The 62126-nt window shown below is 34.5% G+C and overlaps 6 protein-coding genes and 1 long non-coding RNA gene across 23 annotated transcripts in view; 3 read left to right on the plus strand and 4 right to left on the minus strand.

The window, feature by feature from the left end:
• Positions 1 to 1277: 1277 nt before the first annotated feature.
• LOC108204686 (dammarenediol II synthase-like) lies at positions 1278 to 10955 on the minus strand. Of its 5 annotated transcripts, none has more exons than XM_064085815.1 (17): positions 10680 to 10955; positions 9341 to 9673; positions 9017 to 9205; positions 8763 to 8852; positions 8466 to 8660; positions 8267 to 8351; positions 5183 to 5538; positions 4877 to 5110; positions 4662 to 4784; positions 4486 to 4584; positions 4316 to 4375; positions 4187 to 4233; positions 3970 to 4113; positions 3725 to 3902; positions 3438 to 3519; positions 3233 to 3315; positions 1278 to 1463 (listed from the first exon to the last, which is right to left on the minus strand). In XM_064085815.1, exons 2-17 carry the CDS (start codon positions 9539 to 9541, stop codon positions 1350 to 1352), a joined length of 2280 nt encoding a protein of 759 aa, XP_063941885.1. In that variant the 5' UTR covers positions 9542 to 9673; positions 10680 to 10955; the 3' UTR covers positions 1278 to 1349. The 5 variants fall into 5 exon arrangements, with proteins under 5 accessions (XP_063941885.1, XP_063941884.1, XP_063941883.1 ...); XM_064085814.1 differs by lacking the exon at positions 1278 to 1463 and adding an exon at positions 2840 to 3151; XM_064085813.1 differs by lacking the exon at positions 1278 to 1463 and adding an exon at positions 2840 to 3151 and having other exon boundaries at positions 4650 to 4784.
• Positions 10956 to 15671: 4716 nt separating this feature from the next.
• LOC108204685 (dammarenediol II synthase-like) lies at positions 15672 to 20540 on the minus strand. Its single transcript, XM_064085816.1, has 16 exons — positions 20308 to 20540; positions 19938 to 20126; positions 19691 to 19780; positions 19392 to 19586; positions 19216 to 19300; positions 17999 to 18354; positions 17676 to 17909; positions 17462 to 17584; positions 17286 to 17384; positions 17112 to 17171; positions 16983 to 17029; positions 16766 to 16909; positions 16508 to 16685; positions 16213 to 16294; positions 15990 to 16072; positions 15672 to 15908 (listed from the first exon to the last, which is right to left on the minus strand). Exons 1-16 carry the CDS (start codon positions 20536 to 20538, stop codon positions 15801 to 15803), a joined length of 2304 nt encoding a protein of 767 aa, XP_063941886.1. The 5' UTR covers positions 20539 to 20540; the 3' UTR covers positions 15672 to 15800.
• Positions 20541 to 27609: 7069 nt separating this feature from the next.
• Positions 27610 to 35218, plus strand: LOC108205070 (uncharacterized). The gene is made up of 5 exons (XM_017374850.2): positions 27610 to 27798; positions 28474 to 28614; positions 28791 to 29030; positions 34805 to 34864; positions 34954 to 35218. Exons 1-5 carry the CDS (start codon positions 27688 to 27690, stop codon positions 35056 to 35058), a joined length of 657 nt encoding a protein of 218 aa, XP_017230339.1. The 5' UTR covers positions 27610 to 27687; the 3' UTR covers positions 35059 to 35218.
• Positions 35219 to 36241: 1023 nt separating this feature from the next.
• On the minus strand, positions 36242 to 45092 carry LOC108204977 (uncharacterized). Of its 3 annotated transcripts, XM_064085817.1 has the most exons (12): positions 45019 to 45036; positions 44921 to 44988; positions 44258 to 44437; positions 44121 to 44179; positions 43865 to 43930; positions 43619 to 43726; positions 42982 to 43048; positions 41432 to 41516; positions 40526 to 40686; positions 39520 to 39621; positions 38722 to 38944; positions 36242 to 36519 (listed from the first exon to the last, which is right to left on the minus strand). In XM_064085817.1, the coding sequence occupies exons 2-12, from the start codon at positions 44957 to 44959 to the stop codon at positions 36386 to 36388; spliced, it is 1224 nt and encodes a 407-aa protein (XP_063941887.1). In that variant the 5' UTR covers positions 44960 to 44988; positions 45019 to 45036; the 3' UTR covers positions 36242 to 36385. The 3 variants fall into 3 exon arrangements, with proteins under 3 accessions (XP_063941887.1, XP_017230203.1, XP_017230196.1); XM_017374714.2 differs by having other exon boundaries at positions 44258 to 44410; positions 44921 to 45092; XM_017374707.2 differs by having other exon boundaries at positions 44921 to 45092.
• Positions 45093 to 46079: 987 nt separating this feature from the next.
• On the minus strand, positions 46080 to 50129 carry LOC108212296 (nuclear intron maturase 1, mitochondrial). Of its 11 annotated transcripts, none has more exons than XM_064085822.1 (4): positions 47674 to 50129; positions 46614 to 46707; positions 46439 to 46463; positions 46080 to 46228 (listed from the first exon to the last, which is right to left on the minus strand). In XM_064085822.1, exon 1 carries the CDS (start codon positions 49887 to 49889, stop codon positions 47775 to 47777), a length of 2115 nt encoding a protein of 704 aa, XP_063941892.1. In that variant the 5' UTR covers positions 49890 to 50129; the 3' UTR covers positions 46080 to 46228; positions 46439 to 46463; positions 46614 to 46707; positions 47674 to 47774. The 11 variants fall into 11 exon arrangements, with proteins under 11 accessions (XP_063941892.1, XP_063941891.1, XP_017239528.1 ...); XM_064085821.1 differs by having other exon boundaries at positions 46439 to 46512; XM_017384039.2 differs by having other exon boundaries at positions 46439 to 46524.
• Positions 50130 to 59057: 8928 nt separating this feature from the next.
• On the plus strand, positions 59058 to 60401 carry LOC108223769 (uncharacterized). The gene has a single exon (XM_017398184.1). The coding sequence runs from the start codon at positions 59058 to 59060 to the stop codon at positions 60399 to 60401; it is 1344 nt and encodes a 447-aa protein (XP_017253673.1).
• A 1220-nt stretch (positions 60402 to 61621) lies between these two features.
• Positions 61622 to 62126, plus strand: part of LOC108211056 (uncharacterized) — an 11361-nt gene continuing 10856 nt past the window's right edge. Inside the window, exon 1 of the long non-coding RNA XR_010288103.1 lies at positions 61622 to 62126. This exon is cut by the window's right edge and continues 302 nt beyond it. This is a non-coding gene — a long non-coding RNA (uncharacterized LOC108211056).

The following is a 62126-nucleotide window of genomic DNA, read 5'->3' on the forward strand; positions in this document are numbered from 1 at the left end:
TGTCGACGTCTAAAAGTGCTTTTAGCGTCGGTCTTGCTGACGGATGTGATTGCAAGAGGTAATAGAAAATGAGGTATCATGACGCCACATAAAATCCTGCAAGTTGCAACTATAAACAACCAACTCTCAGCATCTACACAGTAAATTTAAGCAGCCCTGCACCGTGACCCTCAGCTCTGGGGTTCAGATGCTCTCAAGTTCAACCCAGACAGATTTGCTAATGGCATCTCGGGAGCCTGTAAAATCCCCCAGGCATATACACCATTTGGCCTTGGCCCACGAACATGTCCTGGAATGAACCTGGGCATGATGGAACTCAAAAGTTATGTTTGCCTTGCTCCTGGCAAAATTCTCTTTCTCTCTCTCGCATAATTATTTACACGTCCCCAAGTTTGATGTTCTTCTGGAGCCCAAGTATGGAGTTAAAATCCTTGTGCGCTGGGTTGGTGTGATAATCTAGAATGTGGTCATTGACTTGAGTTATCAACTAATTTGAACACACAAAAAAAAAAACATACTTATTTTGAAACCGAGATAGCTAGTTTTCTTAGAATCCATACACATTTTGAATTGTTAAATTTAGTTTAAAAATATTGCAATATTAAATTGAAGAGTTAAATTACTATTGTTTTTGGAGATGAAGCTATTAGAACAAGCAAAAACTTTGATAAACAAAAACTAGAAGCATTATCCGACAGGAAGCAGCTAATTAGCATTGTTCGTGTAATCGTGTTATAAGTTGACAAACACACACATAAGGACTTCAAATTTCTTCCGTGTAATCAATTAACAGATTCACTGGTGGAAGGCAACTTGATTTCAGCTAAACAGCTGCAATATAAAGTAGAAAAATCCCAATAACGAAGATATACATACGTTCGAGCATTGTTGGCAATAAATAGCAGGGCAAGCTATTGCATTTGCTGTGTTAACGATGATATGAATTTGTTGATGCCCTGAATAGGGTGAGAGAGTGAAAAGAAATACATCAATTTTCTGTTCTCATGCTCTGCGGAGTGAATTAATGATCTCTTGAAAAAGCTGTGCCTTTCAGTACCAAGTCAACCGCCAAGTATATTAATTATTTAGTGTATCGTCATTACTGAATTTAAGCTGTGACATTTGGTCTCTACATGCTAAGGCACCAGCAAGAAGGTTTTGGATCAGCTACTAAGAAAAGTTAGGCAGTGATCTGTTGGAGAGTGGAGATGCTGAACTTGTGGATCAATGGTGAAAATAGCTGAAATTGATATTATGCCTAGCAGAAAACGAGAAGTTTACATCAATAGTTTCTAAACGGGGATAATTCACTTTGTGGAACTATCACACCGAACTTAAGCTCAATACATTCATTTTGACAACCAGACATGTTTACGGTATTCTGCTAAGGCCCATAGTGGAAATATGTTTCTATAATCTGCATAGTGTAGCATACAATTCTTCATGTAGACTCCAGTGATTTCCTGCAAATACACTTCCGATGGTGGGACTGAAACTACCAAAAACCAGAACATAACGGAAGATGACAGAGAACTTGATCTTACTGTTGAGGAAAATCTCCATTTTCCATTTGTGCATTAATCAACAACTTTGCTGCTTTATGCAACAGGGTTGGATATCTCTTGACCTGGTTTTTTAATAAAAGGAGATAAAGATATAATTGATTATCAGTTAAGTTTGTATTCCTGGATTATGATAATTAGCTTTAAAACCTAATACACAGATAGATATGATAATTAGCTTTAAAAACTGATACACAAATATGATATGGATTTGTTGATGGCCTGAAAATGGCGTGAGAGAATGAAAAGAAATATGGCAGTGTTTACTGGTTGTGAGGAGGCTATCCAACACATTCACAACTAGATCAATTTTTTATTCTCATGATCTGTGGAGTGAATTAATGATCTCTTTACAAAGAAATGATCTATGTTGACATCCAACCTAACCCAGCTAATTCTAATGCTTCAAATTAATACCAGCAAATTATTGCCTTCTAGGGATGGAGGTAGAAGAGATGGCCACATGGTCTAGGAGTGGACAGGATGAACCGATCGATGCTTCTGCTTATTATTACATCTTAATTATTTAAATAAAGATGTCATGTTCACAGTTCACTCTGTTGTGATCTTGCCCATTCATACTATTGTACAATATTCTATTTTGTGTTTAGATTATAGTAGAAAATTCAATTAACAACAATTAGTTTAACTCTTGAATTTCTGAGATCATAAAATGTTTATAAAAGCAATATGCAAATAATTATATGTGTGTACTCTGTGAAAACAGGTTCGTTAAATTCAAGAATGCACTGAGGTCCTACTACACTAGCGTCGATGTGTTTACTGTTGTTATTAAGGATTTAATCATTTTAACTGGGATACTACTCCTTCTGTCCCAAAATAAGTGTCACTTTTGACTTTTTATACGTAATTTGAGGCGCAAATAAAACATACTTCTACATATTATTTCTAAATTCTCTTTTTTTAATAAAATTTAACATCTATATTTTTATTCAGGAAAAGAAAATTTGAAAAATAATACGTAAAATCATGTTTTTTTGCATCTTAACTTATGTGCACAAAGTCAAAGTGACACTTATTTTGGGACAAAGGAAGTATGGAAGACATCAATGCTCCATTGATTGTGGGGTATATACTGTTCTTATATTGTTGATGACTTGATGCCAATTAATAAGATAGTGATACTGAAAAGATTCACGTTTTACATTTTAAGATATATTCAAGATCACAAGATATATACAGATGTGTTTGTAGTTGTGATTGTTTACTCTGTTATGTTAAACTGTTGTAATTTGAGTTATTTATTAGTATGATATATCAGTTAAAGACTTTGCTTATAAATTAAAGTACATATTTGTACTGGAGAAGCACAGACAGGACTGAGAGAGAAAGATCAATGGAAGATGCTGTACTCTTCTTAGCAGTTCCTAAACGGGGAAAGTTTACATCAATAGTTTCTAAACGGGGAGAATTCACTTTCTGGAACTATCAGACAGAACTTAAGCTCAATACATTCAATTTGACAACCAGACATGTTTACGGTATTCTGCTAAGGCCCATAGTGGAAATATGTTTCTATACTCTGCATAGTGTAGCATACAATTCTTCATGTAGACTCCAGTGATTTCCTGAAAATACACTTCCGATGGTGGGACTGAAACTACCAGAAACCAGAACAGAAGGGAAGACGATAGAGAACTTGATCTTACCTGCTGAGGAAAATCTCCATTTTCCATTTGTGCATTAATCAACAACTTTGCTGCTCTATGCAATGGGGTAGGATCTCTCTTAGCCTGGTTGTTTAATAAGAGTAGATAAAGATATTATGTCTGTATTCCTGAAATATGATAATTAGCTATAAAACCTAATACACAGATACAGTTCACTTCACACCACCCTTATAAATAATACTTTCCTGTCCACCATGTATGAGGCCTAGCATAGCCCAAGATGTTTGTACTAAATTTGTTCGATTATCCATCAGTGGAGTATATTTCTGTTAAAAGAGCATCAAGATCAGCAAGGAGAACTAGTAAGAGCTCGTCAAGATCTTCTTTCTGTGAAATAAATCTTAATATTCTATATATGTTGGTGTGAGTTTGTGATGATATTGTTTACGATGGCTGGAATTTTCAAAACACATGGCAAGATTTAAATCTGGATACAAGGTTTTTTAGTAATAACTTAATATGAGAAATTACCTCGCTAGGGCATGATTCAAGACTCTCTCCCCAACCACCCTCTTCATTCTGCTTTGAAAGGAAAAACTTAACTGCTATCCGTACTGCTTCACTGTTATGATATGTCTTCCCCACTGAGGCTAAGGCTGATAATGCGAAGAACGTGCCATACAAAAAACAAATGCCCCAGTAGCCATACCTGTGAAAGTATGTGTTGCATTGAGCTTGTTGTTTAGGTATATAGTTAATCCGAGAACAGTGCTCACCATGAACCATCAGGATATTGCTTTGCTTCAAGATACTGTACTGCTTTTGCCACAGAAACATCTATTTCTTTCTCTTTGTAACCTTTGTGCAGAGATTTAAATGCTACCAGAGCTTGGATTATAGAAGCCGTGCATTCAACATGCCTAAACCACCATATGCTCACATTTGTCAGTAGTTTATATGGAACAAAATGAGAAACTAGGATAATGATCTTACTCTTTTTCTACCACAATGTCCGCAAAAATCTCTGAAGGATTTAGCATCTGACAGTTGAATGACATGTTTAGTGTATTAATCTTAAGAGTAAGAGCTCATGTTTACTCCAAAGTTACGACAGAAGACTACCTGCAAGTATGGTTGTGCGACTGGTGGCTCCCAAACAGCAAAACCGCCACTGTCAGGACTCTGCAAAATGGAGTTTGATAAATGATTCAGTGATTAGTTTTAAGGCAATAAACTCAAGTATATTTTCTTAAATCATCCAAGTTTACAGGAATTGATAATTGGATTCATACTTGTAAAAACAGAAGGACATCAATGGCATCATGTAATCTTTCTACATCTGCCTTCTGTCCTGCAATTTCCTCTGGCATTTGGGAAAGTGATAGTAGGCACTGCATGATAGAAGGATCATATATTTTTTGCCAGAATTTTTATATAAGCATCATTATGATCTTACCAGGGGGTATACCTTCAGTGCTTCAGCAGTGCAGTCAGAGACCGCCCAGCCTTGATCTTGATCTGAGAAAGTCCATGATCCTTTAGTAAATTTGCGACACATACTTTCAAAATCTCCAGATGGATTTTCTTTAATCTAAAAGTTAAGTAACATGACAGAAATTCAACAATTACATACTTAGTGAGAAGAATGCATGCAGGACATAAAATTTGATGTATGGGGAGAACCTGCGATTCTTTAATATAGAAATGCGCCTTTTTAAGAGAATCTCCATATTCTTTAACCATGCCAGTTGCCATAATTGCTTGAGTTGCTAGAACGCAGTCCCACAGTTGACTCCCAAAGGTCGGCACCTTCATACCATCCTCGGCTAGCCATAAGTAGTCAGGAACTCTAGCAAGGTGATGTTTGAACTCATCACCATTAGGGCTCTCAGCCCACCAGCACATCATTTGTAAACTCTGCATCAAAAAATATAAATCTCCCAGCACTGAATTTTATATCCAAGACTCTCATGTTCATTATGAGCTAACCTTTTCTATGCAGCCAATGGTTATATATCTGCTCTCCTCTGCCCCATAGCGCATTAGTTCAATGGCTCTATTTAGACCTCTCTTTCGTATTTTGTTAAAAGGCCAACAGTTGATGATTGGTTCACCAAGGTAGTGAAGTCCGTCCCATAGCAGATCTTGTACAAAGTTATGAGGGTAGTACAGATCCTGCTTGCAACAGTTATGCCTCTGCTTGTTCCAGTCTATATCCTCATAAGGAATAGGGTGGATTTCTTGTCTTAATTCTAACACAAGGTCAGTGATTGTTCCATGGTATTTCTTCCCATACAAGTAGGACATAGGCATGTAAGTTGTACGGCAGTAGCACCACATTTTGGCTGCAATACAATAGCATCCACTTCAAGAGTGACAAACTGACAATCACTTTTTTTTATCATAATGTAGCAGCAAACAACCTCTGATTGTTAGTGTTATCTTACGTGAGATTTGTTATTTTTCATTACTATTATGAATGTTTTTATGTTACACAGGAGTCAGGCCACTCAACAGTTAAACAAAATAAGGGCACTAAAACAAATAAAACAAAATAAAGGCTTAGGCCTCCTTATATACAGGGCTCCAAATTTATATATATATATATATATATATATATATATATAGGGATAGGATCAAATAAAAACTTTTTTAAGTTACAAACTTACAAACTTTTTTTTATTCTCCTATCGTGTTAATCCTTAGTTATATAAAGTATCCATGTTGAATTTTTTTCAAAAAACATCACAATTTTTAAAAATAACGCATAAATAAATCGCGTTTTCAACACATTTATAACTGGGGTTCAACATCGGGTGTTGAACACTAATTATCATTGTGTTGAATATATCTAAAAATATGTTTAAACTATACATCTAGGGTTTGGGTAGGGTATAGAAACATAAATATTAGTTATATAACATGTTTACCTTAGTTTTTACATTTAAAAATTGGTTTATGTACTTCTCCACCACTATTTTAGTCAATGTTCAACAAAAAATGTTGAAAAAATGTTGAACTCAAGTTATATATGCGTTGAACAAAAAAAGTTTGTAAGTTTGTAAGTTTGTATCAGAACCCTCCCCTATATATATATATATATATATATATATATATATATATATATATATATATATATATATATATATATATATATATATATATATATATATATATATAGGGTTGCACTCCACACAGAACACTTTAAAAAGAGAACATCACAGAACACTATCATAACACCTTATTTTTCACAAAAAATGATTTGTTAAGATCATAATTACATAGTTAAACACCAATTAAACTCAATATATAAAATCTAAAATCCAAACTCATCCAAATTATTAATATGAAATATTATAGAATCCAGAATAGAATTCAGAGCAGAATCTAGAATGGAATCATATATGTATATTTTGCACGATTAATATTACATAGAATCATGTTATTTTTAATCCATATATATTGTTAAACATGGTAGATAATATTATTATTCATAATAAAAGTTTAATTAGCTTAAAATTAGAGTTTAATTCAAGTTGTAGATGAGATTCTATATTGGATTCTAAAGTGTTCTTCTTTGTTCTTCTTTTAAGAGTGTTCTTCTTTGAGCAATGCCCTATATATATATATATATGGCGTTGCTCAAAACAGAACACTCTTACAAGAAGAACAAAGAAGAACACTTTGGAATCGAACATAGAATCTCATCTAAAACTTAAATTAAATTCTAACTTTAAGCTAATTAACCATTTATTATGAATAATAATAGTATCTAGCATGTTTAACAACAATTATGGATTAAAAATAACATGATTCAATGTGATATTAATCATGTAAAAAATATATACATGATTCCATTATGGATTCTGTTTTGGATTCTATAATATTTCATATTAATAATTTGGATAGATTTGGATGTTAGATTTCATATATTAAATTTAGTTAGTGCTTAACTATGTAATTATAATCATAACAAATCATTTTTTATGAAAAGAAAAAGTGTTATGATAGTGTTCTGTGTTGTTCTTTTTTTAAAGTGTTCTGTGTGGAGTGCAACCCTATATATATATATATATATATATATATATATATATATATATATATATATATATATATATATATATATATATATGCCAACATTCCAGGGAGGGACTCCTTATATGGAGTTACATCATGCGCCACTATAAATCATCAATTTTATTATAAATTCTGTTATAGAATACATATAAAACGTGATTCTAATACAGAATACTATAAAATAAATCTATTTTAAGTAATTTAACACTTAAAATTTGATTAAAAAAAATATATTTTCGAAACTGATTCTACAACAGAATAATTCTGGATGATTAATATTCTGTTATAGAATCATGTTGAGATATTGCATAATTTTATATGATCTTTGGAATAAAAAAATTGTATAACTTCGTTTTCAGTTTAATAATCAAAATTTGTAGTTATATTTCATTAAAAATATAATAGAATATATATTATGTATATATTTATAATGGTGTGTTACGTAACTCCATATAAGAGGGTATGCTATGGAGTGCTACCATATATATATATATATATATATATATATATATATATATATATATATATATATATATATATAGACACACACATTAAATTTATATTTGTTTTCATGAAAAGAATTTATATAAAAAATGTTAAAAACAAAATTCTATAAAACATGAACATCAAATTAGTATTAAAAATATATACTAGATATACTTTAAATATGTATACTAGAACTACTTCAAAGATATTAATGAATGTTTGTGACATGTTATATGGTTGGTAATTATAAATTTATCGTCAAGACAATTGATATACAAAATGTTTTGTTTCCTAAAAATTTGATATATGAGAAACTAATATAGAAAAATGCTATACTTGATTCTAAATATAATTGCTACATGAACAATGCAAGTGGGAATTTGGAGGGAAAGAATTTTTTGGTTCTATTTTATCATCAAAATGTACCTTTTGATTTCATATTATAATTACATCTATTTTAATTTTAGGATTGGACTTGCTCTAATATGTACCAGCTATACATAAAATTACCGGGATGAAAAGGAAAAACTGAGGGAAACAGCCAGAACTCTGGGGGCAAGGGGTTGCATCCTTCCCATTCGTGTACACCAAGAACCTTACAAAACAAAATGCATCTTGATGAGGATTTTAATCTTACTAGCTATCTTAGTTTAATAGAAATGCCCATAATAAATCTTCCTCTTATAAATGGTCTTTGATCTACTTTTACCGAAAGATAGGTCTTCCCCCAAGAGGGTACAGAGGATGCACCACCATGATCTAGGATCCATTTCCGTGCTCTATCAACAGCACCACTACCGTCATTTGGTCCCTCTCCGAGCAACCTTAAAGCCACATAGCTAAGTGTGGTGCCAATCATAGTGCTGTCACCCTCAATATAGAAACCCCATCCACCATCGTTGTTCTGTTGAGGGCATCACTTGTTTATTTAGCTTATAAGAAAAAAATCATACGAGCTTATATATCCTCAGTATCCAATATGGTAATAGCTTCTAACTACTCTTACTTGGTGATTATAGATATAACGAATCATCTCCTTCCTGTGTTCGTGAGTTAGAACTGCATTAATAGCTCCACTGATGTACAAGGCAATAATCTGCAAATGTGTAATCTAATAACTGCTTTTTTGCTTATATTATAGTACTAGCTAACCAGTAAAATAATTTAAGAGTTTTATATCTTGCAGTGATATAATAGTAACTTCACAAATTCAGTATGCTCCATCAATTATCAAATACTAGGAAAAAACAGAACACTTACGAGGGGTGGTGTAAAAAACATAGGACCTGCATTTTCAGCTGGCCAGTGTCCATCATGTGCTTGGATAGCACGATTAAGGCGAATAGCTTTCTTCACCGCAATGGTTGCTGCTTCATACTCCACTTCTTCGTTTTCTCCGAGTCTGACTGGTGGTAGGCTCAAAAGATCAATCCCATTCTCCTTGATAAGCTAGGTATGATCGAGAAATGAAATCATCTTAAGCTCTTTGTAATATACTGACATATAAACTTATAATATATTATATACTGACATATTCTTTACTGGGACAGCAAAGTTTAACTAGATATAGTTTGAGTACATTACCTGCATCCTCATAAGCAGATCACCACAGGGGTGAACTCCTTTGGCGCAGTTAATTTTGAAGATTTGTCGGGCCTTTTCGACCTCTTCTCGCTCTTCTGCTGTTCCTGCATTAGGTTGGAACTCCCATATCTGTCTTCCAACAAAGTTGTTGGTGCTATACAAATATGGTTTTCCACCCTCTGCAATCTTAAGCTTCCACATCTTCAGTCTTATTTGTAGCGTGGGTAACCTTACGGAGTGCTATATATACAGTTCTTTTTGGTAAATTCCTGTATTTACACACATTTTTCCACCGCTAGAGCATTGGAGCCATGGTAGAGTTTGAAATTGTTCCTATATATTCAAGATGACATGATGAATACTTAATAGGTTTTGGAGCCTAATATAAAAGATGTTATTTTATTCATATTTAGACCATGTGTTAGGTGTCCGAGCATAATTTTTCGAAACCGATCTAATTCCGTTGATCCAAACGATTCAAACGGAAATTTTTAGTTTCGAATATTTTATATTTTAGTTTAAATATTAAAGTGTCGTCTATTATTGTAGTTGTTTTTCCATTTAAAAATAATTCTCCACTTTTATCTTCATCCTTATTTAAATCAAAACTGAACCGAACCAATCCGTTAATATTTTGGTAGGTAAAAGATAGTTTAACTAAAAAAAGAAAGTTTGAAAAATAAAAATTTTAAGTGCCCGATCAAAGTACATATAAAAGATTATATGTGTGCAAAAAGTCAAGTATCATATAAAAGATTGTAGCAGCAATTATAATAACAATATAACAGTGGTTAGTACAAAAACTTATATCGTGCAAAAAATATAAATAATTGATTTACATTATTATCGATCAAGTCACGCAAATCAGATATGCTACGCATATTAAGGATTGAATTTAAAATTGTTGAGGTAGTCATGCAAATTGGACACACTATAGATATTATGATTAACTAGTGTTGAGTGATTTTTTCTATTTTAATTTTTTGACAGAAGTGTTGAGTGATTTATATATATAGCACAATCAAAAAACCACCCACACATGCAAAAAGGAACCACGTAACTTGTTCAGTACTCATCCCCACATTTGCAATAGACTCGTATGTGTTTTTCACCGAAGCAAGGACAATTGTATATCGTGCAAGAATAAAGCTGTTAAGCACATAAAACAAGCACAACAATAATATAATATATGTACACATAATAAAATATACCGAGTGGTTAACTCGAGTGCTTTTGAAACAAAACGAGTCTTAAGATGAAGAGAATATTTTAATTCAAAAGCTCATTATAAAATGATTGTTTAAGACACAGATAATGAAGATAGAAGGAAACCACTTACATGATAAACACAAAAAATTTGCCGGAAAAATTTATCGAAGGTTCAACCGGATTTTGGCTTATGAATGAACTTGAGAAACAATTTGGGATGTCGGAAAGTAGTGGTGTGTGAATGAGTTAAGTGATACAAGGATTGGTTGGGTGGTACGAAGCCTTCGACGATTAAAACCTTATATATATAAATATATATATGAAGAATCAAAAGTTTTAAAGATAAAATAAATGAAGAGAGTACTTGAATAAATTTGAGAGAGTTTTTACTTCAAAAGCACAGTATATATTTGATTCTTGCTTGAAAAAAATGAATGGGAATGGGTGTATATTTATAAAGAAAGTCGGTGGTTAAATGAAATTCAAATTAAAGTGTAATTCAAAACAAAATCCAAATTAAAGTTAAACTTCTCCACCACTCTTATCCCTTTTTGCCGTAAAGCATAAAGTAGCTTTTTAAATTGTGAAAAAGCATCTTTTGACGAAAAAGCATCTAAGTACTTAAAAGCTCTAGAAGACAAGTTAAAAAGCATCTTTTGACGAAAAAGCATCTAAGTACTTAAAAACTCTAGAAGACGGACATGTTTATCGAGATAATGATAAAAATCTGTTATATTAAATTACACGATTTTTTGAACGAGTTAAATAAAATCTGTAAAAAAATATGATTAAAGTTAAAATATTAGTAAATGGTATCCTACAAATTTTGGTAATTTGTATTTAACTTTAACTAGGTCAAACGCTCAAACAAAGATCAGTCAACCGTTAGGAAAACACATCGAAACGAAAGTTCTTGACAAATTACGAAACTTTTACCATGCATGAAGAATTATATTTAAATGACCGAACTCAAATTTCAAGTCAATTTGACAAGCGAAAGTATTTTATTTGGAATTAAAATGATTAAACACAGAAACACGCACAACTACAATATAATACATGCACGCACAATAAAATATACCAAGTGTTAACTCGAGTAATTTTAAAACAAAGAGAGCTTTAAGATGTAGAGAATAATTTAGTACAAGAATCCTTTGTAAAATTGTCGGTTAAGATACAAATAATGAAGCTAAAAGAAAACCACTTACATGACAAACGCAAAAAGTTCATCGTAAAAATTTGTCGAAGATTCGACAGTATTTTTGATTATGAACGAAATTGAACAACCCTTCTGAAAAATTGAACAACCCTTCTGAAAACCGAAAAATATGGTGTGTAGGTGAGTTTGGTTATACAAAACTTGGTTGGGTGGTAAAAAGTATTGGTGATTAAAACCTTTTATATATATATAGAAGATTTTGAAGATGAAGTAGATGAAGGGAGTACTTGAATATATTTCAGATAAATTTTCTACTTCAAAATCAGATCATATATTTGGCTATTTGTTTGGAAATACTGAATTGGTATGGGTGTGTAATATTTGTAGAGAAAGTTGATGGTTAAATGAAATCCAAACTTGGCTACCACTCTGTCCTTTTTTCGCATCTATACTATATTATAATAAGCCAGTATATATATAATTTGTAGTCCAAAATTTTGGTTATATTTTTTGGTTTGATCATGTCCCCTTATAGCTAGAAGTCTGTAACACATGGAGTTCTCCTACCTTACATTATTAAACAGTATTATATATTTTAAATTACAAACACTTGTGATGTACTACAACACAAAAACTCAACCATTATTTTTTAAATATAATTTATAATTAGTTAAGAATATAAAAAGATAAACCTACTATCATTAATATATATTATTATTATTATATAATTATGGATAGATGTATAACTTATAAAGACAAGTCAGAAATCGTGTAAATCTTCCTAACTTTAATGTCTTCAACTTCAAAATAATATTCTTTTTTTATAAACTAAAAAATGAAAAATATAATTTATAATTAGTTAAAAAAAAAAATTAAAAAAAAAAAAGCATGGCCGGAGAAGAAGAAGAACGAAGGAAAAGTTCCAGATCTGCTCCCAAAACGAAGCTGATAAAAACTATAAGCTCATCGGAGATTCAGCTGGTGAGCTGCTTGCAGCTTAAAATTAGGCTGTTTGACGACGCCTTGCCCGAAGGATCCCTCGCCGTTCTGGCGTACTCAGACCCTACGGGAGGTGGACGAAGGCGTGGCCCTAAAGGACTGTGCTAACACCGCAGGGAAAGCATGTGCTAAAAAGTGATACCCGCCTCCATCTTGAAAACATCAAGGCTAAGAAACGACGTGAAGAAGAAGGAAAAGCTCACGAGGTTGTTAACCTCGAAGATCAACTCCAGGCCTTGGACACTAAGAGGCGCCTGCTCACCGCCAAGGTGCGACAACAGAGAGAGATTGCTCGCCTAGAGGCAGAGATAAAGAATGCCTCTCAAGAGTATCAGACCAAGGATGATGAAGAGGTCTCATATATGGAGGCCATCAACGAATAATGAGTATTCTACCAGAGCCGACTCGGCAGGATCGTATAGCTCTCGCCACCGTAAGAAAAAAGCAAAATATGATGAGGAAGAGGAAGAAGAAGCGGGATCCAAGCTCCAAGCAAGTTCCGAGCTCGCCAAGCTTAGAAAGGAGGTGGCTCAACTGAGAGACCACATCAAGTCAGGCTCAGGAAGTCTAGAAATCCCCATGGAAAGCCCTCTCTCAGTGGACATTGAAAACGCCAAACTCGATAGACATCTCAAAATATCATCTCTGGAACCGTTTGACGGATCTACGGACCCGTCAGACTTCATCAGCCAATTTGATGGGCGAATGGGCTTCTATTAACACTCCGAAACAGCTCGGTGCCACTTTCTCTGCACATGCCTAGCTCAAAGGCACAGCACTAGAATGAGAATGGTTCAATAATCTTCCGCCTCGCTTTATCGACTCTTGGAGCGTGCTGAAAAATAAAATACGCACCAGGTTCTCAAGCAACAAAAAAGGAGGTAAAATCACCGCCTCACTAATGACGGTGCGTCAGAGGTCCTCAAAGTCACTTAAAGATTTCTTAACTCGCTTCAGGAAAGAGGTAGCTGAGATTTCCAGCCTCATCGACGAGCTAGCCATCAACTACCTCGCCGCTGGGGTGGATAAATCTAGACACGGAACAATTTTGGAGGAATTTTTCGAAAAAAATCCCGAACTCTTCAAGCAGTCATGACGATATTCGAGTAGAGGCTCACAATTCAAGAGGTCGTTGGCAGTATCCAGATGTCTTCGCCTCAATCCAGGTGTTGGGACAGGCACTCCAGCTCCACTAACAAATGGGAAGCAAGAAAACCATAGAGCCAACACACTTCTCAAGGAAGCGAGGGACCGGAGACCCAACGCGCCAACTCGGCACCTCAGCTAACACAAGCCGCCTCAGCGGTCCAGAGATTCTTGGCTCCTTGGCCCCCAAGAGAAGACAAAAATTTTACTAAGCTCAACACCGACATCAATGAGATCCTGGTTATCTTGAAGGGGGATCCCAATTATCGACCTCCACAGCCGATGAACCCTAATAGACCACCTAATATGTTGTAATAGTAATTCAAGATAATTTTAATTCTACAATATTTTTTGTCCCCAACTATTGCTTACCGAGAATATTTTAAAAGTATATGTATTTTAATACGAAGGAATAATCACAGATTTTGAAAATGACTAGTCAATAATAACTTTTAACTTTCGATTAATTAATTAAATCAATGACATAATAGAGAGGATAACTTAGTGAATTTAAATTTAGGGTTTATCAAAAAACCAAAACAAATATAAATGATTTTATATCGAAGATATCTTTTGACCCTCATTAATAATATCCGGTTAATTATAAAATATAATATATATAAAAATAAAATCATAATATACATAATTATAAAATCATATCTATACTATACTATTAAAGCCGAAATATTAAAAGTTTGGTCGGTCGGTACCTGGGCCGAAATACGGGCATGTCTATATAACCAATTATTCTGGGCCTATCTATATAACCAATTATACTTTTTAATTTGGGCCAAAGTATGAGCCTATCTATATAATCAATTAATCCTTTTAAAACCGTAATATTAAAAGTTTGGTAGGTCGGTACTTGGGCCGAAACATTAAAAGTTTGGTCGGTCGGTACTTGTGTCAAAATATGTGCCTATCTATATAACCAATTATTGTGGACCTATCTATATAACCAATTATACTTTGTAATTTGGGCCAAAGTACGGGTCTATCTATATAACCAATTAATCTTTTTCAAACCGAAATATTAAAAGTTTGGTACGTCGGTACTTGGGCCAAAATATGGGCCTATCAATATAATCAATTATATTGGGCATATCTATATAACCAATTAGAAGGTTGATTGGGTAGTTTATATATGAGTTTATAGGCTTCCTTAAATTATAACATGTAAAAAGAAATATTTTAATATTCTCATTAAAATATACATGTTCGACCTAATTTTTAATTAGCCATTTGACGCACTTAACTATGAAGTATTTATCAATCAGTTAAATAAAATATTTATTTAACCACATTATTCTATCACAATTTTATTTTTAAGTAAATTTAAAATATATACGATAAAATAACAAATATGTTAACCGCTCGTGCATTGCACGGGTTATAAGCTAGTTGTAAACTAATAACACACAATCGAAAATATTGTATTGACATATCATAAGGATTTATTAGATTGTAATCGAAGTAATCACTAAATAATCATAATTAACATATAATAAGGATAAGAAGGTTAATTACAACAAAATTTTCCCTAATATCGATCATGCATCGTTTATTAATTTTCATAATAAACATTTTACATGATTCATTTAAGTTACTACTGTGGTCTTTCTGGATTCCAGAGTTTCAGCAAGACGAACAAGGACCTCAACCAAAATTACATGTTTTTGTTGGTTCAAAATAGTTGGAACCAGCTTACTAGATGACTTTATTGGAATTTTGTGATTAGTTAGAAAAGCTTCTGGATCAGCTACTGAGAAAAATTAGGCAGTGAAATGTTGGAGAATGGAGATGCTGAACTTGTGGATCAATGGTGAAAAGAGCTCAAATTGATATTATTCCGAGCAGAAAAAGAAAAGTTTACATCAATAGTTTCTAAACGGGGATTATTCCTTTTCTGGAACTATCACACAGAATTTAAGTGCAATACATTCATTTTCACAACCAGACATGTTTACGGTATTCTGCTAATGCCCATAATGGAAATATGTTTCTATACTCTGCATAGTGTAGCATACAGTTCTTCATGTAGACTCCAGTGATTTCCTGCGAATACACTTCCGATGGTGGGACTGAAACTACCAGAAACCAGAACATAAGGGAAGATGACATAGAACTTGATCTTACCTGCTGAGGAAAATCTCCATTCTCCATTTGTGCATTAATCAACAACTTTGCTGCTTTATGCAAGGGGGTTGGATCTCTCTTGGCCTGGTTGTTTAATAAAAGGAGATCAAGATATAATTGATCATCAGTTAAGTCTGTATTCCTGAAATATGATAATTAGCTATAAAACCTAATTCATAAATAGATTTCACTTAACACCATCCTTAATTATAAATAATACTTTCCTGTCCACCGCGTATGAGGCCAAGCATAGCCCAAGATGTTTGTACTAAATTTGTTCGATTATCCATCAGTGGTGTAAATTTCTGTTAAAAGAACATCAAGATCAGGAAGGACAACTGGTAAGAGCTCGTCAAGATTTTCTTTTTGTGCAATAAATCTTAATATTCTATATATGTTGGTGTGAGTTTGTGAAGATATTGTTTACGATGGCTGGAATTTTCAAAACACGTGGCAAGATTTAAATCCCCAACCACCCTCTTCATTCTGCTTTGAAATAACCTAAACTGAGAAATTACCTCGCTAGGGCATGATTCAAGACTCTCTCCCCAACCACCCTCTTCATTCTGCTTTGAAAGGAAAAACTTAACTGCTATCCGTACTGCTTCACTGTTATTATATGTCTTCCCAACTGAGGCTAAGGCTGATAATGCGAAATATGTGCCATACAAAAAACAAATGCCCCAGAAGCCATACCTGTGAAATTTTGTGCTGCATTGAGCGTGTTGTGCACTTCACACATTTAAGTATATAGTTAATCCGAGAACAGTACTCACCATGAACCATCAGGATATTGCTTTGCTTCAAGATACTGTACCGCTTTTGAAATAGAAACATCTATTTCTTTCTCTTTGTAACCTTTGTTCAAATATTTAAATGCTACCAGAGCTTGGATTATAGAAGCCGTGCATTCAACATGCCTAAACCACCATATGCTCACATTTGTCAGTAGGTTATATGGAAGAAAATGAGTAACTAGGATTATGATCTTACTCTCTTTCTACCACAATGTCCGCAAAAATCTCTGAAGGATTTAGCATCTGACGGTTGAATGACATGTTTAGTGTATTAATCTTAAGAGTAAGAGCTCATGTTTACTCCAAAGTTACGACAGAAGACTACCTGCAAGTATGGTTGTGGGACTGGAGGCTCCCAAACAGCAAAACCACCACTGTCAGGACTCTGCAAAATGAAGTTTGATAAATGATTCACTGATTAGTTCTAAGGCAATAAACTCAAGTATATTTTCTTAAATCATCTAAGTTAATTTACAGGAACTGATAATTGCATTCATACTTGTAAAAACAGAAGGACATCTATCGCATCATGTAATCTTTCTACATCTGCCTTCTGTCCTGCAATATCCTCTGGCATTTGGGAAAGTAATAGTAGGCACTGCATGATAGAAGGATCATATATATTTTTGCCAGAATTTTAAAATAAGCATCAACATGATCTTACAAGTGGTATACCTTCAGTGCTTCAGCAGTGCAGTCAGAGACCGTCCAGCCATGATCTTGATCTGAGAAAGTCCATGATCCTTTAGTGAATTTGCGACACATACTTTCAAAATCTCCAGATGGATTTTCTTTAATCTAAAAGTTCAGTTACACAGCACAAATTCAACAATTACATACTTATTATGAAGAATATATGCAGGACATAAAATTTGATGTGTGGGTAAACCTGTGATTCTTTTATAAAGAAATGCGCCTTTTTAAGAGAATCTCCATATTCTTCAACCATGCCAGTTGCCATAATTGCTTGAGTTGCAAGAACACAGTCCCACAGTTGACTCCCAAAGCTCTGCGTTTTCATACCATCCTCAGCTAGCCATAAGTAGTCAGGAACTCTAGCACGGTGATGTTTGAACTCATCACCATTAGGGCTCTCAGCCCACCAGCACATCATTTGTAAACTCTGCATCAAAAAATAAAAATATCACACAGTTCCCTATCCTGGTGCTAAATTTTATATTCAAGACTTCAATGTTCACTATGAGCTATAACCTTTTCTACGCAGCCACTGGTTATATATCTGCTCTCCTCTGCTGCATAGCGCATTAGTTCAACGGCTCTATCTAGACCTCTCTTTCGTATTTTGTTAAAAGGCCAACGGTTGATGATTGGTTCACCAAGGTAGTGAAGTCCATCCCATAGCAGATCCTGCACAAAGCTATGAGGGTAGTACAGATCCTGCTTGCAACAGTTATGCCTTTGCTTGTTCCAATCTATGTCCTCATAAGGAATAGGGTGGATTTCTTGTCTTAATTCTAACACAAGGTCAGTGATTGGTCCATGGTATTTCTTCCCATACAAGTAGGACATAGGCATGTAAGTTGTACGGCAGTAGCACCACATTTTGGCTGCAATACAATAGCATCCAGTTCAAGAGTGACAAATTGACAATCAATATTTTTATCATAATACAGTAGCAAACAACAACTTCTAGGTGTAAGTGTTATATTTTTTCAGTTATGTTCAATATGTTTATCATAATACAGTTGCAAACAACAACTTCTAGGTGTAAGTGTTATATTTTTTCTGTTATGTTCAATATTTTTTCTATATTTTTATCATAATACAGTAGCAAACAACAAGTTCTAGGTGTAAGTGTTATATTTTTTCAGTTATGTTCAATATTTTTATCATAAGACAGTAGCAAAAAACAACTTCTAGGTGTAAGTGTTATATTTTTTCAGTTATGATGAGAACCAGAAAGCCCCAAGCCTTCGTGTCCATATTATATTGTGAGAATATTGAGGGTGACGGAGAGTCGAACTTGATACCTCCGCCAAACCTCGCTCTGATACCATGTTGAGAAGCCGTTCATTTAAAACCCGAAGGTGTTAGAGGAAGGCCCCAATTGTATCTTATGTTATATTTCAACAATCTTGACATTGTTATTTTCATTACTATTGTCAATCTTTTTATGTTACAGGAGCGCTAGAAAACAATGTCCGGACGCCAGTGGGGAAGATGCAGTGGCAATAATGATGATGATACTTGATATTAGTTCAACAGTATTCCTGGCACCATCAAAAGGCCGTCCAAAAATTTTATGATTCAGTGTTAGTCTGTGAATAATAAATCTCCAGGTTCCTAGGAACCGCGTGAATAAATATAAAAAGTAACCTTAATGAGCAGAGCACATGTTGGCTGCAACCACAATTGAATCTCATTTAATATGTACGACATTTGGGGAATTAATACTGGCATAAAGATACCTGGATGAAAAGGAAAAGCTGTGGGGAACAGCCAGAACTCTGGGGGCAAGGGATTGCAACCTTCCCACTCGTATACACCAAGAACCTTCAAAAGCAAAATGTACTATCTTAGTTTACAATTTTGGATAACAGAATACAATCTTTGTTTTAATTAGATGATCTTTGATCTGTTTTACCGAAAGATAGGTTTTCCCCCAAGAGGGTATAGAGGATGCACCCCCATGATCTAGGATCCACTTTCGTGCTCTATCAACAGCACCACTACCGTCATTTGGTCCCTCTCCGAGCAACCTTATAGCCACATAGTTAAGCGCGGTGCCAATCATAGTGCTATGACCCTCAATGTAGAAACCCCATCCACCATCATTGTTCTGTTGAGGACATCACTTGTTTATTTAGCTTATAAGAAAAAATCATGTGAGCTTATATATCCTCTGTATCCAATATGGAGTTAATAACTTCTAATTACTCTTACTTGGTGATTATAGAGATAGCGAATCATCTCCTTCCTATGTTGGTGAGTTAGAACGGTATTAATAGCTCCACTGATGTACAAGGCAATAATCTGCAAATGTGTGATCTAATAACTGCTTTTGCTTATGTTATAGTACTAATTAGTTAAATAATTTAAGAGTTTTATATCTTGCAGTGATATAATATACAGTAACTTCATGAATTATTCAGTATGCCCCATCACTTACTAGACAAAAAAGAACACTTACGAGGGGTGGTGTAAAAAACATAGAACCTGCATTTTCAGCTGGCCAGTGTCCGTCGTGTGCTTGAATAGCCCTATTAAGGCGGATAGCTTTCTTCACCGCAATGGTAACTGCTTCATACTTCACTTCTTCGTTATCTCCGAGTCTGACTGGTGGTTGGCTCAGGAGATCAATTCCATTCTCCTTGATGAGCTAGGCATGATCGAGAAATGAAATCATCCAAATTCAGCTCTTTATGTTAAATTATCATTTACAAATTACAACAATTTACAAGTTACAACTGTTCAACCATGCCTGCATACTCATATACTTACTGACATATATTCTTTACTGGGACAGCAAAGTTTTACTAGATATATTTTGAGTACATTACCTGCATCCTCATAAGCAGATCACCACAGGCGGGAACTCCTTTGGCGCAGTTATTTTTGAAGATTTGCCGGGCCTTTTCGACCTCTTCTCGCTCTTCCGGTGTTCCTGCATTAGGTTGGAACTCCCATATCTGTCTTCCAACAAAGTTGTTGGTGCTATACAAATATGGTTTCCCACCCTCTGCAATCTTAAGCTTCCACATCCTCTGTTTAGTTTTAAATGTTGCTAACATTTTGGAAGTGAAGTAGTATATATAAGGCGGTTTGGATTATTTTAGAAAAAGCGACTTTTTCTTTAGTTTAAAGAAGTGGGTCGTTTGGATTATTTTAGACAAAGTGAAGTTTTTCATTAGTTTAAAAAAGTGTAGTAGAAATGAGAAGCAGGTTAAAAATGGTAAGTTATTGAACTGTAAATATAAAAACGGTGAAAACACAAAGGTTCTCAACTTTTTATAACTATTTCTGGATTGTTTAGACAAACAAGTTAAGAAAATGAAAACTACATTTAAGCCCAGCTCCTAGTAAAAGAACAGTCGAACAGGCACTTGGCTCCTTTTGGTTTGTAATATAAGGTTTATTGTACTGCTATAAGCTTGCTCAGATCATAAAATTCCGGTGTAACATGTAGGGATGATCTAATTTATTTTATTTTTATACAACGACTTAAGGCTGGAAAAATATGATAATATTGACAATCTGGACCAAATATAAGCCCAAAAAGAAAGAGTTAATAGTTATCCGTAAATAATTGAATTTTTCTGTATTTTTCTTCAAAAAATTTGAGATTTTCTTTTTCTTTTTAAATAGGGTTTTCTCCAAATATCCAAAGTTGTAAATATTTTTTTTAAAAAATACGGCGCAATCAATATACTTATATAAAGGAGAAACGAGGGGCGTGTAGGTGGCGTCTCTCACATCGCTCCGTTCTATTTTTATAATTTTCTGGAATTTTTGGATGAAAAATATCAAAAATTAAAATTACCTTTTTTAGTTTCGGGTATATTAAAAGCAAGTTTCAGAATCTGATTTTGTTTCAAATTATTTATGGAATATAGTAGCTTGAAAGTTTTAATCTGATTTTGTTTCAGATTATTTAAGTATGGGAAAGACAGATTATTTATGGAATATAATAGCTTGAAAATTTTAATCTGATTTTGTTCAGATTATTTAATTATGGGAAAGAGTGGCAAACAAGTCTCTCTGCACCTATAAATACCCGTATAGATCGTAAGGTTTTTAATCATCTAAACACAACCTTCTCTCTCAATACCACAAACCTACCTGATAGTTCTCTTACTCGATTTTAAAGGAGAAGCGAGGGGTGTGTGGGTGTCGCCTCTCACATCGCTCCGTTCTATTTTTCTAATTTTCTAAAATTTTTGGATGAAAATAATCAAAAATTAGATGTATCTTTCTCTTGCTCGATTTCTAACTCGGAGGTGTCGTTCTCCTGCAACGATAAGTGAATGTTGTTTATACAGTAAAGGTTGTTGCAAGCAAATATAGTTATAGACCGTTATATTGGAGGCGACAAATCCAAATATGGGGAAAGAATATAGTTTTGACATGATATTGATAGTTGATGTCAATAAATTAACTATTAGTGATGTATGTTTGTTGGTTATTCTTTTATAGTATTTGTTTTGTTCATCGAACATGTTTGTTGTTGTTAATTTTTATATTATTTACTCTGTATATATGAAAAAATTATTCATGCATTATCTGTTTGCTCCGTTCAAGCAATTTTTAAGAGGGTAGTTATATTTAAGTTAGATTTTTTGTGCACAATCAATCTAAAAAAATTGGAGGAAGATGACAATATAAGAACATTATTACTTTTCAAAAATAAAAAACAAATAAAATTAAGATTCGCCATGGTTTAAATTGTTAATTACGTGTATAAATTTATTTTCATTTTTCCACCATGAATTATAGTCCAATTTTGTAATTTTATATATTAGTATTGGTATTACATCAAGATTTTAATAATATAAATTTATTTTATCCTACAAATATTAACTTTGAAATATTAATATATTTTTCATAGACAGTCATAAAATTATTTTATTCTGCAAATATTAATATTGAATCATTAATATAATTTTTATAACCGCCGCAACGCGCGGCTTCTCAACTAGTTAATCATATATGCAACAATCAATTGTTACCGTTGTAACCCGAAAAGCAACCGACTTCCGACCCGCATGTCCTCTCGTATGCAATTTTACCATAATTTGAAAATGAAGTTTTTTTTGCAAAATCATTACGTTTTTTAACGATGATTACATTACTATAAAATAGTTTATGTCTAACACAAATTTATTATTCAACAAATTATGTATCATTTTTCTATAATTTATAAATGATAATTTATCATAAATATAATTTATATTAAAATTTTGTTAGCCCACATCCAACCCATGAAAATAAAATATTTATGATTTTAAATGGTATAAATAGAGTCGTAGGATATAAATTATATTAACTTGACAGCTTCCTTAAAGTAGATATTGTTATATAATTTAGCAAATTTAAAGAGTATGGCTCGTTGTAATCGCTTAGTTAGTCTTATTTTTCATAAATAAAGATTTATGTTTAAAGAAAATTATAGACTCTTTTATTTTCTGAAATATATTTTTATCGCATAATAAATATATATGTTATTATCACATTAAAAATATGAAACATTTTTCTAATATTTATATTCAAAAAATTTATAAAAATAATATTCCTTAGGAAAATTTAATTACTTAATGAACCTTAATTTTGACTGCAAAGCAGGCCCCACAAACTTACTTGCCTCTCTTCAATGCTTATCGAAAAGTCTACACAGGGTGACCAAAATTGGTTGGGTTCGAATTTACTAGTCAGCTAGAGAATAGACTTCTTTGGTGTCCAAGTTTCATCATTAAAAGGTTCCAACAACTCTGATACGTGTGAGAAGTGTTTTAAAAATCCCCGATTTAATCGATTAATCTCTTAGTTGGTCATCAATTCGATTTTTGAAATCCGATTAATTTTTATATATATTTGTTAATCAAAGTATATATGATAAATTATTAATATTAATATACCATATTATTACTTTAAATATGAATAATTATAAAGTTTATAAATATAGTAAATATGTTAGTTACTAAATAACTACTATAATACTAACTAAATATTGAATAATATTTTAATATTAAAATAAATCCGATTTTCACTCCGATTAATTCCCGATTTCTGATTAATCCCTGAATCGGTAGCTCCACCGGTTAGGTCCGATTCCGATTTCTATAACACTGCACAGGAGTAATAACTAACATTTTTTGACATAATAATAAGTAACAATAAATAATATTTATTATTCATAGTATATATAGGTCACCCCATCAATCACTACCCTTTCGAGTTATAAGGTTGATCCAGGATAAATAATATATTTTCTTATAAAAGAACAAGATACATATAAATTATAACTAATTAAATAATTTAAAAATACTATAGATACCATATATTAAAATTAAAAAAATATTTATAAATAGATGTATCAAAGACAAACTTGAAATCAAATAAAAAAATATATAAATAAGTATAAACTTTTTTAAAATTAATGTCTTCAACGAAGACAAACATGAAATTATCACATCAGGTCACTCATACAATATAAATAATATTATTATTTTTTAAATGAAGAAATAAAAAAATATTAAATTCATAATTTATAATGCATTAAGGAATTATAAAAGGATAAACTATTATCTATAACATATATTGATATTAGAAAAATACTTATAAATAAATGATAAAAATATACTAATATACTCTTAACAATCTTAGCCGCTAGTGTAAATTCGTCCATGTGCGTCTCATATTTGGGTTATTTTTTACGAAAAGCGAATAAGTCATTTAAATATTCAAATCCAGCCAAGATAAACTCCCAAACTATCAATTACAACCTAATTGTTAAAAAAAACGAGCTAAAAAATCGCTTAACACCTGGAATATAAATTCTTCAATATAAAAAGTATTACCATCATATCTTAAGTAATCCAACTTACATCAGTTGTAAACACCGTAGCATTATAATTGACCTTTGTATAAGTATCATCCGCCCAATATTCAGAACAATCAGTTATACCCTCTGTCCCTCTTATTTCTTTACAGTTTTTTTTTATGTTGGACACGCATTTTAAGCCTCTTACAAAACATACTTCCATAATTTATTTTGAGATTTTCTTTTTGTGTATAAAAATTCAAATAGCAAATTTTTATTCAAAAGAAAAAAGATTAAAAAATAAGTTACGGAACTATGTTTTCCAGTAGAATTACAATGTGTGTCAAACTCTCATCCCTCAACATAAACCACATGCGGGTTGCGGGACAGAGGGGGTATATAAACTTATACTGAAACAACAACTGCCCTCAAAACATGAACAATATATTATCGTAAAAGGTAAGCTCTTGCGATGTTCACCATTGTGCAATGTGTCATGTTTGATGCCAGTTTTGAAAATCACCCAAATATAAATCCTTCTTAGAAATGAACGAACCTATAACAAAACACACAAAAACATCAAGATACAAAACATCAACATTCAAAAAAAAATGGTAAAATCTTATAACAAAATACTCCACAAGAACTTATTCTAAAATGATCAGATTTTGATTTTTTTTTTAAAATAATAAATACGAAAGAGGACGGAAGAAAAAAGATATTTAATCAAAGAAGAGACGGAATCCTAACATTGAAATTCAACACTCAAAATATAAAATCTTTAATTAAAATACGTGTAAAGTATGAAGGTAACTCTAAAACAGACATATAACTACACACTCTACACCGCACTACCACAGCCGAATACTTTTTGCTTCTTCATATCAAAAGTTTTCTTTTTATTAGTTAGCTTTGATTTTTTACACGTATTTTGAGATATAAAAAAAATATATTTATTGATATTATTTTTAGATTTTCTTTTTCTGAATAAAAATATAGATTTTAAATTTTTATTCAAAAAAAATTTAAAAAAATAATATATAAAAATATGTCTTTTGTATACTTTAAAATTACGTGCACAAAATTAAAGTGACTAATATAAAAGAACGAAGAAAGTACTGTATTACTTGGATCGACGCCCCGATAAAAGACCCCGCAAACTGCAAGCTATCCTATCATTCAGCCATTTCTATATTCAAATTTTCATTTTTCGAAAACAAAACATAAACAGACAATTGATAAAAACAATATCCTAGGTTATCTTTAAATTAAAATTCTTCTTGAGTGTAAATCCACGATCTCTCTTCTTGGAAAGAACACGAATAAGTACAATCGATAAATTGTGTCAAAAAAAAAAAATAGAGTACAATCGATAAATACAAAATTCCACATTTTTATATTCTCGGCTGGACCCTGGTACACTTGTCGATAGTTCAGCGTGAAATAGGTCCCCCGTGCATTTCTTTTCTTCCGCTGTTCCCCATGCATGCATGATGCATACTCCTGGATCCCGTGCGAATAGAAGATCTTGGAACCGTAACCGGCTCGTCGCCAACCATGGTTCGAGCCGGTTCGAACCGGCACATGAAAATGCGGGCGACGGTTCGGTCCGGTTCGGGCCGAGCCAAACCGTCCGAATGGCCGGCTTTACTCCTGGTGCTAGAGTTAGATCCGGCCATTTGGGCGGTTTGGCTTGGATCAAAACATATGAACATGAGTTTGAGGAATCAAATTCTTTTTCTTTTATTTTCATTATTAATTATATCATTTTATGTAAATTATAAATACAAAATGAAACTAATGACTCAAAAATGTATATAAATATTAATTTATTGATACTTTAAATTAATTACAATTGATAACTTATAAATATTATAATTCAACCATTAGTTTTAATTATATTTATAATTATTTATTTGAACTTAATAAATTATAGATAATTATTATTATATTAAAATATTAAAAGTTTATACTTTAGTTAATATTTATTCAAAATGTTTCTTCTTATGTTTTTAATCATAACTATTTGTTTAAATTATAATATGCTGAGCCGAGAATCTTAAGTTCCCGATTTTATACACATCCGAGCATTCACGTGTTCACCGGTCCTCTTTATGAAAATGTTGGTGTAATTATGTTCATGTTATAATTTTGTTAGTTATACCTTTCGACAAGAGTGAAAATTTTACCAATCATGCAAAATTTTGAATTGGTGGCGGTTAGTATATTGTCTGTTGTTGCTTTGGCAGCGTAAATGAAGTAGAACAAGCTAATTCAAGAAAGTGAGTAAATAATGGCAATTCTTATCCAGTTTGAAATCTCTGATTATTGTCACTCATCATCGATAAACGAAAATTATTTAGGTAAGTCCCGTGTGAAGAAGGTCATGAACTAAGGTATTATATTAATATTACATCATACACTATTTTATTTATCTTGCACTAAGCCAATAGCTTCTTTATTTCAAGGGTAGACGTAAGACTGCCTACATCTTACCTCTAAGCAGATATACTGAGTATGTTTGGTTTAGTTTGTTTTACGGAAAATTGATGTATTGTGTACAGTGTCCATTCTAATTTAAAGTCTGACGTAATGGCTTCCAGTTACCAAAATTGGGGGCCGGAATTTATGAAGAAAATAACCTTTAACTCTAGCGTTTGCTGTTCAATCAACATTAAAATTTCCAACTTCCATATGAGATTAGTTGATATATATGGTCCTTGTTGTCTTGGTTTTGCCCATGTTTGTATGGTGCTACTGGTGTATTGTCATGTTTAATGGGGGTCTCCCTTCTGGTGCTGCCTGACCTGTCTGTATCTAATTTCAATCTACTTTATTGATAGATTGCGTATATTATGCTTTATGCATAACAAAATATATTCAATGAATTTTCAATTTGATACGAAAAAATAATATGATTTATAAATTAAATAAATATATGCTTACCAAGTTATTTACAAAAATTAAAAATTATATATCACATATATTTACAGTTAATAAATTACCATCTTCTTGCCAATAGAAATCAATTATCACATATATTCACGACTAAAATGGAAATTCATGTTCTTAGAAAAATAACTAGTTTAACCAAAAGAAATTATGTATAAAAAAAGCCCATTAGAATAAACTGTCTCTATTCAAAAAAATACTTCCTTGGAAATGCATGCGCATTGCTCTGTTAATATGAGCCTTGACGATATGAAAGCACGCAAGGACTCCAATGTTAAAGGGCCGAACACTAGGCCCATTGAATCTTAAAAAGAAAAACAGAACTAGGCCCGTTAACGTTTTCTCCGTGATAGACTCGCAACTTCCAGAAGCCTCTTTTCCTCAAATTCATTTTTATACTGAGAGAGGTTTTGCAGTTCGAAGAAGAAAGAACAAGTCGAAAGAGGCGAAAATGGCGGATGAAATAGCCCTAGATTTGGAGGAGCTTCGTCAGCTTCAAAGCGTCGCGAAACGACCTCGTATCGTTTCTCTTATCAACTCTGAAATCTCCAATTTGGAGAAGGTCTTTTCTCTTTTCTCCCTTCTTCAATAGCTTTAATATTGTTTTATTATATATGTGGTTTAATAAGTGGCGCTGTTAATTAGCGAAAAACAGAAAAAATGATTAATCTTTTTATTTCATTTTAGTGATTGATAATCAGTTTATGTTTCTATTTGTGTTGTGTTACTGATGGATTAGTTATGTGTGTCATTGATTGGCGTAAAGCTTATTATTGGTGGTTGGATTTTAATTATACATGAAATTTATATCGATATGTTTGCAGTTTTTTGTATGTAGGTTAAGTGTGTTGTTTCCCGCTTATATTTGGCATATGTTCTTTCTGGTAGTTGAGGTGTATAATTTTTAATGTGGATTTAATAATAAATTGTAATCAATCAGATGAAGCGGAAATGGGTTTGTCGTGTTGTATCTCCTTAGAGATTGTGTATTTACTAAAGACTTTTTAATGAACGGATCATAAGTTGAATTAATAATGAGGTATATGCTATTGGATTTACTTTTTGCGCAGAACTGCTAATTATGATGTGTCCGTGTTTGGTATAATATATGTTTTTTGTATTTGTCGTTATCGTGTTAATTTTGCTGATTATGTTGTATGGTACAGAGCCGACTGATTTATGTTTGCCCTACATTTAGCTCTTACGTATCTTTGTCGGTTTCTTCTTTTTTGGCCAGCTTTCGAAAGATGCTATAACCAAAGAAACCCCTAAAATACCGGCTCCAATAGCAGCAACCAAACATGTGGTTACTGATCCGGCGCTTAAGTATGTCACACTTGCATCATTCAGCTGGGATCAAGATGATGACAAAGTCAAGGTACTACCATACTAGCACCAATCAATGCTCTCTTCATGTTATTGCTTGAGTCCGTATATAGGATATATAATTGTGTATATATTGATGTAAATGTCGGAAATAATTCAGTTTGTATTGGGTTTTTTCAATTATAGTTGCTGTCTATAATGACTTTTTTTTTTTGTGTGTGTGTGTAGATTTATGTGTTTCTGGAGGGAGTTGATCAGCAGAAAATTGAATCAGACTTCAAGCCTCAGTCGATTGATATTAAATTTCATGATGTCCAAGGTAAGAACTACCGCTATGCCTTACCCAAGCTGAACAAGAAGATTGAACCTGAGAAATGTAAGCTGCTAGTTAAGCCCACAAGGGTAGTCATCACTCTATACAAAGCATCCAGGGGTACGTGGACGGATTTGCATTACAAAGAGGAGAAGGTATGTTCAATCCACAAGATACTGCATAAATAGTGAAGTACAAATAGATACCTCAACAGTTACTTTCAGGAATGTGGTATAGACTAGAATGAAACTCAATTGCTTAATAAAAATAGGGCTAGATAATAAGGGTTTCTGATTACAACGGAAACAAGAATAACACAGGCTCTTCGAGTGGCCCTCACTCCCAAAAGGAAAGTAAATAAAACAGGCTACAATTCTCAATAAATTCATTCTCTCTAATGCCTTGTCCTTATATCCCTTCACAGCATTACTAGTTGCTCCTACTTGAATTCCCCTTTTTGCCCTTGCCTCCACGTCTAACATAAGTAATCAAATGAGTGGTTCCTGTTGTGCCACCTGGGTTACTAGTGGAGTTCACTGCATTACCCGCTGCCCAAACACGCACCTTGTCCTCAAGGTGGAACTCCGGAAATCGCAATTGCATTTCATCCAGTTGTTCCCATGTTGCTTCAGACAGAGGAAGTCCCATCCATTGAATCAACACCTCCAAAAACATGGTTTGGCCATCTTGCTGCTGTCTCACATTCAGTAACGCTTCTGGTTGGGCCAGTAACTCCATATCTACTGATAACTGCGGTGGTACCGTAGGCTGAGCAGAAACATTGCCTATAGCTCGCTTGAGCTGAGAAATATGAAAGATCGGGTGGATTTTGCTATCTGCAGGAAGATCAAGGTGATAAGCCACCTTACCAATTCGCTTCAAAACTGCAAAGGGCCCATAGAATCGAGCTGCTAGTTTTTCATAGGGTCTGCGGGCCAATGACTGTTGGCGGTATGGTTGTAATTTCAGAAAAACCCGATCACCAATTTCAAAAGACTCATCACGACGGTGTGCATCAGCCTGTGCCTTCATTCGTTGTTGGGTGCTAAGCAGCACTGCTCTTAATTCATCTAGTATGTAGTCTCGTTCCTGTAAGTTTTCCTCCAGTTTATCCACAGGGGTCTGATTGCTTCCCCAACGCAGCAACTGGGGTGGTTCTCTGCCATAAAGGGCCTTGAACGGAGACATTTTGATGGAGGTGTGTGGAGCTGTGTTATACCAATACTCGGCCCAGCTCATCCATTTCGCCCATGTACGAGGGTGGCTTGATGCAAAACAACGCAAATATGCTTCCAAACATTTGTTCACCACCTCAGACTGTCCGTCCGTCTGTGGGTGGTAGGCTGTGCTTCTCTTCAGTTGTGTTCCCTGAAGGCGGAACATTTCTGTCCAGAATATACTCATGAAAACACGGTCTCGGTCAGAGATGATGGATGCAGGGAACCCATGTAGACGGATGATCTCTGACACAAACACGGCCGCCACTGAAGAAGCGGTGAAAGGATGTTTAAGCTTCAGGAAGTGAGCATATTTCGTGAGTCTGTCAACCACAACTAAGATGGTATCAAATCCTGATGATACCGGTAGTCCTTCTATAAAATCGAGGGTCAAGTCTTCCCAAACCTGCATGGGTACTGGCAAGGGTTGTAACAACCCAGCTGGACTCTGAGTAAGAGATTTATTTTGCTGACATATCAAGCACTGTCGCACATACGAAGTCACAGCAGCCCGCATTCCCTGCCAAAACCACTCCTTAGCCAGTCTTAGATAAGTTTTTAACTCCCCTGAATGGCCTCCTACCGGGGAGTCATGATATGCTTTAAGTAGTTCAGGAATGTATACTGAATTACGAGCTACGACCATCCTCTCCTTGTAAAATAATTTTCCATCAACAACAGTGAATCCAGGACATACTCTGCCTTCATCTTGAATCTCAGCAATGGTCCTCGAAATGAAAGGATCTCTTTGGGCTTCGGCCTGCAATCCGGACCAATCAATGACACTCGCACTGGCAAGGGCACACAACATTACCCTTCCTTCATTTTGCCTGGAAAGGGCGTCAGCTACTTTGTTCGAGGCACCAGTGCGATACACAATCTCAAAATCGAACCCAATTAATTTACTCACCCATTTCTGAAAATCAGCCCCCAACTCCCTTTGATGCATTATGAACCGCAAACTCTGCTGGTCCGTGCGAATGATGAAGTGCCTTCCTAGAAGGTAGTGCTTCCATTTTTGGACTGCTAGACAAATGGCCATCAATTCTTTCTCATACACCGATTTCGTTCGAGCTCTTACCCCAAGAATCTTACTGAAAAATGCAACTGGTCTGTCCAACTGAGACAATACTGCACCAATACCAAACCCAGATGCATCTGACTCAACTACGAATGGTAAACTGAAATCTGGCATCCTCAAAACAGGAGAGCTAACCATCCGCTGTTTAAGACTGTTAAAGGCCACTGTTGCAGCTGAATTCCATGAAAAACTGTCCTTCTTAAGCTGCTCCGTGAGTGGCTGTGCGATTGAGGCGTACCCTGCCACAAATTTACGGTAATATCCTGTTAGCCCCAAGAATCCCCTCAATTCCCTTAAATTCTTCGGTTCTGGCCACTCTACCATGGCCTTCACCTTACTCATATCTGCTGCCACCCCTTCCCCAGATACCACATACCCCAGATAGGCTACTTCTCTCCTTCCGAAATCACACTTTTTAAAATTAGCAACCAAGCAATGAGTACTTAACAGATTAAGCACAACTTCTAAATGTTGGAGGTGTTCCAGCTCATTCTTGCTATAAACAAGAATATCATCAAAAAAGACTAAAACAAATCGGCGAAGATGGGGACGAAATACCTCATTCATTAGGGATTGAAAAGTTGCAGGGGCGTTCGTGAGGCCAAACGGCATTACTAAAAATTCATAATGGCCCTCATGAGTCCGAAAAGCCGTTTTATGGATGTCCTCCTCTTTAATCCGAATTTGATGATATCCAGATTTAAGGTCTAGTTTTGAGAAGACCTTTGTCCCTCCTAGCTCATCCAACAACTCATCGATAATGGGAATTGGGTATTTATCGGGAACGGTTTCCTTGTTCAATGCGCGGTAATCCACACAAAACCGCCATGATCCGTCCTTCTTCTTAACCAACAAAACAGGACTTGAGAATGGACTAAAAGAGGGTCTGATAATACCTGCCTCAAGCATCTCCTTAATCAGCCGCTCAATTTCATCCTTTTGAAATTGGGGATATCGATAGGGCCGCACACTCACTGGATTTGCCCCGGCCTTCAAGTGAATAGCATGCTCGTGATTACGCTTGGGAGGTAGCCCTTGTGGTGTCTGAAACACTGCCTCGTACTTTGTTAACAAGGGTTGTACAAACTCCGGGTTGGGCTGTTGCTGCTCATCTACACTCTGCCCTCTTGCTAGGGATTCTAACTGATGGATCTCAACCAGCAACCCCCCGCCTTCTTTCTTGATGATGCGCATCATTGACTTTAGAGAAACCTTCGAGTGTTCAAGTGAAGGATCTCCTTTGAGCAAAACAGTCTCCTGGCCTATCTTAAACTTCATCTCCTGCAACTTCCAGTTAGTTGTCACTGCCCCTAGCTTTTCCAACCATTGGATTCCAAGAATTACATCCGAGTTTCCCAAAGAGAACGGCAAAAAATCTTCAACTACCTCTATAGTCCCCATTTGTAAAATCACCCCCTTGCACTCGCCAATCCCCTTTACAGCCTCCCCGTTACCAAGTGTTACCCCAAACTCTTTAGTTTCTGCCACCGGAATCTTTAACCGTTTGATAGTATTCAAAGCCAAGAAATTATGTGTAGCCCCAGGATCAATCATGATTACCACATCCTGTCCCGCAAGGGTCCCTTTTAACTTCATAGTTTTCGGAGATGATATGCCCACTACCGAATTCAAGGAAATCTGCTTTGAACAATCAATCACAGCTTCTGTCACCGGACAATCTTCAACCTCCCTATCTTCCTCATCTTCGGGCTCTTGTGTCACCAACACACACAACTCTTTACGTTTACAGCGATGCCCTGCTGACCACTTGTCGTCACAGCGAAAACAAAGGCCTCTGTCCCTCTTATATTGCAGCTCCTTATCGGTCAACCGCCGGACCTCACCAACAGGCCGTGCCACGGGCAGAGAGGAGCTGGACTGGCTCGCTCCAGAAGAAGATTTTGGGCTGGCCACTGATGGAGACCACTGTCCACTAGACCCAGTCGAGCCGGTCGTCGAGAACACAGATTTGGAAGGGTTCACCAATGCAAGTGGGCTCATATTAGAGTTGTCAGACTGTTTACTATTACTTGTATATTGTGAATTTGACCCAAACTTGAGGAACTGGGAGTGTTGGAGTTTACCTTCCCGCAAGGTGCTTAACCTGGCCCGATTTTTCTCCTCCACCTTTAAAGCTAAATCCATAGCTTGTTCCAGACTATGAAGCCCGAGCATCCTTACTTCTGCCCTGATGTCCTCCCTCAACCCATTAATAAAATGGCCCATTAGTATAAATTCTTGGAATCCTCTCAAGGGGTGCTGCCATCTCAATGAATCTGCGCTTAAATTCAGCCACCGTACCCGTCTGTGTCACTGCCAACCATTGCTCACACAACGAACCAGAATGCATTGGGCGAAACTGCTGTAACATCAAATTACGGAGCTCATCCCACCGCCGAATAGGACGTCTCCGATTTTCCCATTGGTACCAAAGGAGGGCATCCCCATCAAAACCCACCACTGCCGCCTCCAGTTTCTCCTCCTCATTCAACCGATAAAAAGAAAAATACCTCTCCGCCCGGAGAATCCATCCATCGGGATTTGTCCCATCAAATACTGGTAAGTCAAGCTTTCGATACCGCCAATTACCCCCAGTCACTGCAGGGTTGCCGCCTCCTGGGTCCTCCGGAGTCTTCTGGCTACTGAAACCTCCAAAGACACCGCTGCCGGAAGGAAACCCAGTACCCCCAATATCATGAATTCGAGATCCCATATCAGCAAAAGGTTTGGGTCCAGATCCGGTACCCAATCCTTGTGTGAGAGTTGAAAGGGAAGATCTCATCTCGTTCTGAAATTCCTCTTGGCGGCGCGTCACTTCAGCAATTAGGGTTTCGTTGTTTTCTCGGACGCGGTCCATTCGGATCTGAAGTTTTTGAGTGACTTGGTCGAGGCTGGTGGTGAGCTGAGATACGAGGGTTTGTTGCATTTCCGTCGCGGCTCGAGTCACCGCCGCAGACACCTCCGCAGAAAGTGTACTCTGCAACGTAGCTACTGCTTCTTCTACTAATTCAAGTCGTTGGGTTTGTCGTGTCTCAGGTGGTGGAGCCATGATCGAATGCTCTGATACCACTTTGGTATAGACTAGAATGAAACTCAATTGCTTAATAAAAATAGGGCTAGATAATAAGGGTTTCTGATTACAACGGAAACAAGAATAACACAGGCTCTTCGAGTGGCCCTCACTCCCAAAAGGAAAGTAAATAAAACAGGCTACAATTCTCAATAAATTCATTCTCTCTAATGCCTTGTCCTTATATCCCTTCACAGCATTACTAGTTGCTCCTACTTGAATTCCCCTTTTTGCCCTTGCCTCCACGTCTAACATAAGTAATCAAATGAGTGGTTCCTGTTGTGCCACCTGGGTTACTAGTGGAGTTCACTGCAGAATGCCTCCAATTTTTCCATCATAATACAATTTGAAATGTTAGAAAGTAGTTTCTGACATGGTGTTTTGTGATGTTCTGAATGGCTTCATGGACTATGGTTAAAATTGGAGATGTTAATTTCTTAAGTGCGAAGAGTAGAGTTTTAGGAAAAATGGTCAAATAGTTGAGGGTATTGGCTTCAACATATATAATAGTAGATATCAGTGTTATACTGTCATCTAATTGATCGGTTTGTGATGGTCTAGATAAAGCCCGGCTTGGACAAGGAAAAAGATCCAATGGCAGGAATTATGGATTTAATGAAGGTAACATGTTTAGTTATATGACATTGCCATTATTGTTTGTCTTCCTTTTTTTTGTTCTTTACTGAAGAAATCCTTGGTTGTGGCTGCAGAACATGTACGAGGAAGGAGATGAGGAAATGAAGCGTACAATTGGAAAAGCATGGACAGATGCTAGATCAGGCAAAACAATGGACCCTATGAAGAACTTTAGTTGAACTGGGTTAACAGATGTCAGTTATTAGCTCTGTTGGAATTGTTGGTTGATGTCTGTTCTTAAGATCGTGGTTGCTTTTGCATGGGAAACTTGTGAGAAGCTATGAACAATTTTATGAATATATTTTGTCTAATATATTGTGTGGAAGTACTTCCATAGCATCTTTTTTCTTTCTTTTTTTTTGGAATGTCTTGTTTACTTGCTCTTAATTGTTCTTTGAAGTGCAAAACAATTCTTGTTTTAACATTTGAAAGATGCTACCCCGGAATATAAGCTTCTAGGATTTCATTCTTCCTCGGGCAGGGAAAGGTTTGAGTTTGAAATTACAATGACGTCACCTTATGATTAGACTTGAGACATCTTTTTTTATATGCTGGTGTAATGTATTATCAAATTTAGCTGGTCTAAATACCAAATTCAGGGAAATAAGGCTATTGAAAATGAACAATTAGAGTGATCGTATTCGGGCTTGTGATGGAAGAATGAAGATATTTGTAAAAAATTTAATCATGTTTTTTAATGCTATGATAAATGTGGTGGCTTTGATCTTGTGTTCGGATAGTGAGAATTTTGATTACTCCCTCGTCTCTTAGTATTGCTTTTCCTGTTCCCTTTAGCACGTTTTTGATCTATAATATCATTAATTTTGTATTAGTATTAAATATAAAAATTTCATTGTATTAAAGTACTCGTGAATACGAATCTAATAAGATCACTCACGACTATATTTAGTCTTATAGATTAGACGTAAATTAGTAATTTGTCTCATGTTATGAATAGTCCCGACATATGAAACGAGAAAAGCATAAAGACACGGAGGGAGTAGTGAATTAGATGTTCATCTGAATTAGATGTTCATCTGGTTAGTGAATTAGATGTTCATCTGGTTAAAGTAATCCATGTAGATATGTTTTAGTATGTTACATAGAGTTTTTCGTTTGTCTTGTTGGCATCTTGCAACTGAGAAAAGGTGTAACAGAACTACAGTTATACATCAAGTCTCTAGTGAGATATGACAGCGGTTTTATCTCTCCTTGAATGAAGTAGGTGGTTGGTGACTCTAAAAGCATTGCAGTAGGGATGCTGCGTTTACAATTTACAGCCCACGAATAACAACTGTGGTTGTGTCTGGTAATTCTGATCATCTGTAATTACAGATTGATTTGTAATGGCACACATGTGGCGACCTCAAAAAGTTAATCAGTTCTTCTAAAATAATCTATATATTCACATGGTCAACCAGAAATTTAAAAATAAATAAAAATAGGAGGCTAAAATGACAGCCAGGTAAATATGATAAAAATACAAATGTTGCGCTCTTTGTGGCCTCAATGCAGTATCTGACTGCCATAGTCATTGTTAAACTTCTCATATCGAGGAGTGTGCATATGAGCAGAGGGCCTCGTATTCTTCAGAGCTACCTCGATATCTTCATGTCTGATTGGTCCTACATTGGGCAATTCTGCATGCAAAGAAAATATCAGCTTAATGCAAGTAAGTATAGTGAATTTTACCGAAAGACATACTGATGTGCACTCCGCATCTTCTTGTGTGGAGAGCATAGAGACTGCACATCTATGTGGGAAGACATATACTTATGTGTGCTTGACATTTACTAGCATAAGATGTGCAGAAGACTATCATGCACAGTTCTGGACTCTTCTTGTGGGGAGAACATAGAGACTGCACATTCATGTGGGAAGACATACTTATGTGCGCTCGACATTTACTGGCATAAGATGTGCAGGAGATTATCCTACGCAGTTCTGGACCTAAGTACTTACCATTGTCTACCCACATCCCTTTACAATTAAAATGGCTACTATTATCTAAAAAAATCTGCAGCAGAAATTTTTAGGCGTAAAACTTGCATATCATACTTGACATCTACATTTATTTAGAATCAAATTAGTTAAGCCTCTTACCACCAGCAATGCAATTTCATAATAATATAAAGATAAGCATGAACATAAAGATTTGCATCTTTAAAATTACCAAACAAGAAAATATTATGATGGCAGTAGATTTAGTTGTGTGGATGAAAGAAGAAAACACATGTTATAAGTTCTCTGGTATAAATTAAAACCTATCAAACATATTCTATAAATAAATAAATGAGGCCACTAAATTATTCCCTAAAAATTATGAAGTGTTTTACTTTTGTATAAGGATGTATGTGAAGATTTATACTTCTTTTAAGTTCAGAAGTGGGAGAGGGAGCCAAGTGCAGCAAAGAAAGAATGAGACAGGAAGAAGGGACTAGAAGTAACAAAATTCCTATTCCACAATGTAAGAAACATATGAAATTAAAACGTATTAATAATCAAGTAAATTACCAACACCAAGCAGAGATGGCATTTTGGGGATGGAAAGATTATCCTTGCCCTCGACTCCCTAAACCATTTACCAGAGCAGCTTGGCAATCGTATTCTCCCCCAGCCCCGAAAAATAAACAGGGATCCTACCAAAAATCAAGGATCCTTTTTTTGTTCTTAAAAATTTAAATATTTTGTACTTTACTTTTTAATAATAAGAAATAGCCAAGTAAACATACATACACAACACTCATTCTAATTTAATACTGTGTTTTTAAGCAAAAGTTTGAATTAACATTTATCTATAAATAGAAGGCAGAAATAAAATTATCATGATTACATTATACTATAATATAAAAAAAATTAAATTTATGAAGTGGATTAAAAATTACAAGTATAATAATAAATATAATTATATTTGTTTGGCATTTGGGATCAGGAAACAAGGAGAGGGGAGTAAATTGAGATCAGGGAAATTTAGGGCGGATCGGCGATCAGGATCATGGTAGGGGAGGTCCGACCCATTTCTGAAATTCTGTAGATTAATCCATTCCATGCAATGTAGCCAAAAATTCTTTGAATCCCGACCCAGTATGTACCAAGATGGCAAGAAATCTTTGAATCCCGCCGCCCAGTATGTGCCAAGATGGCAAGATTGGGGGCACGGGTGCGGGCCGGAGCCCAGGGGGTGGGGTCTTCGAATCCCCGCCCAGTATGTGCCAAGATGGCAAGATTGGGGCTCGGGCCCGGGCCCGGGGGGGGGGGGGGGGGGGGGTGTTAATGCACATCCGAGTCACCAACTACTGTATCGAAACCATAATTTGCTTGGTAAATGAGCTATTCAAATAAGTTCGACCATGCGAAAAGTACAACCTGCCCTGCTCTCCCTACTTTGTTTATGATACAGAAGCACTGTATGTGTATCGGTATATATAGTCAGTTATAGTGGCTGGCTATTCCAGGTGCATGAGAACTTTAAAAATGGTTTTTCTAGTGTGTGCCCATGGGCACATGCTAAGCGCGGAATTTTATAATTTGAATCATTTTGATTGGCTCTAATATCTTTATAATGATGGACCCCCTGCATATACAACCACCACACCAATCAAAATCTCCCAAACATATAAAATTTCGCGCTTAGCATGTGCCCATGGGCACACACTGGACAAACCCCTTTAAAAAATATAAAGAATTACTAAATTTTTAAAGGGTGGTCTATCCTTTTCAGGCCATAATATGATTACATTCACCTTTACTTTAGCATATTTACCATTAACAAACTAGGGCCCTTTCAAAGATTACTATATACTGAACTAATTGGATTGGATATGATGTAAAAAGTAACATACCATCCTCGGGAACTGCTTCGTGCTTTTCCTCTAAGCATGCCATTAAACGTCTTAAAGGCTGCATTGCAGTTTCTTTGCACACCAACCGAATATCTGAACCTGAATAGCCTTCAGTCCTTTCGACCATTAAATCATATGGAAGTTTGTCTGCATCAGGTACAGGAGGCAATAATTCCTCAAACATGGATCTTCTTGCTTCTGGTTCAGGAAGTGGTACAAGGATCTTGCAGTAAATTGGAAGAGGCATGTCAGATAAAGAAGGTACATTGAATTATAAGCAATCTTCATGTGGTGATGCCGCATGCTGCCATTAAATTAAAACACACTACTTTTTACAAGGAAAATAAGGTTTAGTCACTGAAATGCTCAGGTATTAACACTTTGCTCTTTTTACTTAAATTTCTAACAGTTACCATCTCTATTCTGCCGAAGTGAAAATAAAAAGTGGAAGAAAAGAAAAGTACATTTAACCCCAATATCTTAAAAACGTGACCAGGTGAAGCTGAAGACAAAAGTATAGATTCAATTTTGTGAAGTTTGGACAAATATCCAAGACTATAAAGGACAATATTTCTAATGTGTTATCTGGTATAAAAGTTAACTGAAATGACCCCAAGTTACTTGAGATGCATATGTTTGGACAACATGGAAAGAAAGCAGGAATGTTCAGTCAAGAAAGTCTCTGCTTACAAAAACCCCATTCTTGTAATGCGAAGATCAGAAATATATGTTCTCTGTGCGAGTGAAGAACAAATGATTGGGAGCAAAAAATAGAGTAATAGTGAATTAGAATGATACCCGCTTCTCAAGACGCCGGAGCAGAGCAGCATCAAGTTCCCACGGGAGGTTTGTTGCCGCCAAAACAAAGACAAGATCATCTGTTTTTGTTAAGCCATCCATCTGTGGTCCAGTTCACATATTAAAACATGCAACGTGAAACAACAATTCATATGCCTTTATAAAGGATAATTGATATTTGAAAGATATAGTACTTCATTAGAAATTAAAACAGGAGGATATTGCTATTGCCAAGCCCTCGCAGGATACCAAATATATATCGAAACACGTATAGCAACTTAAGATTGATATGCAGCTGATTAAGTGGAAACGTGGGGATAATATTTACTACCTGGATGGGCAATGTGGACTATGTGCGATTTTTAAAATCTTACTGACAATACCATTTACTATTTATATCTATTTTGTACAAAAACGTTCATATATCTTGCAAGGCTTGGATCTGCTTTTAAAGCTATCTGGGTAATGCATTTGAATGTTCATAAAGATTGGGGGTAAAACTTCGGCATATATGCACAGGGGCATACCCAATGTGTTGGCAGCGGGTGCAGCTGACCCCACTAAAATTCTAAAACTTAAATATTTTATATGCATAATTTAATTTAAAAAAGATTTGTAGTAGAGAAATTCAAATTTGACCCCACTGAAGAAGTATTTTCATGGTAATAGAATTCGATTTGACCCCGTTAAATTGTGCATATAGTTAATTTTACTCTATAGATATTAATTATATTTATCGTCACACAAATTTGACTCCCACTTCTAGCCCTATATAGACCCCGCTCATTGAGAATTTTGGCTACGCCACTGTATATGCATTTGCAATGGTTTATCTATCAACACTTCTAAAAAACAGTAAACGAATCTAGTGTAGTAATGCACTGATCACTAACATTCTGAACGTAATTAATTGGCAAGTTAATTACTATGCATATATGCATATCAAAGGAATATCTATATAAATAAATACATAAAATATAGCACTTGAAGGAAGAAAATCTATAACCTGAATGAGTAGCTCAGTTTTCAATCGCCTGCTCGCTTCATGCTCACTCCGTGCTTCACCTCGCTGAGTAATGATGGCATCAATCTCATCAAGAAATATAGTGGAAGGTGCATGATGCCTAGCAAGCTCAAAGAGCACTTTGACCAACTTCTCCGAATCACCTACAATACGAGGATAAAAACGCAGGATAAACTGTTGCTATATACTGTTCTGAGATCATATTCATCCAATAAGCCAAGGAAAGAAGTAAAATGATAAATAGCACTCTCAATATAGGACAAGCCACATGATACAAAGAGAGTGTCAACAACTGCTACCAAGACTTACCCTGTCTCTATGCATATCTTGGTAACATATACGTCACAATATATAAGGTTCCTTTTTTTTCTGTTCCCCAATTAATCATCATGACATTTTATAAAGCTTCTTAGTTCTTACCAATAAAATATGACGTTTATATGAAGTACTACACTGTGGATTACATTGCAGTTTATAAGTAGCTTTGGTCATATCTGATTCAATTGTATGTTTCTCTACCATCTATTTATCTCTTTCGTGCATCACCAGGAGCTGGCTTTTATTCCTAGATGTTTGATATTATAACTTAAGGGATATTGATATAATAACTTGGTCAGTAAGTGGTCCCAGGGGAACCCTCAGTACGTACAAAAATAAAGTAGGATACAGAAACAATATTTTGAAATTTTTTAATTCTAATAATATTATATATCCAATAGGAATAAAATAGTATCACTTCAGATATCTTTAAATATCAACTTAAAAAGCCTTACATGTACATGCATTTCAATGAGAAGACAAAAACGTTATGGAGAAAGTAGAAGGAAAATTCTGTAAGCCTGAATTTACACAATTAAACTAAACCGGTCTTGATACTTATCAACATACCACGCCATTTGCTGACTATAGATGATGCTGAAATATTGAAAAATGTAGTGTTGCACTCAGTTGCAACAGCCTTTGCAAGCATTGTCTGCAATGTAGAAATTATGATTAGCATATAATATATTGGATACACGACTGCATTTGCTATTCCAAAAAGCAGTTATGTTTCTAAATTATGGATAAGAAAGAATAAAGTACGTTTTGTTGACTTCCGTGTATGATGGAAGGTACTGCAAAGACTTGGAGCATGTTTGTCCCGGCTTAAAGCCGGGGCTTAAAGCTGTTTTTAACTTTAAGCTGAAAAATGTCTCTTCGTGTAATAAGTCAAAGGTCGGCTTAAAGTTAGAAATAAGCCAGAAACTAACTTAAAGTCAGAAGTTAGTTTGAGGTACTTTTTTCAATGACTTAATTTTTTTGAACTTTTTTTTATGATAAAAATTACCCATAAGTCATAAGTTACCCATAAATCACTTTTATTTTTAATGTTATATTTTTAATAACTCATAAGTCATTAATAAGTCAAAATTACCCAAACAGACATTTTAAGTTCTCAGCTTATGACATAAGTCACGTTAAGTCATAAGTCACGTTAAGCCATAAGTCATAAGCTCAGCAAAACTGACTCTTAGTTACTTTAAAGTCCGGGCCAGATAGTACTTTGGCCGCAGCCACTCTTAAGGCAACAATATAGTAGCTTGTCAGTTGAGACCCCAAGATGTTCTCTTAACAAATTGACATATGGTTATATACTGTATGTGATCTAAGCAACTTAAATGCTAATAAAATTCTGCTCTTGCCTCATAAGTTCTTCAGCTAACCAAATTTTGCAACTTCAGCACCATGCTGGACACTTTAAAAATTAACTGCTCCAAGTATCTGTGTCTTATATAAAAGATTGACGGCGTTAACAAGTGCTTCCAAACATTGTTACTTAACGCAAGAGGTGAACAGAGGCTTAATGATTCTTCTAAACCCTAGGCAGTGTGAGGCTGGCAGATACCTCAGTGGATACAGGAGCAAGATATAATATATATTCATTAAGTACTAAATGTAGCACATTAATAAGCTATGTTTAAAATAAAGTTCAAATAAAACATTAATGAGAGAAAAAATATCAAACTTTATTGCACATGTAAAAAATTAATTACCTATAAACATAATAACAATAATTCCATAAAATTTATTTATTCCAGAAAAGAAAAGCCCGAGGAGTTGGGCTAGTGGTTGTGAAGTCAAAATAAAGTAAAATTAAAGGATGTTATATCATAGTTCACCTACTGGTGCACAAGGACTCGATTAACCTGCTCTTGCATCCAGTAGGGTCATGTCCCAGGTTCAATTGTGAAGATTCCCAGTGAAAAGAAAACAAACAAAAAGGGCACAGCATCTAACGCATTGTATACAAGGTGAAAACATAAGAATAATAATTGTATTTTGCTCAATATTTTTAAAATGAATTGTTTGTGAGATTTTGTAGTTGGGAACAACTAGTTACTCATATATAACATCTTAACATCGATAATAACAGACAAGAAAAAAGGAATATTACGAACCTTCCCTGTACCTGGAGGGCCAAAAAGGAGAATACCTTTCCATGGTGATAGTAGACCCGTAAAGTACCTATAACAAAATAGACAATTAGAAGTTTGAGAAAGATAATACAAAACAGTAGCAAATTTTAATATACAACTAGTTTCTTTTCTTAAACCTAGTCATGAAGGTGATTCTGCATGTAATCGTAACCCATTAATAACGTGTCATATTACCAGGTAAGTAAAGTTTGAGATGCTTTTCTTTATAAAGTTTTAGGTTTGTTTTAGATGTTAGTTTCTGATGCTGATAAAGTTCCAATGCATTGGATTCCTTGCATGTTGGTTGGGTAATTGATGTAAACGTCAATCTTTTCAACAAGGATTATTTGGAAAAATTTGCTAAGAAACAAGAACTATCATTTTTTTTAATGTTTATCAGGATAGTCGAATAATTACCACTAGGAGCACCTTGCCCACGGCTCGTGAAAACCTTGATTCTCAATGAGTACTATTTTTAACAAGAACGAATACGATAAGGTTTCTAAAGAAAGATTGCAAATCATAACTCTATAATGAGAATGCCAAATAGAATCAAGTATAACGTAGCATAGCAAAAATAATCAACTAGACACAAACCCTTTTTTGGCACCGAACTCACTTGGGGTATTTTATTGGCATGACAACTGCTTCTTTAAGCAGGCGCTTTGCATTCTCTAATCCTTTTATGCTTTCCCACTTAACATCTGGACTACCGCGTATGATATCCCTGCAAAGATGATAAAAAAAGCACCATATTATTAGCATTTATGTTAACACCTTTTTGCTTAATGAATGCATGTATTCGTAATAACAAGAAATTCGGCACCTACAAAGCCAGACTGCTAAAATCTTAACTGCCACTTACCTACTTAAACTCTCAGCCAAAGTACGCATTTCCGCAGATTCAAAAGGAGGAAGCAGAGGTTTTTGCCTAAAGCAAAAAATATCGTTACCAGCTCAAAAAGAAGTAAAATCATCAGTCAATCTAATAAGAAAAAACACCACGTATAACAACATATGGCTTGCCAATTTCCGTATAGTGTGTACTACAATTATCTGAGGTTGATATATGTCTTAGAGAAGGGGTGTTTGATCTTAAGGAATGAGCTAATAGATCTTACGGCCTTTCATCAATTCTCGCAGATGAATGTCCATTGTTATTCAACGAAGATGCTCTATCCTGAAAGAACTTCAAAAGCTTATCAATATTTACCAAAAAAATCACCACCATAACTTCACATATACCAACACATATTACCTGATTTCTGTACTGCTCGTAAACCGCCATGTCAGATGTGTTCTTTGCACGTCCATTTCCATTCGATGCTCCACTCCCATTGCTAACGGCTGTACCATTGGCATGTCCGTTTGCATCGGCATCTTTACCAGTACTCTCTTTTTTCCTCCCAAACTTCACATCATAAAACATCTTAAAATCCTAAAATTAGAAAGAAAAAGAACAAAGTTCTCGATTAAGCCCTAATAACATCAACATCCTATAGAACAGATATAATATCAACTCGAGATCACGTCTTACCCAACTAACACAACAATATCCTCAAAATAACAATATTAAATATCATTTTGAACTCGAGATCACTTCCAATGCCGACGAGTACAAACTCATGCCTAAGTAAAATGTGCCATTAATTAAGTCAACACGCTAACACATAACACTAACAGTTTTTCAATAAATCACCGAACAAACTAGATTCGTAACTAATTAAGATTAAAACGCTCCATTTCATCAACGAGATGGATTAATTCTCGACACGAAACACATAATCAAACTCGAATAATGCTTGAAATGCTACATTTCATCAGTCAAAAAGATTGATTGTAGATAGGAAACAGGAAATTGTTGATTATAAGCATATACATACATATATGATTGATGAGCAAGAAGAGAATGAAGTATCACCTGGAATGACCAGCGAGTGATGGAAGGTTCGTCCGCCATCTCTACGAAATCAAATGAAGCACTTGGTTAGAGAGAGAGAGAGAGAGAGAGAGAGAGAGAGAGAGAGAGAGAGAGTTCAGATAGCGATCGCCGAGGGAGAGTCCACACAGCGGAGAGATTCTGTTTGTAAGAGAAGGAGCATGTGCTTAAATCTAGCTGTGAAATATGATATTAACTATTCAATTAGGAATTTTTCCATCAAATATCAATTTTTTTGTATCTTAATATAATCAAGTAAAAATTTATGATTTTTAATATCTCAGATAATATATTGAGAATTCAAAATTTATTTAAAATTTATAAATTTTGGAATTAAAATATTTTTTTGATTTTACAAAATGATGAATTATGTGGAATTTGTTAGTGTATTCTTTTCTGTTTTGAGATCACTTTGCGATCCATCAATTTAAAATTTTATGCTTAAATATTAAGATTTGTTAAATTTCCAATAGATAAAAATTTACTTATAATTTATTAAAATTCATGTACTACTATTAATTCTTTAAAACTTTAATAAAATAACCCCAAAACAATACTCCATCTTATTGAATAAAAACTCACTATATATGCAAATAAAAAACAAGCTGAATTGGGAATTGTAGTTAGCTTTTTAACTTTGCTGTTAAAAAAAGAGAAGCATTTTTAACTTCGTTTTGGCTTTATCTTTTCCTATTTACCCACTTTATGTGATACAGTAGTGCTTTTAGAATTCACTTTGACAAATAGAACTAGTGTTACATGCTTCCTCTACTAGTCGCAGCAATGTAATGATCCCTAGTTCTGGACTTCCTTCTCCACATTTTAATATTCGTCCTAGTGTCATCAGGTAAGTTAACACTTGTCTGTGCTGTAATTGTTTCCCTTGAAGACAGGAAGCTATTAGGCAATCTAGTGTCTAGTTTCACTTCATAGTTATCTTCTTGTTTTCTGATCTTTTGGGATCCTATTAGAAGACATAATGACATTCTTATGATAAACTAATTGCAAAATTTGCCCGATAATTCAATGATTAAAACAAGTGAAATTGCATGATGGGGTCATTACGCCAATCAGAATCATAATAATTCAGGATAAACGTAATTGTAGATATAAATGCAAAAGCATTTTAAAGACGAAATGATGTAGAAACTAGATCAAAATAAATAACAGATATATACAAGTTTCAAAAATCTACTCGAATATTCCAGCACATACACAAATTATATAGTTTCCTAGCTATAAACAGCCACTGGCACACAGCTTTAAAGGTACTCCGCTAATGAGTATACTCTGTCAAAAAAACAAACAAACAATGAAGTTATCATATACGTCAGCCTTTGCAGTCGAACTGAGGAGAAAATCATATGACCAAAATCCTCCAGATACAATGTCATCATTTCTCGTTATACTTGTTGAACTCATGTAAAGCCTTGTAACAGACAAGGCATCATTTCCACTGTAAGCTATCCATACTAGCAATGAAGCAGGGATGACACTTACATTATAAACAGGGGGACTGAATAGCCTGTATTGTCAGATGTTATGCAGTCCATAGTCACATAGGGAAAAATAACCTAATCGTACCACTGAAAATTCATCACAAATTATGCACTAAAATTCAAGGGGGACTTTAACAAAAAGTTTACATGTAGATAAACTATAAATAAATACTTACTTTGATAAAGGTGATGCAAATTCTTGGTGGTTGTTGGTTGAGGATCAAATTTAAGAGACAATCTGTTTTAGATTCGTCGAAACAGCAGTTCTCCCTGAACATGTTAATTTATTTGAGTAAGCAAACTGATATACACAGAGATCTTTGGACACGTGCTATGGTAGAGATCTGCAAAAACAGAGCTCACTATGTCTATAAGGTATATACCCTGCTAGATTATATTTGAATTTCTTTTTCTACATATATCCATATCTATGATTTTCATATGGGCTTGAAGTACCTCAGAGTTGCTGCACTGAGTTCGAATTTGCAAAGAATATATCTTTGCACTTCGAGATTTTCAGGGACAATAAAATTGAATTCTTCAATTGAAAGGTGTTATGATGGTCACATATTTTGAACAGTTAACAGTTATGAAAGCTCAACTGAAATTCAATTTACAAGGCTATTAATGTTAAATGCTGAGAGGGAAATTTCTTTTCGGGAAAAAACACCATAACATGCAAATGTATGCAGGGGGGACCACCAGATCTCTTCATGGATTAGCACTTAATAAAGAAGAAAAAAGGGGTTAACAAGGTTCAACTGTAGAACCACAAACAAGGTTCATATATCCTATTATAGAACCAGAAACAAGGTTTGATTGCATCTGAGGATATTTGAGTGTGGATTCTTATCGTTATCAGCTGACATGGAGTATTAATCCATTTTTCTGCTCAATTCTTCTTTTTCTGTTATATACTGTTTCTCTGCTTCAGTTTTTGTGACCTCAATTAAGTGGTCTAATTTTAATGAGCTTTCTGGATCTTATTCCATAATATCTTAAATTTCATATCTTTACTTGACATAACTTGCACCCAATATCAGTAGTCCTATCTCTACGTATTACCAAAGGAACAGTGATCCAGTGGTCTCTGTGGAGAGAAGTGTGCCTGGATATAGCGATAGTGGTCCTCTTAAAACCCCAGCAGCCATTTTAAAAACAAAAAAAGTTCGTATATTCACATTGAAAAAGGGAGCAAGTGTATGTAACTGAGAGATGCTTTAGAAGATGAAGTACCTCACTGTCCTTATATTCCATGGAGATGGAGCATGCTAATGATACTTTTGAGATTGTTTTTAGCCCATGGTCCTCTGCCAGTCAACCTTTTTTGAACAAAACTAGACTTCTGATGATAGCACCATGTCCTTAGAAGCATTATCGGTATCTTTCTCAGAAGAAGACTGGTTGCTTCGCACTCCAAGAGTTTTATAGTTCCACACAATCTCAGATATCTCCTCTTGAGGCAATGTTAGACCTTGTTTTTTAATTGATCTTTGCAATTCGCAGAAAAATTTTGGATTTTGCAAGTTTATATACTCATGTATAACTCGTTCGTGGTCCGGAATCCAGTTTCTAGGGAACACGGTGTAATCACATGATGGAATCGAAGACATGTGAGAAAACTGAACTCCTTCTATAGCATCAACAAGCCCCATTCTCAGAAGGTCTGAATATTCGGGTGCGGAATTTTGAGTACTTTCCACCAGGGGCCGGCTAAGATTACGTGACGCAATCTTGTACACCTTGGCACGAGATTTTAGCCTATACCTCGCAGCATATAATTTAGCGAGAGAGCTGCGAATCACATAAGCACAAAAACCAACAATTTTCTTTCGGTTATCTGCATATCTAAACCAATCCGCCATGGTCTCAAGAAACTTATTCATTTGAGCATTGGTGTGAGCCTGGCCTGAATAAAGCATGGGAGTGCAAGGCAGTGGTTCAGGATCCCTGTCACCCTTAACAAACTTAAGCCGTCTGAACTGCCTAATGCATTTTTGTAAACTAGCCGTTACAGAAAGCAACGTTCCTACACCCTTCTGATTTACTATATTACCACCACTTGCTGTGTAGCGTAGAGTCGGGTAAATCACACGTCTAGATATAATATGATCCAAGAACTCAACACCCCTAGTTACATGTTCAATCTCCAGCTTTGAGTTATCTAACCTTATCCCAAAATTACTCTCACAAAATTCAATTATTTCTTTCCGAGTTTCAACGGCATCCTCCCTTGGTCCCCTAATTCCAACCAAAAAATGACCCCCATATCGAATATAATCCATTTTTCTTGTTTTCTCCTTCCCACTAGCTGGTACAAACTCCGGCCAAGAAGGGTTATGAGAACCGTCATTAACAGAATCCTTCCATATCGAATCTAATCTAGATGGGCGAAAGAATTCTACCAATTTATCTTCCATCATATGATCTAATTCACTAAGACAAATATTAGCAAGCAATGGACTAAGAATTCCACAACCACCATAATTAGGGACCTTGACTGCTTCCTCTGGTGCAAAATCAAAGAAAGTCCTCAACCAATAAGGATCAGGTTTCGGCTCATTTTCATTCAAAATCTTTTTTCGCGTTGAACCCTTTTTCCTATCCTTCTTACTCTTATCAAATTCCCCCCTACCTTCATCACCACATTGGATTCCATTACTCACCCGCAACCCAGATTTAATCAACCTAAGTACCTTCTTATCCTTAACTACATTTCCAACAAAATGCATCACGATGTTTTCATCAACATCATCAAAAAACTGAGTTAAATCACCTTTCATAAACCAAAGATACCCCGAAAAATTACTCCTAATCGTCCTGATAACCGAATGTGCATTTCTACCAGGCCTAAAAGCATGCGACTTCGACGAAAACCTCGGCTCAAAAATTGGTTCAAGAATCATCAACACCACCTCCTGAACAACCCGGTCTTGAAATGGCGGTGTGGGGTCACTCAAAATCGCCTCAAGTTTCCGCCTTGAAATATTCCTCAACACGGGTTTTTCATTTGGACTACAAATATACACACCCTCTCCGATCTTCTTATTCCACTGAAACTGACTGTGTATCACCGCATTCCGGAGCGAAAGAAGATCAGAAAGGACATGAAAATGAATGGCATTGCGAGGGGGGAATGAGCCCGTCACGTGGGCACACGTGCGTTGATAAGCTAAGACCCAAAGATCAAGTTTCGAGAGAAAGCCAGTGAGATTTGTAAAGGGTTTAGGCGGGGTTGGGTTTTGAGTAGTGTGGTGGTGAGAAAAGGATCGGACCCAGAGGTCCGAGAGGATTTGGATCGGGTCTTCTTTAAGGAGAGTATAGGGGTCTTGTTGGGGAGCTTTGGGGGGAGCTTGTGGTGGGTGGGGGCGGTGGCGGTGGATGGTAGAGTGAGAGACTGAGCGCAGTGTGGACATGCGCGCAAAGTGTTTGATATTGTGTCTCAGTGACATTTTTGATTTTGGTGGTGATAGTCAGATTGGCGGTTTCAGCTTTGGGTGGGATTTTATGAATTCAAATGGAGAGGCTTTTATATAATGTCTAAAAGCTTCAGTACTATGGCTCCGATGGGTATTGCTAAATGCAGTAAAAAATTGCTTAACGCAGTAATCAGCAATTACGTTTCTAACCTTTTGCTTGGTGCGTGATATTCAATGACTCATTCAATGAGATTGACTATCCATCTGATTAAAGCGAATACTGTAACTTATTGCTCGTATTAACCTCCGCCAACTCAATTCACTGATACATCTGGTCATAAAATTTGAAAATTAATTAATATAAGAAATCGTATAATCTAAATACATTATTAGTTCTACTTTTCACAATAATAAAAATATATTCTTGATAAGCTGTAGTAAAAATATATTAATAAAGCCGAATGTTCATATTTTTTGGCTAATTTATTTTTAATTAATTAATTATTGATTATAATAATTAATCTTTTTTGAAATAAGATTATAATAATTAATCTTGTTTTGAATTAATTGGTAATTTTTTATTTTTATATATATATTAAGGTATATCGATCATATACTAGTAGAAGTTATATTTTAATTCTTGTAAAATATATTGATGAAGACTTCAACTTACAACGTAGTTACTTGACCTTATATATTTTTTATTCAATATTCGATATTATTATTTTTAATTTTTTCTCTAATAACTATATATATGATTTTTTTTGAAAAAATTGAAATATGTTGTTTAAACAATGGAGTCTAATTTTTTTAGAGTAATTGAAAAACATCAAATAATTTATATAACATCAAAAGAGCATTTATATATTTATTTTTACTTTTTTTTTTTTGAAATATATATTTATTTTTACTTATGTTTATCATTAGTTTTATATCAAATTTCATATCTTAATATATTATAAACAAGGTTGATTTTCAAAGTAAAAGTATATGTAATAAAATAAGAATATATATATATATATATATATATATATGTAATTTCGATGTTGATATATGTACATCTTAAATTTATTTATGCACACCTTTCCATTTATTTTGTACTAAATTACCCCGAAATTGATAAGAGATTTGGTTGAAATGATAAAGGACGAGTAATTTAGTATAAAACAAGCTTAAGGGTGCATAAATTAATTTAGAGTGTGCATATATAGCACCCTATAATTTTATTAAGTATTAGTAAAAGTAAAAATCTTATGAATTTAAAATTTTAATATAATTTTTATAATAAATTAATAATATACCTATGCAAATTAATAGTTAGGAAAAAAATTATTTACTGATTGAGATTATTAATTTATCAAATTATAAATATGATATCTTCACTCTATTGTTAAGAAAATAATTTTCAAACATTAATTTATAATAAATAAATAATATTTTATCAACTATCAATACACGAAGTTGATTACGGTTTGCAAAACAATCCTGGCGAAAAGCTGTCACGAGAGAGTTTCATTAAATAACATTGAATAGGGTGAGAAAGTGCGATTATACGCAGAATACAATACAAGGATAGCACTGTAATTTGTGGTTACTGCACAAAGTAAAAGTTCACTGCATTTAGCAATCATGAATATAATTTATGGTTTAGCACCGCGATCGGACCGATAGGTCCTTTTTATTTGTTGAAAATTTAATTTAGATTGACGTAAAGTATTAGAAAATTTATAATTTACCGTCTCCTAAACTTACAGCCGCCTCCCTCCTCTCCTCTGTTAGGATTTATCTAATTTCAAGTAAATTGAGAGACTTCCACTGATTTTCTTCAGTAAAAGCTTCAATCTTTCGTTATCTTTTACTCTTGTTAATAAAAACCAATTTTTTGAGTGTTCGTGTGTCTCTTCTCTTGGAGTGTGCGTTTTGTCTCTTTTTGGAGTGTTTTGTTATATTTTTGTTTAGTTATGATTAGATATTATTTCGTGTTATTTCTGTCGATAACGGGCTTATTGATATTTTTAGTTATATGTGACGACTGTATCGAATCTGGGATTGTGATGATTATTACAAGAGCTCACATTTCACAACCAAAGATTGTTTATCCTTCACGGTTTTACACTTTCGACATATCCATAACAGGTATTCGGCATGTAGATAGCTTGGGTGTTTTCGGCATGTCTATAGCTGGTGTCCGGCATGTAGATAGCTGTGCTGCCGCTTCTCCTATCATATTCCATCAAATAGTTTCATTTAAAATAATTAAATAATTCAGTTAAGCAGTTAAAACAGTTGATACAATTGTCAAAACTCTGACTTAACAAACAGAGCCATGATCATATATATTTACGTATAATAAAACAAGAAATTTTATTAGTACACCTAAGAAAAAGTAAAAGAATATAAGAGATGATTAATACTCCCATTTATTGTACTATAAGAAAACAACAAATTCATCTAGGCAAACTTCAGACAAGAGCATACAGTCAGGACAGTGAGAGGAGGGGGAACCAGGGGGTAGCAAGTCAAAAATTGCCATGTGCATTCTAACAACGAAGTCAAGAATCTAAACGTAAATAATTAAATGTGTTCTTCCACGCAGCCAGAAAATAATTAGTATTGGTTTAAATTTTATCAATATTTTAATATATAAAAAGTTAATTTTATATATTAGTTTTCTAATTAGTTATTCAATGAAAATACTATATTAAATTTAATTACTAGGGACATATTTTTAAATGATTTTCTTTACTTTAACATGTATGCTAAAATTGATACAATATTTATTTCAAAATACTTATTTTAGAACCAAGGAATTAGCTTCAAAAATTGAGACAAGGCACACATGTATATATTTTGGTACACGACACGAATATGAAATAAAAAAATCAATATTTGAATTTCATTTTTTGATACAGAAATTTAAAATTACGCCGTGAATTTAGTATCAGATATAATTTTTCATTTTATATACACGAATGTAGTTATGTACACAATATAAAATGAATAAATCATTTTCAAGTAAAAAAATTATATATTTATATATATTATATATACATGTAGAAATTTGTATGCCAACTTTTATATATTTACTAATTATATATAATACATATACATGTATAACTTTGTACAAATTGTATACAAATATAAAGATTTGATTTATAAAATAATACATAAAATTGTGGTTTGAAAATATTATTTAATTAAATTTATTATTATATTTATATTAAGTACGAAAACTACATGAAAAACATACGACATTTTTCAAAACAGATATCAAATTTGAGATTGGGTATCCTATTCTATTGGCTATAAATTTCACCTCCAAATACACGAAATATCAAAATATATAAACGACAACAAGTATTGGCAGGTTTACTTAAAACACATTTTAAAATATTAGAGTATTGTCTTTCTTTTAACTTATCCTAGCTAAATATTTTAACATCTTATAATAAAAATGAAAATTCTATATTATTTTTAATATATAACAATTTTTTATAGCTAGTCTCATGAAAACTTAAAACATATCTTGATTGTTCACTTGATTCCTCTTGTTCACACGTTTACCTGCGAAGCACTCGAAGGTTTAAGTGCTATTTACCTTGTTCACATGAGGCGGATTCCTTCTATGAAAAAAATTTGAAAAATTCACATAATTATTATTCTATATTATTTTAACCGAACCACAAAGAATCTCTGGGTGAATTGTCTTAACTAATATCCATTTATTGACATTTAATTGTATTTACAATTTGAACAAAATATCAATTTCTATGCTGTACATTCAACCAAATAACTTTATGCATTTGACTAAAGTGCACTCGAATCACAACCCCACCAATATCAATAGGTTAAAGAGTGGTACTCCACTGTACATCCAATTTTAATACACGGTTCTCACATCAACCCATCACATCCACATCTCTATTTCAGCAGTACTAGGTTCTGATTTGTAACCTGTCATTCATGAGTTGTGAACAGTACGTGACTGCTTAACTCACTCCAATGTACATAGATATGTACACCAAAATCAGCAGAAAAAGAATGAAATATTCATGTAGTAAGCTTTACGAAAGCTAGCTAGCCACATTGCAGCTAGCTACAGCTGATAAAAGGTCCTTGAATAAGGGGCTTCACCTTCTCATCGTCCCCCAATATTTAAGCCCTTAATTTCAGACTTAAATATGTGGCAGTACATGGTGCACACAACCACAGACATCTGAGTCTTTATTTGGCTTAAAAGGGAATTCAAACTTACAACTTGCAAGTCAAAACCTGTACCAAACATATATCCCTAACCGTTCTTTCCATCGATCAGTTGTTTCTATTTGATTTGTCATTTCTCATTTCTTAGAATAATAAATGGTCCATCAGAGTACTGTTGACGTACCTTGATATATGATTGACCAGTAATAATATGAATAAAACAGAATAAAAGAACAGACACTCTATACATGCTAATTTACACATCAAGAATTAAGCTTCAACACTTTTTATTCATCAAACAAGTTGAAAGATGACTGCTTCATCAGATGTTTTTACTGAACTATTACATATAAATGACAGTACATTTTACATATTTTGTCTAATCAAAACTCAATATCAGAGAACTCTTGTTCAAAGAACTTCGGATACCATTAATGCTCATGTTTCTTGAGATCAAGAAACCCGGAAAATCGCGTATTACTGCAAGAAAAGCGGGCATTTCTTACCGACATATTTCCGAATAAACGAAGGAGCCACTAGGGTTTTGGGGAGGAGAGTTCGCAAAAAAAGGTGATGGAATTAGGGAAATCATTATGGCAAGGAGAAGATCCAGAAGGCGGAATAAAACCCTTGGGAAGCATAGTAGTAAAAGCCCTCGTATCTATATTGTTGTTTTTACTACTCCTCGTCTTCCTTCGTGTTTTCTTGTTCTTGCTTTCGATCAAATTCTTGTGTCGCCGCCATTGTTGCGGCTCTTGGTCTTTCAAGAAATATGGGGTGGTGTTATTGATGCGGAACACCCGGAAATACGTGGCGGCGGCCGGCGGTGGAGGGGTTTGATCTTCCTGTGATGACGAAGAACACGGGACGGAAAGTGATAAGAATATTGTTACGAGGAGAAGGATGGGGAAGATTCGAACGGGGGTTGTGATGTTGTGACGAGTAAGGCTAGGTTTCGAGAAACCCATCTAGTGGTATTGAATATTGATCGTCAAGAAGAGAAAGATTTTTGTGGTAGAAGTGGAATTGAGAGTGTTTGTGTGGTTTTTAATTTATATATGGAGTGAGAGCTGAGGGCAAGACAAATTAACGGAAGGGACACAATACACACGTCTCATGTCTGCATCTGTATCTGTATCTACAAATAGATGCAATGCAAATAGTTTTAAAATTTTACGTATGGCATATTAGCACGTGTCGCTGTTTTTTGGGAGTAAAAATTTATTTTTAAAAAATTTATTTAAAATTCTTAGCTAAAATAACACGATCTCCATATTTTTTATTTATAATATGTATTAATGACTTTTAGCTAAATTTCTTGATGATTGAAAATGCTCTAAGTCTATGTCGACAAACATCTTTTTACATCTTATTTACAATAAATGACAACATTTCATTGTTCAGTTTTTTGAATTTTGTAGGATAACAATTATGTTTGAGAGGGTCGTAAATAATATGCCCCCATTTTCCCTATAAGAATAGGTAGAAAAATTTCTAACCCAACTTTTATTATCAATCGTAATTATTTTCGACTAGGAATGTGGGTGGGAAAATGACCGCTCATTTCTTTGAGGGAATATAATCGAGTGCTTGAACGCGATTGAAATTAGCTCAGTATTCTCGACCGGCCACCAATTTGACCGTGTACGATTGTCAACTTTAATTTTAATATTTTATTTTTGACCGCTCTATTTTCGACTGTATACGTATGCAATCGAAATTAAACGTAGTCGAAAATTGCAGTCGAAATTATCCATTTTTCTTGTCAATGATATAAATTTCAGCTCGCCTGGTGAATAATAGTGATTCAAGTACATTTTATATTTTCATTTATCAGATAATAATCTTATGAATTGAACACAAAATATCAGTCAGTTGCTATATGAACTTATGGGGTTAGTGTTTCTGTTTTGCTAATTGTAGCTCGGAAGATTTTACCTTCGAAGCATGCGTGTTACTATTTTGGAATAATACGGGCAGGCAATTATATACAGTTTAATTAATTCAAAATGAAAAGTTTTACTGGCATAATATCACCATGCTAATATACTAGGAATGGTTTCTACATCATGTTTTGATTCTTAATATACATTTTTAGGTGTTTTGATCGAAATTATATCATTTGTCATGCATGCAAATATATGCAGTTTACTCACCATGCTAATATACTAGGAACGGCTCCCACATGACCGTTTTGATTTTCAACACACATTTTTAACTATTTTAACTTGCAAATAGTTAAAAATATTTTTCTTAAAATTTGTTTTAAGATATGTAATCAATACGAACTAAATCACGAGTAAATTTTACTGTGTAATCATCCAAAAATGAGCATCAAAAGTAGAAGCAACATAAAAGATACTCCCTCCGTCCCAATGAATTATATACATTGGGATTGGACACGGAAACCAAGAAAAAATACAAGAAATGAGTAAAGTTAAAAGGAAAGTGGGTAAAGTGGTGGAACTCACATATTTTTTAATAATAAATTTGAGATAATGGAGAAAAATAGTGAGTGTAATAGTGTTTTTATTATGATTAGTGCTAGGTGCACATAATTGTGCACATAATGATGTGGCAATTGAGGTGGAGGGTTTAATTGGGTGGTTGATGTGAATACAGGGGGCTCATTCCAATAAAAACCTCCCACATGTTATTATGTACACAATTCTGTATATAATTATGTGCACCAAGCATTTTCCTTTTATATTATAGAATGGAAATAGTGGGAGAATGTTATGGGTGTCATAGTATATTATATTATAAAAAATTGCTATTTTGGGAATGTATAGAAACGATGAAATATCTCAAAAAAGAAACAGTATAAAATTGATTGGGACGGAGGGAGTACATGAAGCAACAGTTTTGACTCTAGCCTGGATCAGCTTTTTACATTTGTGTCGAGGTATTTTGTCACAGATTTCGACTAACTCGTGATAATGTCAACGTTAAGTGGGACATCCGCACAACTTAGATCCGAATTGTAAGAACTAATCCAGAAATCAATGTTTTAATTGCAGTGCCCTTGCTTGACTATGTAATTCATTATATATGCGAGGGGTGCCCTGTGCATGTTTGTCGGTTTAGAGAATGCAGCTAATTTTACTACTCACAAGGTTTGCTTATCTCCAGCCTCCAGGTTTATACACCACCTCCAAATAGCCAAATGCTGGGAAATTGCTAAAAAGAACATTTTATGGACTTATTCAAGGCAACCACTCAATATTAGCTTATACAGTATATTACTCCTATCTGTGAGTAAAAAGCAGCTTTTAGTCTTTCTTATATTTTACTTATTTTTAGCATGGCCGCTTAAATATCTCGTACTTGTTCATTTCAAATTCATAACCAGTGTTATATCAAATATGATCGATTTATACATCAATTGAATTAACACTGTGAAAGACCACCATAAGACTTTGGCTTGCGCTATATATCCTTGAGCTAATATATGCCGTTGAAGTCATTTGTGAATGAGCTAGCATTTGCTATTGAAGTTTTCTGGAATGCCGCTGATTCGATCAGAAAAGCAACTACGATTATAACTAAGTGCGCATCCAGATTTCGTGCATGTTGAACAATACTTGTTGTCTCCTTTAATGAATTCAGTAAAAAATGAAGAAAAAAAAATAGATTCACCATTATATATTATATTGTTGATATGCGTAAAACAGTAAAACTAATGAAATACAATAATCTTGCCACTCTTACAATTAGTTCTCAACAAGTATGAAATCAAATAATACAAACAACAAGAAAAGCATCATCAAAGATTAATCCTCAATGAGCCAAAATTGAGGATCACAGTTGTAATAATCTCAAAAACTGAAAACACTACTTTAAGTAAGATTTTCAATTCAAAATACTATTTCAAGTTTAATTTTAGTTCAAAAACACATCTTAAATGGGGTTGTTAAGAAGAACCAAAAAATCAGAACATTACAAGAACTAGCATGTTGAATGAATTATAATATTTGAGACATTTTTTGGGATGTAATATTTAAAACAATATTTATAAAAAATACGATGAAAGATTGTACTATATTCGTTCTTTACGAGCAAAGTTGGTGATATCTCGGTGAGGAGATTAAGGAGTGATATTCCCCGTCAAGAATAAAAATGTGTTGGGAGATCGAATTCAGATATGAAAATTGAAGAAAGTTCCTGAAATTATATTTTCAAGATGATGATATGCTTATAAAGAAAACGAAGACCGGCCACCGTGGACGTGGAGTGTGATTTGACAAGACCAATGTCAAAAAAAAGGAGTATAAGAGCAGCTCCAATGCAGGCCAAGTGCTGCATTGGAGCGCGTGAAATGGAACTGGTCTTCAATTTTACCACTGGAGCATACCTTCTGAGTTGGCCAAAGCCCGGCTTGGTGGCCAGAGCCAACTGCAGCAGGGCTCTGTACTTGTCCTCTTTTTTATGTTATTTTATTTGTTTGCTTTCTCTGATTGGTTCTTATCTGATGATTGATATTATTTTAATGGGACCCATTTACAATGAAAGTGGGCTTTGCGTTGTGGTGAAATGGCCATCTTTTTACATAATTCATTTTAATCTACGTGGCAATAAAAAAGGAGAGGGACTTGGGCTTCCCATTATGGATGCTCTAACACAGGAAGTAACTAAGAGCACCTCCAGTGGAGGACTACTTCTTGCATCGGTCCTCGTGAAACGACCCGGGCCATGTGTTTCTTTTGTTTTCAGCATTGCGTGAGTGAAGGAAAAAGCGGCCAGTCCCACCATGGTGGGCTGAGCCACTTTGGCAGACTTTAAATATTTTATCAATTTCCTTGCCTCGTGAAGTGTGTTATTAATCAGACATATGTGCTGCAGTTCTTCTTCTGTTTATTTTTCCTGTATAATGTTAATATTAACGTTATATAACGTATATAATTTTTCCAACGGCTATTATTTTTACTTCTATAAATATAAAATTTTCCTGCCACATTACTCATGTTCTTTGCTTTTTAAAAATTCTTCTACCGAAATATGAATCCAAATAATCCTCATTTTCATATGAATCAAAATCCTCATTTTCATATGGATCAAACACCCTCACTAGAAACTTTAAGGAAAGAATTTATTCATGAGTTCTGCTACGATGATACTGAAGACAATCGTATGCTCGAACTTTACCATGAAATACATGGACAAAGCTCAGCATCCATGTCTCGGAAAAGTATATACAGAGATCGTGAAGCAGGCCATCAACGTCTAGAGAAAGATTATTTTTCACCAAATCCTGTTTATCCTGAACAGATATTTCGACGAAGATTTCGTATGGGAAGACATGTCTTTCTTCGTATTGTGGATGCTCTTTCAAATTTCGATCCATACTTTCAACAAAGGAATGATGCAGTAGGAAGAAAAGGGCTATCACCTTTACAAAAATGTACTGCAGCAATGCGTATGTTGGCGTATGGAATATCTGCTGATGCTGTTGACGATTATGTTCGTATTGGAGAGACTACTGCGATAGAATGCTTGAAAAAATTTGTTTCTGATGTCATTACGATATTTGGAGGTGAGTACCTGCGAAAACCGAACTCTAATGACGTACAACGTCTTTTACAGATGGGTGAGGCTCGTGGCTTTCCTGGTATGATGGGTAGTATTGATTGTATGCACTGGCAATGGAAGAATTGTCCTAAAGCATGGAAGGGCATGTTCATGAATGGTCACAAAGGAGTTGCAACAATCGTACTGGAAGCGGTTGCTTCATCTGATCTATGGATATGGCATGCATTTTTCGGAGTCGCTGGATCAAATAATGACATAAATGTTTTAGATCGATCACCAGTCTTCGATGAGGTGTTACAAGGTCATGCTCCTGAGGTAAATTATACTATCAATGGAAATCATTATAATAAGGGATATTATTTGACGGATGGAATATATCCAGAATGGGCGACATTCGTTAAAACAATACCACGTCCACAAAATGATAAGAGGAAGTTATTTTCAAAATATCAAGAAAGTCAGAGAAAAGATGTGGAACGAACATTTGGTGTGTTACAGGCCCGTTTCGCAATTGTACGTGGTCCGGCACGATTTTGGGACAAAGCAGATCTCGGAAAAATTATGAGAGCATGCATCATAATGCATAATATGATTGTTGAAGACGAGAGGGACACATATGCCACTCAGTTCGGTCCATTACCAATTTATGATGATGCAACAAATGGCTTATCGCAACCAAACCTGGGTGAAGAACCTTTTGTCCCGTATGAAACGTATATTCAGAACACTATACAAATACGTGATAAACGGACACATCGTCAGCTACAAAATGACTTGGTTGAGCATATCTCGCAGTTCCACAATAACCGTTGATTATTTTCATATTGTAACGTTTAAATTTAATATTTTCTCGTGTGGTGTTTTTCTATTTCATGTTTATTAATAATATGATACATTTTAATTAAGAGCCATGTTTTTTATTTTAATAATATGTTAAATATTTATTCATTTGGATTTGATTAATATAATATTATTACATTAAGTTATTAAATTCTAAAATAATATATCAAATATATAATATAATAAGAATAAAATAAGAATAAAATGGTGCCTGTAAAACTTGGCAAGTGGGCTTGCATTGGAGTGTTGGGGCCATTTTTTCTGCCGAGCCATTTCAAGCTGATGTGGCAGATAAAGCTGCAGTTGAGATTGTGAACCGGTCCGCAACACTGTGGGTGCTCTAAGGGCAACATGGCTTTGTTTATTGATATTTGGACATACAAAACTGGACCCCCTCTTGAAGCCGATGAACGGGATTCACAAAAATGCTATACCACTCCTCTACGACCTGTCTCTTATTTTGTTCCAGCTACACACGGACCTGGACTCTCGACCAAAAGCTTAAACAAGTACGAGCATCTCCGATGAGATGAGATTGGGCATAATTATTTGCTAAATTCGACAGACATGTTGGTTATAATTTAAAAATAATATGTTATTAATATATTTAAATTGTTAAAATTAAAATAGAATATATCAGTTTAATATAGTAATAAATGATGTGTAATCTTTTTACATATTTCCTACGGGCTTGTAGAGGCTTGACAAATATAGTAGATAACATATAGATATGGTTGGAGCGTGAATTTTTAAGAGGTCGGATATATTTTATTTTTAAGTATGTCAAATCACATTTTAACTAAGAGTTTACTATCGTTGGAAATGCTCTAAATACTTCTGATACTTTTCATTTTTTTATCACTTTACATGAATTTTAAAATATTTATGAAATATAATTTATTTTTAGCAAAAATATTTAAATAGTTAGATTTTAGATTTTATTCAAAAAAATTAAATCTATAAATTATAATCTGTAAAAATTTTAAAGTATTTGTTAAATCCCGTCCCAAAATAAAGAACCGGGAAAGGAGCAAGATATTACAGCAAAAACAACTTGCCCATTTGGTTAATGAATAGATTTTTTTAACTTCGATTAATTATTACATACAATATAAAACACTTATTATCTAATTGAGCATACCTGGCTACTAGAGTTGGAGGATGCTCATAATACGAAGAAACAGGGTCCAAGCCACCCTCTGGCGAATGCGGTTTTTTGGGGTGAATATAACTTCCCAGTCAATACTCAATTAGCCAACTTTTGTATTTTGGCAAAATCATTTACACAGTTGCACAAAAATTAGTCAAAATTAAGGCAATTAATGCATATATCCTTTTCTTTTCTTTTTTTGTACTATATCATTTTTTGTTTATTTGTTTTCTTGTAAATTATACTATATCTCATGCAATCTCAGTCCATTCTTTTTCTGTTGGTCTAGTGGTCAGTGGACCAATTGTTGATTATGAAAATTTTGCCTCACTCTTGGTTAATAGTAAAAGATTAGGGAGGTTGCGGAGAAAACCACTGCGGCTTCCTCGCTTATCGCCTAATAAAATGAGTATTGAGTAGTAACAACAAGTCTATTCATGAACCAAAGCCAATTGTCTAATTAGGATCTGGTGGGAATTTTCGGGTGTTAGGTCCTATTACCACTGTATCCATTATTACCGTTGTGGAGGTTTGAATATTCGTAAAAA

The sequence above is a fragment of the Daucus carota genome, chromosome 1 (assembly GCF_001625215.2).
Source record: "Daucus carota subsp. sativus chromosome 1, DH1 v3.0, whole genome shotgun sequence".
NCBI classification, from domain to species: Eukaryota; Viridiplantae; Streptophyta; class Magnoliopsida; order Apiales; family Apiaceae; genus Daucus; species Daucus carota.

Excerpts from the sequence above, each read along its gene's own strand:
- LOC108205070 (XM_017374850.2), top strand. The coding sequence starts at position 27,688 with ATGGCGGATGAAATAGCCCTAGATTTGGAGGAGCTTCGTCAGCTTCAA. Across the intron at positions 27,799-28,473 it reads AAATCTCCAATTTGGAGAAG|CTTTCGAAAGATGCTATAAC; the intron begins GTCTTTTCTCTT and ends TTTTTTGGCCAG. Across the intron at positions 29,031-34,804 it reads TGCATTACAAAGAGGAGAAG|ATAAAGCCCGGCTTGGACAA; the intron begins GTATGTTCAATC and ends GTGATGGTCTAG.
- LOC108204686 (XM_064085811.1), bottom strand. The coding sequence starts at position 9,541 with ATGTGGAAGCTTAAGATTGCAGAGGGTGGAAAACCATATTTGTATAGC. Across the intron at positions 8,661-8,762 it reads GTTATATCTATAATCACCAA|AACAACGATGGTGGATGGGG; the intron begins GTAAGAGTAGTT and ends TGCCCTCAACAG. Across the intron at positions 4,376-4,485 it reads ATGTCCTTCTGTTTTTACAA|AGTCCTGACAGTGGCGGTTT; the intron begins GTATGAATCCAA and ends TCCATTTTGCAG.
- LOC108212296 (XM_017384046.2), bottom strand. The coding sequence starts at position 49,889 with ATGTCACTGAGACACAATATCAAACACTTTGCGCGCATGTCCACACTG.
- LOC108223769 (XM_017398184.1), top strand. The coding sequence starts at position 59,058 with ATGAATCCAAATAATCCTCATTTTCATATGAATCAAAATCCTCATTTT.
- LOC108204685 (XM_064085816.1), bottom strand. The coding sequence starts at position 20,538 with ATGTTAGCAACATTTAAAACTAAACAGAGGATGTGGAAGCTTAAGATT. Across the intron at positions 18,355-19,215 it reads AGCTTTTCCTTTTCATCCAG|CCAAAATGTGGTGCTACTGC; the intron begins GTATCTTTATGC and ends ATTGTATTGCAG. Across the intron at positions 17,910-17,998 it reads CCAGTGGCTGCGTAGAAAAG|AGTTTACAAATGATGTGCTG; the intron begins GTTATAGCTCAT and ends TTTTTGATGCAG.
- LOC108204977 (XM_017374707.2), bottom strand. The coding sequence starts at position 44,959 with ATGGCGGACGAACCTTCCATCACTCGCTGGTCATTCCAG. Across the intron at positions 43,727-43,864 it reads TTGGCTGAGAGTTTAAGTAG|GGATATCATACGCGGTAGTC; the intron begins GTAAGTGGCAGT and ends TCATCTTTGCAG. Across the intron at positions 36,520-38,721 it reads CGAAGCAGTTCCCGAGGATG|AATTGCCCAATGTAGGACCA; the intron begins GTATGTTACTTT and ends CTTTGCATGCAG.